Consider the following 72,089-nt stretch of genomic DNA (forward strand, 5'->3'; position numbering starts at 1 on the left):
CCCAAGCATAGAGGTGGAGCATGGGATCATAGAAGTGTTAGATACAGGGCGAAAAAAAACCCAGTACAATAGTATGCACATCAGATTGCAAGTGAGGCTATACTGTATGGTGCGTAGGGTATTTACAGTGTGTGGAGCTCAAGCTCATTCATGTGTGCTCAAATTTCTGTCGTTTACAGGAGGCAGGAGGCTTGCAGAGCTTTTTACAGTCTTGGTTATTTTTAGAATAACTGAGGTTTGAAAGCTATGTTGCTGTACAGAATTTCAAAAACGCTCAACTAAAAGACGCCCCGTCGATTCCTCACACGATCCACAGATATGCAGATCAGTCGTGAATCAGCTGGTGTTTACAGATAATTTTTACTGCTACAGGTAGTCATGACCAGCCAATGCAAGGAGAGGCTATTGGAAGACATTTGGTTTAGGAGGGGACTTGCAAATCTGACTGCATCTTGCTGCATATGCTACAAATACACTGCTGCCATTCGTGTTGGCAGGTAAGACACACATTGTTTAAGGGGTCGGATATCACTTTGCCTTTTTTCTGTTGCTAAGCAACATTAGCTCTTTTTCATTATGGACTTTCTTTGTCTAGGGCTTCCTGTCTGATTTACATCAATGCTGGAGGTAATTTGTTTTAAATTAATTAATTATGCTGTGTCACAGTTTGTGAAACCAAATTCAGTTTTTCAAAATAAAAGTTCCTTATTTGAATGTCTGCAAAAGCTACTGTAAATACATTTTAAAAAATCAGACTTTGAACACCTATTAAGAGCTTTCAACTTTAACTGAAACATGAACAATAAGCTCAGGCTTTGATTAGCACAGGGTTTCTTTTTCACAGCAGTAAAAACAAGCTCAACCACTGCACCCTTTTGTAAGTACAGGGAATAAGCAGTCAAGGGCATTATGTTGCACAGTTTAGCTCTCCTTTGCACAATGGGCATTTTGATAATGCAATGCAATGGATAGAGCTGAGGATTTAGACAGTATTAACGTTAGCAAAACTCTAATTGAGTTAAGAAATTGGGTCACAGTCAGGCAAGTTCAGCCAGTAAAACTTAAGAAGGTGTCTGCAAAAAAGCCTGTTGAAGAGGTTGCTTCATCTGTTTTTATCCAGTGATAATGTCTCATTGACTGGTTGCATAAAATGTTCTGTATCTGCAGTGGATGTTTGTATTCCTATCTTATGCTGTTTTTGGTTGCTGTTTTCATGTCAATGTTGCCTCCACGATAATGTTTTTTTTTTTTTTTCAGGTCATCAGGTAGTGATCAGAGATCGACCCTCACCAAGGAACTCACCTGCAACTCACAGCTTGCATGGCTTCAAATTGTCTGTTTGCTATTTTGTTTCTGAATGTTCATGGTGACTCGGCAAATCCCAATACATCTGGGCATTTTCTGTCATCTCATGTGCATCTCAGCTAATCATTGAGGGATTTTCCTACTGAAATGGTGCTAATTCCCTACCTCCCACAGAGCTGAAGCAAAATTATAGATCAATGGTGCTTAAATACCTGACATTACAACCACACACTCCCTATACTTCCCCAATAAGTGCTGTCAAAATCTCAAAAAAAGAAAAAAATCTAAGTCTTTCACTTTCACGTATTGAAATGTGCCCTTGTTCACTTTGCAGTTTTGAAAACCGAGGTAAGGAAGACACAAACACCTAAATCTGGATCTGGATCCATAGAGTGCTCCTATGGCTTTTCTGATGTCAGATCAAATACAGTTGCTGCATATCCCTGTAATGCATTTTACGGACTTGGAAATGTAGAATATCACATGCTTTTCAATCCGACCAAACTGGCTCATCTTCAAAGAGTTACATCTAGGGGAATCTGCTGAAGTATGAAAATATATCTGAAGCCCCTCTGACCCTTCAAAAGCAGCTACAAGTCAAGCTAAAAGGCTTCTCTAACTCCTCCTTCCTCTTTCATTACTAAGCCTCATTACTAAGGCTGTTCCCCTTGTTCACACTTATCTCCATCACAACCAATCTGAATCTCTGAGGACATCAAAGGAGAGCACCGGCACAACCTGTTATGCAATATGCTTTGTCATCAATAACGGCTACAAATGGAGGAAAAATAAATCCAGAGGTGTGGTGAGTTTGTTGCCCAATGATCAGATTTCAATGGAACTTTTGCTTACTCTTTTACACTTTTAGCCAAAACATGTTATTATGAAAAAGAAACTATGCGGGGTGCAGTCATCGTCCATGACAGGTTTAGTCAAAGCACATTTTCCTCCACGTCTGTGTAAAATTCTTACGTCACTCATTCTGCTTTTTTGATTCGCTCTCATTGAGGACTGAAATATTTTGTCAGTGTAGGTAAAAATAGCCTATGGCACTATGAGGCTTTCATTCCATTAATCCTAAATTTGACTTTACTTGAGACATTAATAGTTAACACCATATGATAATTATCACTATACATTTATGCAGCTGTGAGTCTTCTTCTATTCTTTTTTTTCTAAGTAAGCTGGGTTCCACAGCTCAGAAATGGTTAATATCATTTTTTCCACATTACATTTTTTGCCTTTTTGTGCAACTAAAATAATTAAATATTGAATGATGAGACTCGTAGGTACACAGCACCCCCTGGTTGGGAACAGGCTCCACAGGGTAGTTTTCTTGTTTGTTTGTTTGTTTTAAATGTCTCATTGACGTAAATCCTCGTGGGTGATTTGGAGCTGTGAGTCAGCCCTGGCTCGGTCCACTATGGCTTACTGGATTACTTTACTTTCCGAAACATGTGGCCTACATACCAGACTATAAATTATATTGCAAAGAAGAAAGGATTCTTGTCATTAGCGAGTACATTACTATAAAGATTAACCAAACAAGTTGGGAAGTGACATAAAATGTGGACGTAAATTATATTTCCTTAGCAAAACACATTACCTTATTACCTAGTTTTGTGTCTTGTGAGTTAGTTTTAAATGATTAACATTTCGATCTTCTGTTTGAGAGCACATAGGGACCAAAGGGAGAGCAGAGGAAATTAAATACAGTTGTGAGATATAGTATGATGGGATTAATGATATTTTTTCCCTTGTGGTTCCTTTGTGATTCACAAAGCGAGCCACATGTCTCTGTGGTTATCATTAAATCAATAGCATCTCACACAGCACAGAAATGGGACAAGGACACCGCAAGTCCCTTTTTGTTTGTTTTTTTCTATGGGTTTCTGCCTTCCTGAGTTTTGTGGCCTGGAAATGTGTAGGTGTGCCGGAATGATTTTGGGTAACAAGAGTCCAGGAGAAAATATGTGACTAAGGACAAACATTGTTTAACATGAACAAAACCTTGTTTTGTATGTTTTTCCTTGAGCAAGAATAAAGCTTTTAGAGCAACAGGGTTCTTTGTTAAACTTCCTATCTGTTCTGAGTGTGGAATGCGTTTCTACTGTATTTCAGTGCACTGTGGTATACTGTGTGTGTGTGTGTGTGTGTGTGTGTGTGTGTGTGTGTGTGTGTGTGTGTGTGTGTGTGTGTGTGTGTGTGTGTGTGTGTGTGTGTGTGTGTGTGTGTGTGTGTGTGTGTGTGTGTGAAGCTTGTGTGGGTGTATGTCTGTATACACAATGTGCTACAACTGGCCCTTTTTCCATCTCCCTCCACAAATCCATGGCTGAGCCTCAGTGGACACAGCTTTTTCCCTGGCTTTCATCTCATTGTCTTCAAGGAGAAGGGGCTTGTTGCACATCCTCAACCAGCTGGGTGGCTCCACAGTGTGCTGATTGCATGGGAGCAACAAGAAGGGTGAAGTGAGGGGGGGCTCGTGACAGTGTATTACTCACTGGTGGAGTGAACCTGTGAATCAGCGTGGTTGGCCCATAGTGCAGGATGGGCAGCCTGGGTGAGGGCAGGGCACCAGATCCAGACTAAAACAAACACTACAACAAAAAAAAATACAGTCCCAATCATTCTCTTTTTTCATTTTCTTCTTCTACTCCTCAGTCACTTCATCTTTTGCTCATCTCACCTCTCTCCCCCTTGTCAGATGAACTGGGCATGCATCATCCCTGTCCTCAAAACCCAGTTTTTGTTAGGCACATATTACCCAAAACATCTTCTACAGTGTTGTGTCGAAGTGATGTGCTGGCTACCATATTAAGAGTTTAGTTAGGAAAGAAACAAAAATTTTAGACAACGTTCAGATGCCTGGTTTAAGAAGAGGTCATAATATCACTCTTGTTCCTCTTCTTTTTCCCCTGAAGTCTCTGATTGCGGAAGGATTTCCTCTTCCTCTATAGCCGGCACCTCTTCCCTTTCATCGAGGCCGTCAGTCGACTCCTCCTCTTTGCTTGCTTGCTCCTCCTCTTCCTCATGAATGGCTGTGATAGGATCGGTGGGGCTGCTGATGTAGTTCGGGTCCTCTTTCTGGTCCTCCTCCTGGGCTTCTGCAGCAATGACTCTCTTCCACATTTCATGGTTTTCTAGAAGATGCTGTGTGATCTGGCAAAACACTTTCCTCCTGCTCACCTTTTTGTTTTTTTGCCGCTCTGTCAGACAAAAAGCCAAAAGTTAGACAAGCTCTCGAGGAAGCTGGAAATGACTTCGCTTTCTTGCCGAGAGTTAGATTACAGGATTGATACCACTTTCATGCTTCCAACCTCATAATATCATGGACACATATGGGAGTCGTATCAATCCTCGTAATGTAAATCTAAGAATGCAAAGTGTCAAACTATTTATTTAAATGGGTCATTCAGTAACTGTGTACATTAGCTTTGTATGTTTGTCACATAAATGTTGGCATTCTTTCCATTGTAGGTTCCAATGGTGGGATGCTTTCCAATAAATGCAAATAAAACAACTCCTATTAAAAACTAGACAAACTGTAAAAATTAAATAGCACAGTTGCACAGTAGCAATTCCGAAATCCACAGCTCACCTTAAAACTATTTTGAATGGGCTAAGTACCATAAGTTAAGAAAACTAGTTTGACTATGCACAATGTGCTGCACAAAAAATAATAATAAAGTGGATATCAGTGCTCTTGTACACATCAATACTTTGAGACCACCTTTTCATCATACATCTGCTTAAAGACTTGAGCCTGTTCCTCTCCAAATCAATCAAGCCCTCAAATTGGTCAATACCGCAACTAAGCCCAGTGATCAACCTACAAAACTCCACCAACAGTGCTGATTTACAATTTCTACCTTACCCCAAGAGATGAGCAAAACAAGATCTTCCAGTCAAATCTCCCACCAAGCAACAGGTTTAATAACATGATGTAGTCTGAATAAATACTCACTAAAGCATACATCATTAGAGGCCTCGCACAACTCAATACAATCAGCAAGATATTTTCTGCAACATGACTAATTAAGAAGTTGACATACGGGAGGTGTCAGAACCTGTTGATGCGTCCTCATCTGCCATATCCTCATCTTCCTCTTCGGTATCCTGTTCTTCCTTCGCCTCCTCTGGCTCCATCTCTCCCTCAGGTGGGTCAACCCAGTGTCCCGGCATAAGCGCAGCAGAGTCATAGGAGGAGCACAGAGGTCCCACTATGTGAGTGATAAATGACTCCTGTAGTTTAGCGAGCTGCGGAGCAGACCGGTCCATGAATGGGCTGATGGGAAGGCCCAGGCCTGCTTCTTCGTCACCCTAGAAGGGTACAAACGCGGCAACAGAGGTGATCAGTATAAATGTACTGGAAAATGGAACATTTAGATTATATAATGATGAGATTTTGGGAGAGACAGAACATTTTTCTCCATATTTTTATAGCTCCAGCACAGAAAAAGTTTCTGGCCTGAAATGAATCCAGGACTTTCTTATGTCTATCGAACATCAGTTCTTAAGAATTCACGAGATATTTGAATTCAAACTTTGCAAACTTTCTTAAAATTAGTAGAGTGAAGAAGAGGTTATTTGGCTTATGTTTCTGTCCAATTAAAGTCAATATCAACAAGCCAAAACTGATTTGACATGAATGCAAACATTTTGTTTTATTATTGTCATGATTTAAAAAGAAAAAATCTCCTCTGATGTAAAAAGCGTTTCACTCTATGAACTGCCGAGCAAGTGATAGATGATGATAGTTAGATGATAGAGGATTTCTGTTTGCTTTGTTACTCAACTGCATATTCAGAGTACTGTTTACAAAATAAAAAATATGGATAATTACCTGTCAAAAAGAATAAAATGTAGGCAAGTGACTTAATAAAAATAATATATTGACAACCTCTACGGATAACCCATTAATTGATGTGTTTACATGGATGATGCTTGGTATATGGCGTTATGTCACATGCTTGGTACCATTGGATCCAAAACAACTTCAATTTCAATAAACCTTTTATTGATCAATAATAGGTGCTTTGATCCAGTAAAAATCTGATATATAATATGTCAAATGAATGTTTAAATTATTTTTGTAATTTATTTCATATCAACTTCGTCTACCAATTAGTGCCTAATAAATATGTGAAATCAAAAATGTTGATTTTGTCATGTATAGCTACATATTTGACAGCTTCAACCTCTAACAGAAAGCAATTCTGTGAGGCTTTGCCTTAATATAAATGGAGCGCTTTACAATACATGTCACACTACATTATAAAGGATTAAGTTACATATTAAATATACTATATTGTATTTATATTATACATGTAGGTTAACTCTATATCAGACAAGTTGTTTAAACTCAGATATACATTTTATCCTTCCTGTACAGCTTCACGGCCAAGCACAGAAAGTCCCACATACACTACCTCTGGGTATAGTCTCCTGAAGTAGGTCAAGAGGACTACAAATAGAAAAACATCAATTTAAACTAGCTCATCTGTAGTGATCAGTCATATAAATGAGAATGTCAGCAGAGATTTGCCACAGTAATGATGACTTTAATAATGTGTATTTATTACCCACAAGGTCACCACTAATAAATACTGACATGAATCATTTCACTAACTATTTTTGCACTGTCTCTGCATAGACAGGGTGCAACAACCAAGCCTGACTCCCCACAACATATCAGATGTTTATGATTGTATTTGGTGATTTTTGGTTTGATTGTATAACAATTGTCTACTGTAAGTAGAGGTCGGATAAAGACAAGCCAAAGTGGAGCCATGCTGTTCCTTCCTCGTCCTTGGGATATTTGTCATTCCATTTTTCTATTTTGCATCCACAAAGAGAGCGCTACAATGAACACGTATCTCAGACAGCCAGTAAGGTTGGAATCTCTTCATTATTGTGCTGATTGCATTCCTAGTGGCCCTGTTGATATTCACACACACTAAGGACATATCCACACTAACCTTAAAAATACACCTGTTCAGTGCCTGTTCCAGAAAAATACTTTGTTCCCGATAGATAATTAATTTGAAATGGAATTGTATGAATTGATTTTTTTAATAGAATGTAAATAAACAAATCTATATAACTAACAGAGGAACTTTTTATTTTGGGATATTTTCCATTATTTTCACCATTTCTTGATGATTAAGATATGTTGCAAAAGTGTCTGATGTGAAATAATATTATGAAAATGTGAAATGATTATGTGTACTTTCATATATAGTGACAGTCTTGTATTTTGCCTTTGTTTTCTGATGTAAGGGCATTTACAGTTTTTTACGATTGTTTACACACTAAAATAAAAACTTCCACATAATTTGCGAAATTCTAGGAGCAAAACACCTCCACAGATTTGCACAACATTACACACAATGTCTGCTTCACCCTTTTTGCAAAACATTACACACAGTGATTTGTAAAACTCTACACACATTTTCACACCTTAGACACAGATAAGGATTGTGAGGTTACTTCCTTGTCATTACAAAGCCCTGGATTGCCAATGACCACACTAATGAACAAATTGGATAATCACATCCACCAGGTGTGGAAGCACACATGTGCTAATTTGAAAACGCAGCACTCAGCCAGACCTGCTTTTACAGTAGTTTTTCTTCAGAGTCAAAGTGTATGTACTTCATGCAGTAATTTTTATTTGTCTACAGATTTTATTTGTTTTATTGATTTCATTGTTGGTTGATTACTGTAACTGATTATGGTAAGCAAATAAGCAAAGAAATAAATACTTGAAATATTCAGTCTGCAGCATCAGTGTTGTGCAGTGCTTGGTAAGTTTATAGTAGGCCTATTTGTGTACATTCTCCCTATATCTCATACTAATCATGAAGAATGTTGTGGGTTTGTCACTGTTTTTTTTTTTGACATCTAAATTATCCCTTACATAACAAAGTCTGGCCAAAAATCTAGCACATGCTATTTCCTAAAATTAGTTTTTTTACAAATGTGTTTTTTATTTATCACAGTAGTGTGAAACTGGCTGCAATAGTGTCTGATCATTGAGGACTGTGTTGGTTAAATGAAAACTAATAGCATTTTCACAAATATGTGTATATGTTTTGACTGAAGTTTGTCATTTTGCAAACAATGTAGGAATTATGCAAATTGAGTGTGGTGTTTGGATAATTGTGATTATATTTTGAAAAAAAGAACCCGGTTTTCAAAATTGCGTGTAAACAATTGAAAAAAACTGTAAAGCTATCCAGTAGGAGAACAGAGGGGCAAGGGCTCCCATTGCTATGGCAACCTGAAACCTGGAAGAAGTGGTTTTGGTGAGAGGTGTTTGTGTATACTGTATATGTATAGTAAGAGTGTGAGTGGGGGGAGAGAGCGAGAGAATGGTTTATCCCCTGAAACCCCAAATTGCCAATGTTTTGAATATTAAAGTGCCTTGCAGAGTATAATGTAAATGCATGTATGTGTTTGTATGTGTGTGTACAATCTATATGTGTGTGTGTGTGTGTGTGTGTGTGTGTGTGTGTGTGTGTGTGTGTGTGTGTGTGTACATCTGTACTGACTCTGCCACTGACAGCCTCAGTTCCATCCCTGTGATCTTGCTCTGTGTGACTGTGAATGAGCTCTGTCAAAGATGACTCATTTGGGTCACCCGTCTCCCCTCTGAAGAGAAAAACATACACACACGCGCTCTCTCTCACTCCATCCAGCCCCTCCCTCAAAGGACATACATAATTCTCAAAGCTATTATGAGAATTGAACAGAAGGTTTGAGAGGGATAGCAGAATGCTACAATTCAGAAACAGATCAGAGGAGTGGTTTTTTATCAGTAATCAGCACAGCTACGATTTGAGGTTTCTAGCTGCTACACAGTGTTCTGATATCGTTGGTACATATGTTCCCTTCATTAAAAATTGACAAAATAAACAAAATAAATGCAGATAATGAGTTTGCTGATTGTCAAAGTAACCTTGTGATAACAAACAGCTGTTACAGTCTGTACAGTCTGTGTACAAATACAAAGATTTTAGATGAGTACTATAGTTACAAATAGCTTCAATTATAGTTTAAAAGTCTCAAATTAGTACTATTCTACTTACAACATGTCGTTGCTAGGCAAGTAACCATATCTCTCTGGTTAATCACATCTGATCTTTATCGACTTGCTCGGCACTGATCGAACTGACCAATAAGAGCCATTGTTAGTTAATAACAGGATTTGTTGCTAGGCATCCGTCTACAGTGGTCTTTAACAATTCATGAGCTAGTAAGTAAGTGTTTTGACTATTCTATTTCTGTTCAGAGGGAATATCCAGTTGCACATATCAAACCTAGCTGAAGGGTCCTTGAGCAGGAAAGTAAATCCCTATATGCAGAGCAGTTGACCCTGAACTCGCAATGGAGGATGGGGAGCAAAAAGAGCAATTGTCTGAAGTCAGTTTGTGGGTTGTCTGGTCCCCGTCAATCAAAGCTTATGGTGGCTAATATAATCAAACTTTAAGGTCCAGTGTGTATGATTTAGTTGCATCTGTAGTTGCAGATCCCAACTCCTTCGTTTCACCCTACCCCTTCCAAGCGAAAAGGAGAAAGTACTGTGGCAACAAAACGCACCTATCTGGAGCCAGTATTTGGTTTGTCCCTTCTGGGCTACTCTAGAAACATAGCAAATTCCATGGCATCTGTAACTATAAAAGGCAACAAGGTAACAAAAACATAATGATTCCTATGTTCAGGTGATTTTACGAAAATAAAAACATATTTCTGCGTGATATCTTCCATTTCTGCCAGTAGATCCTTCTAAATGTTACACACTGGACCTTTCAGAGAGGTGTTATTATTTAACTGACATTACTGAGCTTTGCAGCAAATGTTACATAGATTTGCTTTAAATTTACAGACTTTTAAAAGTCAACATTATGTAAATGAATAATATAATAATATAAAGTATTCAGTGTTATTTTATGTTAACTTCTGTCATTTCTAATTTTCTGATGCCTTTAGTTTTGCTCAGTTTTTACTTTAATATATTTTCCACCAGCAGTGTTTCCCTTTTTAATCAGTTATTTGATTCAGTACTTACTGTACTCTGTACAGTAAACTCCCATCTATCTGTGTGTGAGGTGCTACTGTCTAAAGGCTAATAACTTGTGATGAGGGAGGTGACCACGCAAAGACGATCTCTTCATGTCTGATTGCAGAGATTTGTGAGCATACTTGTTCGTAGAACTCGTTGACAATCCCCTCTGTCCACTGCAGGTGCAGCTCCTTACACTTCAGCGGTCCATTGACATCAGCCAGTTTTATGCACATCTGGCACACCAGCAATCGGTCGTTTTCGTTGGTCCAATCAATACCGGACACTCCTTCATCACCCACCTGGGGGGGATGTGCACAGGAAGGTTTGAGTAAAGAGAAAACCAGTGATTTGTAAAGAATTCCCTACTGAGTGGTTGTCAACTTCAGTTTAGGACAATCAGGGAGAAAAGAGCATTTTTATTCTAGGAAAAAAATAAAAAGATTTAACAAAAGCTAATATGAGATGACCAATGATGTCAATAAAATGCAGATGGACGTCACGTTTTTGTTCTACAGATTCAAATGTTTACCTTTGCATTGAACTCTGCTAAGAAGTCAAAGTGCTTTTTGAGGTCGGTGGCCAGGATGGCTTCAATGACTAGGAAGCGGAAGCGCTTGAACTCCACATGTTCAAGGTTAACCAGGAAGTTATACTCAGGTCGAGACATGAAGAGGTTCCACGCCGAAGCTGCGTGGTGATTTTCCAAGACTGAACGATCATTGTATAGAAGAGCCTACAGTGGAAGACCAAGAGGAGAAAGAAACATTCGGTATTGGTATTTATAATGTAAGCTCCTTTGTGTTTTACCATAGCTTACAGGGCCTTATTTATCCCTTCATTATTTTAGATTGTGTTCTGGGCTAAAGAAATTAAAAATACAATTAACAGTCACATTTCAGGCCATAAAGTGTCCTGCATATTCACTGTTATCCTCCAGATCTGGAGTTATTGTTTTTGACGTACATTTTTTTTTTCCACACATAGGATAGATTAGTCAAATATAGATATAGTATAATTCACATTCAGCATTACAAAAGCATATAAACAGAAGTTGTGAGCTAAACATTAAGTTGGTGAGTATTTGCTGCATAGCCAAAGCTTGCTTTCTTGGTCTGTTAATGAATATTTATGTAGGTGATTGGTTACGAAATTGCCATACATCAGCTGGTGCCCTGCAACACATAGCTAATTCCACATAATAGTTGGTGTTGGGCTCTGGATGTAGTTTTGGGTGGGATTTTGTCACTCCCCAGTTTGGGAGCTTGGTGTTTGCTTGTGGGGAGTAACATACTCTTCTTTTTTTTTTTTTTAAAGTATATTTTTGGGGCTTTTATTGCCTTTATTATAGCTAAATGACAGCTAAAGGCAGACAGGAAGGGGAGCAGAGAGAGAGGGGATGACACGCAGCAAAGGGCTGCAGGTTGGATTTGAACCCTGGGCCGCTGCAGCAAAGACTCAGCCTCCGTACATGGGTTGCCAGCTCTACCAACTGAGCTATCCAGACGCCCAACATACTCTTCTTATGAGTTGTCTTCATATAGCAGCAGTAGTAGTAATGGGTTACATACATTTCCTGACAAAAAATGAAGGCCTAATTACAATAAATCCCAACTGAAGCTGCCCTTGTTTTAATGAATTGGTAAATGATCTTCATTATGCATCAGTGCATCTGCTGATCCATCACCACAGCCCTCCCCGAAACACACCTACATTTATTTACCTGTGGTGCACTGGTAGCTACTAGAAAGGCGTTAGTTCTTCCAGGATGGTCATAGTCGTGCATGGCAGCAGCTACATACAGAGCCATGAGCTCTAGGCCAGGGATAAGGCCAGCCAGGGAGCCATAGCCGTCCTCCAGCACCGAGTTCATCTTGGATACCAGGAAGCCTGTGGCACCAGCCGTAATGCCATTCTCTGAGTCTATGGGAGAAAAAAGAAAACCTCAGTCACTGATGGTGCTTAAATGCTGCCAGCCTCAGTAGTTGTTGGTTCTCTTAGGTTATTTATTCAGGAAGAAACGTTCAGTATTGCACCTCCTCTTTATCATCAGCATGTTGTTGACTGTGAAATGAGTCATACGTGACAAAACTATCCAACTAACTATCACACTAAACATTGTAAATGAACATCAACAATGGCAAACAAGAAGCCTTCCATGAAGGCTCTGAGTCAGGGCTGATATATCAAGAAGATTAAATGCAACCCTTATTTATTGTACTGTACTAGTCTTGTTGTGCCAGTCATATATACAGCGCAGTAAGCATGGAGGGTTTTTACACAAATGTGGATGGGATCTATTAAAAGGAAACCAAGTTTTTTTGTGTCATGTTGTTGTTAATATAGTACTGGACACAATTAATCATAGCTTTAAGAAACCAACATTTGCTAACCGTGTGTATGCATACAGTATGTTTTGTAACTTTTGTTGGTTTTGAAAGCCTTCTGTGTCACTAAATATGACTGCTGTATTACATGTTTCATCCAGACACAATTACTATTACCCACCCACACTCACACTTACTTACAGTAAGTAAGTAAGAAAAAACTGACAAGTTTGACAAATCAAAACATAAGATTGGATTAGATTTCTGTTTTTTAATAATCATAATCTGCTGCATTTTATGCCTTTATTAGATAGCGATAATAGAGAGGGATGAAAGGAAATATGAGAGATGGGCAACAAAAGTTCTTGGCTGGAACTGAAACACAACATTGTAATTCATGGTTGATGTAAATTCACTGATATGTTTGACAATGATGGAAAACAGGGATTTCGTCATCCACAATTTACACCACTCAAGCCAATCAAAATGTTGAGCTCGACACTAAGACTGGAAACAAAAAAAGATATTTAAATTCTCCAGAATATGGGTAAGAGCGAGGGAACGTTTGTTCAAATGGTTGATCTTAAGGAACTACTGTATGTAGTAAAAGTCCTCACCAGTGTGTATCCCATTCTCAGTCAGCAAAGTGGGCAGGCCTGGCACAGGCTGAGTGGTGAGGTACCAAACAGCATGCAGCACATCAGTGGCATGGATCCGGTTGTGATCTGAGGAGGGTAAAATAAAATGGCAATTCTCACCAGCGGAAGGCGGTGTGATGAAGTCCCAGCTGGAACTGGAAAACAACATACACTAAAGCCTCTTTTAAACAAGGAATCTGTAACATTAACTAAGTAATGGTGTTCTGCCTTTTAACAAAAGTCTATTTTGTGGGCTATGCTGACAAATTATAGTTTTGAAAGGGGTTGATACTGATTAGCAATAGTCAGTTGTTATAATCTTAAACCTGAGGTACGCTCAGTGTTAAGTGGTAAGCAGGATGTGTTAAGGTTCACACTTTTGAGAGGCTGGTAAAATGTACACGGTGTATGATGCAAAAATTTCACACTGAGCAGGGACTATTTCTCCTGTTTTCAAAGGATGTCCATCCATGGAAACATACACTTAAAAATAATCATGTAATCAAAAACACTACTACTGTGTTAAATTAATAATAATAATAAAATTAAATTACATTTTAAATTTAAGTATAATAAACAGGAAACCTGACTCAGATTTCTTCTAGCTCTGAGCAACATGAACAGCCACAACCTCCTGAATCTGAAAGTCAAAGGCCTGTTAGTGGTGCTTTACTTCACTGACAAAGCAACACTTCCACCTGGTGGCGGATAAAGGAAATGCTGCGTATCAATAATTAACTTAGACAATTTGATAAACATGGAGATCTTCTACTCACAAGGGATGACCCTGTATCCATTCTCCAGAGCGTGAAAGTAGTTCATGAATTCTTGTACGGGAATTTTGAAGGTCTCAAATAGGCCTGTGTCCTCAAAAAGCCTATAGGAAACCTGGGACATTAAACAAAGAAAACATACTGTGAACCATATATAATTTCTGTAGAGGTTTAGATATACAGTTACGGCCTGATAAGAACAATCCTAACCTATTCCTAACTGATATTAACACTGGAGCCCAAACAATATATTGATTGACTGATATTATCGGCTGATATTGACCTATCGCAGACATATTGGTATCTGGTAGCGTATATATTATCTGATACAAAAACATTTTTGTATATAATCCAGAAAAAAATGCTTGTGGTAATATATTGGTGTCTAATTAATACTGAGCTATGGTGGTATTCTCAAGACCTGATCTTGTGGGTGTAGTCATCTTTATGTTCCTCTAAAAGGTTATAGAGGCTTATATAAGAGTTTCTAAATAACATATCCCAAGCCTTAGTCTATAATCCAATAACACAAAATAGTTTTTGAAACTGCTTTGGCCATAACCTGTATGCACTGCTTTCATTTTCTAGTGTTGTTGTTATTGCCAGCAAAATGCAAATTGCCTTTTCCCACTGCCTCCATCAACAGCAAATGTCACAACCACATTAAGCTGCTAATTACACACGTCAACATTTTCCATCAACATGGGTCTCTATTAATTGAATCAGTATCGATGTGTTTTCATTTTATAAATGTCATATAGGTTTCAACATTTCCTCGCTAATTAGTGTTTACCTGACTCAGGATGCAGCCTGTCTTGCTATGGGTCATCTCCACTAGACTGAAAATTGGAAAGTTCCAGTTGTTGAGTTGACTCATCAGAGGGTCCAGCCCTGCCATCACCAGAGGCTCTGGGGCCAAGATTGGCTTGTCCTAACAGTTAGAGGTGGGGGTACAGAAAGAAAGGTCAGAAAGATACAGACAAACTCTTTCAGACACTATCAGACTGCACCACTGCTTGGTTTCCAGCATTTAGGGAAGGAATTTTAGATTTTTTCATGTTGTTATTATTATCAAGTATAGTTATTATTATTAAGTATATCTACCTAATTGCTGTAAGTAGGTTAAATGATTGTAAAAACGTGACCTAATCGGCAAAATTCTTTATTTCTTGTTGTCTTTGGAGGGATTTAAAGCACATTAAAACAGATAACAGAGACTTTTTTTCTCATTACCATATTAAACCTGTCTGATTGCCTACCTCTGGTGATGGCAGGAGCGGGTGAAGAACGATGCCCTCTGGAAGATACTCTCTGCAACGTTCCCTCGCTTCAGGCGGCTTTTTGCCTCCTTCTCCCTCCTCTTCATTCTGTGCAAAGTCGCTGCTGTCACTGTGGTTGGTCTCGTAGGTACTGTCGTAGGTGCTGTCATAGTCTGAAGAAGCTACAGCACGCTCATCTAGGGAGACGTTACACATGTTATATGTATGAAATTTCATGTAAGCATATTGATGGTTATTATCCAAAAAGTTACAATGAGGGCAGTTCTGGTATGATAAACCTAGAAAATAAGCTGGAAGCATTATCTGTATTTATCAGGTTATATTCTTAAAGCTTTTATATAATTTACTTTATTAAGATTCAGAGATTCTTCTTACTACTACTGTACATGACCAAATCTCTCCTAAGACTATTTATTGTACTGAACTCTGTGGTCATCATCACTTCTATCTCAGTTGGATAGATACAGTATGTCTAATAGTAACTACTGTAGGCTGTACTCTGCTGTTTACCTGGATGGGGTATTCTGTCTCCTTTGTCGACAGATTCTGCCCCGTGGTTTAGTCGATTGTTAAACGGCCTGCCACAGCTGATAGAAAGAGAGCAGAGAAACACAGACACATTCAGAGGATGCATGCTAGCCCATCCTGATCATTCTCTCTCATCTGATAATTGAAGCAGCTCCTGTCCTCTCAGAAAAGACTAATGAAGTGACTCATTCCCCTAATTTTCACATAAATGGACACTCATACACACAAACACAAACAGATGCTATTGAAGCTGTATTCCAGTATTTGAATGAATAAATTAATGCATCTAGTGTGTGATGTTACCTGCCACAGAGAGACGGTGGCCGCCAGTGAGGGGTGGTGGAGCTCGGGGCGCTCTGGCTGTGAGTTAAGGCTCTGTGGTGGCTCTTGGGGGCCACAGAGCCAGGGGTCCGCTCTGTCAGGGGCCCAGCCGGCTCAGGAAGCTGCACTGAACATGTCTTTGTTGTGGGGCTGGAGACAGGAGTGCCCTGGACGGGAGGAGATGGGCACGGAGAGCCCAGAGGTGACACGTTGGAAGAGGGGAAACCTGAAAAAGAGAGCAATACTGACTAATGTTTCAGTCTTTACATAATTTGCTCTTGTTACTATTTTTTAATTTGCTTTTGAATGAATTCTTTGCAATGTTTTAAGTCACGTCAATTACAGAGCTGATTGTCAAATGTGGAACTATGTGCCGTAAAGTCAAGCTGAGAAGATCTTCCAATTAAAAAAATGTTGTAGATGTAGATGGACTTTTACTCAGAGCGTTAAGTAGATTTGTACACTCACACACACCTGGTCTTCCCAGTGGTTTGCTGTAGAGGTGGTTGGAGGCAGCACAGGAGGCAGACATGGAACGACTCTTTGAGATGGTCATCATCACCGAGTTGTTCCATGTTTCACTGAGGAAAATCCCATTAGATAAATGAATTACTGCAACAATAAAATTGCTGATATGAATCTGATACTGTTCATAGTTAATGTGTTGCCCTTGATTGCAGTGAGGGAGTGAGAGTTACCTGTCTGGGGTGTGTTTGATGCTGGCTGAGCGGTCTCGGCGTACAGGGCCAGGCTCGATGGTAGGCAACCCTGTAGCTGAGGTGGTCGTGGTCCAAGTTGACGAGATTCTCCTTAGCAATCCTGGGGGCAGACTCCGTCTTAGCCGCTGTAATTTGGATAAAAAAACGCATGTTAAGGTTAGTGTTAGAAGCTTCACAGGGATAGGAAATATACAGCTTTATGATGTATTATTATTATGATACATCATTGTCAGCGTAATCGGGAATTGGGATAATCTGGAATATGCTCACATGAGAAAAAGCAGTCCTATATTGATTTCCTGATTTATTTTCAATTGCCACATGGGGGAGCCCACATCTTTAAAGTCATTTTAAAATCCTAAGTCTGTCACCATAGCTGAAGTCTCAGCTTCCCCATGGTATACCCCACTAAAAGAGTTATGTGTCCTACAGAGTAGGCTGATACAATAAAAATAAAAATGTTTTACCAAAATGTGTTATTTTCATATATTTAGTGCCATTTTAAGAGTTATTTTATCATGATAATATAGTAACTTGAAATTATTTTGGCCAAGCTAATTGTGACATGGAATTTTCATATTGTACCATGCCTAAATAGATGAGTTGAGTAAGACATGTATTAGTGTGCTCAGGCATTAGACAAAATAAGAATGTAGGGGATTTTCAATGAAAACCTCTTGTAATCACTTGTATCTTGGACATTTACTCAGAAACAACAAAGATATGGTTGTGTGTGTGTGTGTGTGTGTGTGTGTGTGTGTGTGTGTGTGTGTGTGTGTGTGTGCGTCTTTGTGTTTGAATGAATAGTATATGTTATGCTTTGTGAAAAAACTACTACTTTTGTCATTTTTTTTCTAAGCCTCCAACTAATAATTTTTTATAGTCGTTGCATGTCTACATGTCTAAACACTCCATCCCCTGAAGGACTGTGAATAATACATTTTGCAAGAACAGTTTCCATCTTTTCACATCTGCTCCAATTCCTTCATATACACACAAAAAAATAGCTTTTGATAATCCACATTTTTTTGAATTCGCAAATATCAAAATATGTCCAATTGTTTTTTATTTCTGAAGTGTCACAGTACCCCTATTCATGAAATAAATATTGTTAATATAACTGCAATCTTATTTATATCACCTTTGTATTTGATTTACTTGCTGCTGTTTCACTAGAACTCTTAACCCTCTTTTGGACATTTGTAATCCAAAATGACAGACAACGTTGACAAAAAGCTTGGGTCACATTTACTCTATGACCATAAGAAACATAAGAAGAGCCAAAAAGTCACACACAATTCACACAACCACAGACAAAATACTGCCAACAAAGCAGAACATCAGGAAAAGAAAGGCAGGCACCGTACTCCACTTCCTCTGTGGAGATATACAGCTCTGTTTAGTAGTTAAGACATGACGTTTCAGCCTCTGGCATTTTTAGCTAATAAACAGAGCTATAGTTTCCTACAGAGCATCTGTTGTGCCTCCTTTAAAGTAAAGAAAAGATATCAAACTAGAAGGATGCCATATTTGTTCTTCCATTACCATTCCTGTTTTTTTAAAGCATATGGGAGACAGAATGGTAAGTAGAAGGGAGTCATGCTTGTTTCCCCTGTGGTGTCAATCTATCCAGTGTTGTAAATGTTGTTGTAAAGCCATGAGCTAAACTCAGTTATTTGTCAGTTTGTATTTAGTACAGTTGGTGTATTCTCTCTCTCTCTCTCTCTCTCTCTCTCTCTCTCTCTCTCTCTCTCTCTCTCTCTCTCTCTCTCTCAATTCAATTCAGTTCAATTCAATTCAAAAGGCTTTATAGGCATGAACAAAAACATGTTGTTGCCAAATCAAACAAAATATTTCCATATCACATATTAAATACATTACAATTCTTTCAATACAATTCATTAATATACAATATATATTATTTAATACAACTACTCAATATCATATTATCAGTAGTTACAAGGCCCTCATGCTGTGGCAGGCAGATGCACATTTAGCTGTCGTCCCTTCACCGAGGAGAACCGCAAGTTTTGCTTCTGGGGTTAAATTAGGAAAATCTGATACTTTTTTGGTTATTTCCTTGTGGTGGAAATCCCTCCCAGTGGAGGAGGAAGCTTATCTCTGTTTCTATCTCTCCTGCTGAATATTGAACACACACACACACGCTCCTCTCTGTGCAGCCTCGTCTGTCTGTGTTTTCCAGTTTCTATGGCTAGTTGGTGGCCACTGAGCCTGTATTTGCTCAGGATCATTCTTTGTTTCCTTTCTCTGACACAGTGGAGATATTCAGCCAATTTATATTCTCTGTTTAGGGTCAACTAACAATTTAGTCTACTTTGGGTTTTGTTTAATTTATCCAATGTTTGATTGATTCATAATAAATTTAACTGTGTTATGTTAGATTAATCACCAGCTGACTGAGGGTACTTTCTCACTGTCTCTCTCATACGCACACACAGGATGGAATATAGAGAGAAACAGAGGATCAAATTTCACCTAGTACAAGTGCCACACACGCACTCGCACACACAATTTCACAGTGATATATCACACACTGCATAGGTATCTAGTAGTGTGTGAAAAAAAGGCAGAGGAGGAGAGAGAGCGGTTATTTGGTGGTAATCAGTCACTGTGAACATCGTGTCTGTTTTTGCTGTTGTGAATTTTATTGTCGTATGGTAATGCTGTTTTAAAGTGCAGATCTGAAACATCTGCAAGGAATTATTATGCAACAATAGTGAAGCTGACAAAAATATAAGTAGACATGGTGTTGGCTGTGATGGATTGCTGGTGGATGTTATCTTGGACAAGTTTTAAGTCTCTCTTACTTCATTTGAATATGAACCAATGACCTCAAAAATCTTACAACACTATTGTTTGCTTTGGAAAAAGTGTGGCTGTAATATGAAATATCATTGAGACAATATGTGCACAAGAAGGTGGTTCAGTGTGTGGAAGCTGCTATAAACTCGACAAACAGCCAGAACTGGAGTTGCTGGAGGTAAACTGTGGAAAAAAAGACGAGCGAAAGAAAAAATTGTTCCAGAGTTTCTCACAAGAAATGAAACAAAGTGTTTTGCTGTCCCTTAAACTAAAGCTCAAAACCTGAGTAACAAATGCACCTCAGTCACCAACACTTATTTTTACCTTTATGTGACTGCTATTTCTGTCCAACAACAGGGCAGCACAAGTGAGCTGAATCACCAACTTAAACCCACTGCCACATGCAGACTCACAAATCCCCAATGAGCTAAAATGAGGCAGCATCTCATTGAGTTTCACTACATGGGCCGAGCATTTGAGTGCACTCAGGCAGTGCTAAAGCTGCTTGTCACTTTCTTGGTAGGCTATCCTGCATTGCATCACACGCTTTATTTAGTTTCCTTGCCGCCTTAAGTGCCCGCATACATTTTGAAGCACTGGCCTTGTAAAACATTAAAAAGCCCTCTGGAAGCCTGTGTGTGCGTCATTGTTAGCTACATTAGAGCCCCACACTACGCCAGCAGTGAGGGAGGAAATGGGGGTGATGTCTGCAGGAAGAAGTACACCTGGCTGGGTGTCTGTGTTTATATTGACATACTGCAGCATAGAATGAAAAAACAAAAAACAAATATAGATTGACATATTTTCCTTTACTGATTATAATATTTGCTTCCAAATGGGAAACATCACTTGAGTTTAAAGGGGAATTTTACAGGTCTTAGGGAGTACTAAAAAAAGTTGTATAAAGGGTTTTGTGACTCCAGAGGGAGCTGCGTGAAGTCTGATAAACTCAGTTGGAGGTGAAGAGAATAAAAAACATCTCTGACAAATCTGGAGTGGCGTTAGGAAGAATAGCATTGAAGAGCCAGCTCTTCAATGCTGCTTGAGGCTAGCAGTTCGATGCAACATTAGCGCCATCATAACACACCTACATTTCTGACAGCACTATCGGCAGTAACGTTACAACATGGTTAATGTAGATGGGCGTTTTTGATGATGAAAGAATGCATGGAATAAAAGAGTGTGTGTGTGAATGTTTTAGGTTTGTGATGCTAAATCAGTGGAGTATTCTTTTAAAATCAAGATATTTCTAATTGTGAGCCACACCACAGGTTATGGTATTCAACCAAAAAGTGATTTTGACTTCTCAGATTGTTTGATGTGAATAATGTGAAGGTATGACATATGTGGTATTTCATAAGAAGAAAACAAATTTAAATTTGAGGAACGTAACACAGCTTCTTTCTTGTTTCTTTCTAATCTTTTTAATCATCCTGTGACCCCTAAGATTTATTTGGAGATCCTTTTCCGGAATCCCAACCAAGTCACTGCTATACTTGACCCAGGTGTTGGTTTTGTCCTCTGAATTGATCAGCTTGGTATACCAGAGTATAGCTGTAAATGAGCATGATGAGTGCAATTCTTACAATGAGTCTCGGGGCTTCAAACTGATTCTGGGTGGCCAGTCAAAGTTGAGTGAACTTCAAGTTTACATCCTTTGGAATTTTAAATTGTGGTTCAGCCACTGGACAGTGTCTCACACGCCAAACCAAAGACACAGGGATGAACACAATCACATTTTTAAGAAAGACCAGTGTTTACCTTCGGAATGGCCAGTCTCTCTGTTTTTTCAGGCCCCTCTTCAGAGTCAGAGCAGGTGTGTGTGTCTGCAGGGACGCGAGGCCGGTGGAGCGGCTGGATGCTGATCTGGGTGCTGAGGAGGTTGCTGACGGCCTTCAGAGAACTGCAGGTGTTCGGGGGCAGCGAAGGGTCAGCCAGCAGGTCTGAGATCAGACCGTGGGCCTCACCCATCACCGCGATGTCCACTACCACGCTGGTGCCCGAAGACTGGAGTGGAGAAAAGAGGAAAGGAGAGGAAGAGATAGAGAATGAGATAATCATTCTTTGTCCATGTTTTTTGGTCTAATGCAATGATGACGAAAAAATATCACTCTACACAGCGTTGTGTATATATATGTATATATATATATATAATAAAGCTAGTAGCATGATGGCTACTTGGGTCGAACATGTAAAAGTTAGTAAGGCGTAATGAGAGAATATTGAACACATCATAGCCATAAAAACATCAAAATAATAAACATTCTATAAAACACCCACTACCGCGAACATATTGACTGATAAGCCCAAAGGCTCATCTATGTCAAAGGTCAACCATGTGTGGTTTCAGTAATGGATTCCACCGTTAATGTCAACATGTGCTAATCAGCTCCTCTTAAGCTTATAATCAATTTCCTCACACTCCGAAACTTCCATACAATCCACACAAACACACACACACATGCACAGTATATATAAGTGCATGCATACAAAATTCTGCATTTGTAAATAGCAAAGTCAATCCATCTTGTGGAGAAAACTAAAGTTACAATTTGTAAATGATAAATAAGGAGTTGATACTGTAGACTTAATTCACAAATTGCGCAACAAAGCAATCATGGACATCAGTAAATGTGCTTTATATAGTGTAAAGATTATATATCTACTTTTTTTTATTATTAAAAAGGTGCAAGGCAAATGAAAAAAATCTGAAAATCTGGAAAAATGAACAGACAGTATTTCCAAAATAATAATATTTTTAAGATGTATTATGTATCATTTCATTATCAGTAATGTAGAGATGTAACTTTTGAACACATAAAGCTAGGAACAGAGCTACAAACCAGACAGACAAAACATCCTACACATAACTACACAACTTTTTTCATCAACTAACACTAGCCACTTAAACTTGTAAAATATAATTGTGACCCATGTAACTGTACCCCAATAGAAATGTATTTACAGAGAGACAGAGGCAACAAGGACTGTTGACTGCAGAGAGAGTTGGAGGTGGAGTTTACTTTGTATGAATGAGCTGAGCTGTGGTTCTCCACTGAACCCTGCATGAACTGTGTTATAAAATAGTCTCCCACCCATACCTGTGATTTCAACACTTCTAGTTTCAGTCGTAAAAGCAAAACCTGTTAAAAATAATCTTAATGAGAATGACTGGCAGTGACTGGACCAGAAAGTAAAAGGCTGACACAGGACTCCTGCTCTCCTCCTCTATCCTCCTCTCCCCCACTGTGCCAACACATGAAGCAAATCCTGTGATAAGCTTCCACTCTCTCCGTCTCTTTCATTCAGTGGTTTTTCATATCATGAGCCTGAGAGCTATCTACTATTCTACTATTTTCAGATTTTCAGTTAACTCAAGCTATCACAGTTTCTCAAGCGCACATACAGAGATATATTTTTCTGCGGTAGAAAAAGCTTAAGATGTGTGGGTGGAATAAAGGGTTGAAACATAAACAGCAGAACCAGCCCTCTAATCCTAAATAAAGTGACAGATGACTCTCATAATTTGCCTCCCTAAACAGATTGTATTAGCTCTTCAAACATGTCAGAGCTCTGGGCTGTGATGTGATGAGTAAATGCATCAAGCACATCGGAAGATAGTTTCCTGGAAGAGCGCGTGTCTGTATGTGTGTATGTACGGGTGTGCATGTGTCACCTCAACCTGAACAAAACCCATTAGACCACTCCAGAGCTTTATGACATCCTGCTATTGTGACATTCACCCATTACCTGGCAGTAATGGACTCTGTTCAGCTAATGTCAGGGAGAGAGTGAGATAAAGGGAGCTTGAATGTGTGTGTGTGTGTGTGTGTGTGTGTGTGTGTGTGTGTGTGTGTGTGTGTGTGTGTGTGTGTGTGTGTGTGTGTGTGTGTGTGTGTGTGGTGGGTTGTGTTGCAGCTGTTTATATGGTACTTTTCTGTATTAGAATTCTGGTATTTTAGCTTTTTTAAGAACAAAAACAAAACAACTTTACAGCAGTTGTGTGGATTTGCAGAGTCCATTCAGTGCAACATGTGTAAGCATCTGAGCTGATGGAAGTGCTACAGAGCGCTGTTCTGCTGGAGACACTGTGGAGAGGCAAGGCGAGGGAGAAGGTTATCGATTCCTCCCAGCATAAAGGCCCACAGGGGACAGCAGGGGGAGCGATGGTCAATGAGTAAATCAACAGTGGACACACACACACACACACACACACACACACACACACACGAGGCATGCATGTACCAGAGTTGCCCCTTGGGATCAGTCTGTCAGGCTTTCAGGGTTATACAGTACATGCTGCGCACAGAAAGATGGGTCATAATCCCTCAACGAACACAGCGCACTGTAACAGAAGACAATATTAAACACTGGTCTATGATGATGTACGCTGATAATATCTGTGTACATCATTCTAAGAATAGAACCACTGATTTGGATCACTAGTGAAGCCACGTCATATCATCATTGTTAAATTATAAACCAATATCCATTCAGAGCAGGGTTGGGCATTCAGACAAATACATACAGTATCTATGTGTATATACATTACAATTATCACAATAATGAGTCAATAGCTGTGTGATACAGCACCAACAAATATGGCTTTGTAAGAGCTATGCTGGACTATTCTATTTAATTAGATTGAATTATAATGCAGCCAATAACTAAGAAAGAAGAAGAGAACAAAATCCTTCACCACGGGAAATCCCCTTTTAAATTACCTAAATCACTGATCATTTAAAAGGAAACCTATCGTGCAAGAAATTTGAATATGGAAGTTCAGACACGCACATAAACATGATCTCATGCTTGACTCACACACACTATGTGCCTATTCCCTTTCGTGCACAAATGTATGTCTACAAATGGAGATGACACAGATACCAAACCAAATTTGATACACTGGCATTGAAAATTAATGACACTGATAATGCCCCTTCTCTCTCTCTCCCTCTCTTATTTTTATTCCATTTCCTTATTTTTCCTCTTCTTCTTGTCTGTTTTTTCCCACAATTTCAGTATTTCCCTACCCCCATCCCCCCAACCCCTCTCCTGAGAGACAGTTAGAGGATATGTAGGCAGATCAGGCATAAAGGCAGATGGTGAGAGCACAGAGAAAGAGAGAGATAAAGAGAAAAAGAGCGACAGAGAGATAGCGCAAGAGAAAGAGAGTGATGGACACAGAGAAACCGAGGAGCCCACAGGCAGGCTATGGCCAGTCAAGTGAAAAGAGAATGGCTAACTCTAGCAGGCCAGCTGAGCTCCTCCACAACCAAATCCACAACAACTGTAAATACAGCACTACAGTGAGGAGCTGCCCATTGTTTCCAACAGTATGGAAAAATTGTAAAATATGTAGAAAAGCCTATACACCTATCCCAGCTTTTAGATTTAACGCTGAAGCAGTAGTAGCCAACAAAGCAATGCCAGAGGCCAAGTTCATGTTCTGGATACAGGAGGATGATTACAGAATTGCAAACAGGCAGGAAACAGTTACAGGATTGAGGATCAGGAGCGCCTCACGGTTGCAAGGCTATTAATCCTTAACAAATGTATCTATTGATTTGGTAATAATGACTAGCAAAGTATGTGTTTTGGAAGGAGCGTGGGTTAGCTGAGGCGTGTTTCCAGAGCTGGCCAAGATGTATGAACACCTTTCTCTCATATTCACAATGTGCAAAGGCTGACGCTAACACGAAATCAATGGATATCGATGCAATTGTTCTCTAAGTTTGAGCTGATAATGAAACTATGCAAACCATTTTGCTGGTGAGACACAACACACATGTAACACATAGATAACTCATCCATAGGACATGCTGTTTAACAAATAGGCCCCATCTCAGAACAATAGTGACAGCGAATCCCTCAACAGTGACTTCACTCTCCTGCTTACGAACACCAGTCTCTCACATGCGTAATTGACCTAAAAACTAGGCTGTATCAAGAAGCTTAATTTAGACATTGCTTCAAGTTGTCCTATTTAAACCATCTCATCATTACTGATTAAATGGCACTCCTTTCTCACACAGACAAAGCGCATGTACACGCACATACAACACATCCGCACTGAAGATAGAGACCCCAGTTAAACCAATACTGAACCTGTTTAGGAGGATGTGTATTGTCCTGATGCCGTCCCATGATACTTGCTGAGTGCCTTCTCTGCATCATTTGTGTTCAGTTTGAACACAACCACTCAATCCCAATCTTCCTATCTAGATTCCTATAGATACAGCTTTATGCTCTTTCCTTCCTTTAATCCTATAGTTCAAATATCACGTGCATAAGAGCCTCAATCCAAAGCAACTGACATTTCAATAATGTATCACACAAACACTCCCTTGCCCTCTCCTCTCCTCTGCTCTCTTCCTCTCTGCTGCTTCCAGAACCTCCCTCTGTCCTCTCACCCGCCCCTGCCTCTGCATCTGCCAATTGCAAATGTTCTCCGGTGGCTCCAGGATGAGAAGACCTGCAGTATCAGTTGTATTGAAAATACCTGGTTGCTAGGATACATCAGGACAAAGATCAAAGTGACTCGTCTATGAACCATAAAATAGTTGTTCGGGGCTCAGTTGGCCACAGTTATACTACGCCCACTACTTGTCAAGTGTTTCCTGTGATAGCAGGTGATGCATGACAACCGAGCAGAGAGTAATGTGTATTATCAGAACAGGGCTTTCTACATCAGGAAACTGAGGTACGTATTGATTCATTAAAAGTCTGATGATGGCAGGTTTGTTGTTGGCCAAAGCTGAAGCTGCATGTCCAGTGTGGAGGAAATTATGGATGATTTAAATGAAAAAAGCTCATGTTTTACAATCTGGGAGCCATGGAAAATCAAAAACTGTGATATCTAAGGTTAAAATATTCACTGATTAACTTTTTCTCAAAGTTTATCTGAATTAACTTGGATATTTATGATCTATATTTACTTTGAATTGCATGCTTATGACAATTAAAATAATTTGCTCTGCCTGTGACCTATTCAACAAGCAACATTTTGTGTTTCACCATTTCAATAACAATACTGGTTACTAGAATTTATGAAAATGTGGTAAACATAATTTACAATCTCATCGAAAATAAAACACATGCAAACCATCTGGCAATAAAAGGAGGTAATAAGAAGAGACGTGACAGGCCCACCCACTGGAAGTTAATAGAAATCTGAACCAGTTGTTCACAAACTTCTGATGCACTCCCCCCTTTGGATTTAGAAACTTTTTTACCAACAATCTGGGGAAATTTTGTGACAAATTGCCAAGCTGAGCATTCTCTTATTAAAATAACATTATCATTTAGATGAACTGCATGTCTCCTTTTACATTGAATTATGTTTGTGAAAGTGAAAATTGCAAGTCAAACTCAAGGCAGCAACAGTTCTTAGAGACAAAAGACGCAAGGCGCTCACGATATGAATGACACCCTAGTCCAAGATCATCATCATCATCATCATCATCATCATCATCATCATCATCATCATCATTTTTCTTCATTATGGGTTTTGACTGACATGAATCCTCAATGAGCATTGCCTGTTCTTCTATTTTGTACTTTACATCTCTGATTAAATCTTCCTAACCTGAATCTTGATTGGTTTGTAATGGTGAAAGCCCTCTTTGGTTTTTCCCACCCGAAGTACTTCTGCCCCGTTTGAGAACCACTTAGATAAGCTAAGGTAATGCATTAGTAATATGTTTACATTAACATTGAATCAACTGACTCCCAGTTATGTGATGTCATATATATATACATATAACCTTTCAACAGTCTCCATTTGTGACCTGAAAATGTATAATGCTATCTGTGGTAATATATTTACAATAAAAAAAATTGGGATAAAAATAGGTCCAAAATCTTAGCGAATTCTGGCAGAATTAAAACTCCAGCTGAAAAATGGCAATCAAAATACCTAATAAAAAAGTTATTCAGCTAACATTCAAGATTGACATAATCTTAAATATATTTTATATATAGATATTAAATAGTCAAAATATATTATTGTTAAAAAAAAAAGCTTAATGTTACGACGACAAAAATTTACACAAATCTACAGCTATTCCGGCATTCAGCCGAACAATCGTCAAATTGTGAACTAATTAAAATCAGTTGTTTAAAAATGCCCCACAGCAATGACTCAGTGCTATTCTACTACATTTAGCTGAGAAAAAAATTATGCCAAACACGCACACATCCTTATCCTCTGGGCTGCACTGACCTGGGATCTGCTCAGGGCTCTCTTGTAGTCCCATTCTGGCTGGCACATAATCTAGAGATAGAAGGAAACAGAAGCTACTGTCAGAGACCTGTCCACTCCAAAACACTACACAACACTATCTAAGCACAGAACTTATTTTTTTCTTCTTCAGCTGTCTCTCATTTATTTCCTCCTCCCTCCATCCCACTTTCCGTCAAACCGTCTAAAAATAAAAGAAGAGCAGGCGGTGCTGATGAAGAAAAAAAGAAAAGAACACATCAACCTTAATGCTGGAGGGCTGATCTACATACGGCTCCCTTCCTCTACCACCCTATATCTGTCCCCCTCGCTGCAGTTATTTTCCATTTATTGTTCAATAAGACAAAACTGTGATTCAACTTCACAGTCAGACAATGAGTTTCTGAGTGGCTTTCTTTAAATACAACCAAACTTTGACGTTTTTGGAAGGCACCTTTAACAGAACTAGCAGTTTCCTCCAGCTTCCAGTATTTGTGCTGAGCAAGACTAAAAACAAGACGTACCAGAGTAATCTCTGTACTGGACGAGAAAATATGAAACTGATAGTTTCAACTGATAAGATTACCAGCAAGGGTATTTCCCAAAAAATAAGAGGGGTCATTTAAAGGTGCAGGAGACAATAGTGGCACCAAATGTCAGCAAGTGGTAGTTGAATTCGGACACTTGCAGAAATAATGGAATGAGCTCCTCTGACCTATATTTTATGTTACTAACAGTTGGTGTAATGGGGATGAAGAAGATGAAGAAGAGCGAAAAATGGAAAGAGCATGATGAGGAACAACTGTAACAATTGCTGTGTTGAAGCAGGGTGAGCATTTTCCACTTTACTTTTGATTAATGTAGCCTACACAGAAAGGGCTTCACACTCGTTATAATGAAAGCAGAGGTTAATTTGGAAGCTATGGCATTGTGGTTGGATGCTCTTCTGGATTTGCATTAAATCATTTTGGTTCCTTGCCTTACAGGGTCTGTCAACACAACTATGAACAAAGGCTGACACAATAATCACCGGCATGTGACCTTGTAGATTTAAAACTAGATTTAAAACTGTAACTGAATAGTCAAGCCAGAGTAAGTATTACAGTTTTTTTGAGTTAGAAGACTGAACAACTACTGAACCAGCGAGGGAGGCTGAATGGAGGACAACTGCGAGATAAATAACCGCATGTGTGTGCATTTGAGCTACAATAATATGTATTTATATAGAGAGTCAGTTTTAAAAATAAATGAATATATGGACAAAGTTATCAATCATATTTTATATCTCTTTTTTCAGATTTAAATTCATGCATAATGATGATAGCTCACATTCATTTAGCGAGACAGTACATTAGTGCACACTTGAATACTATTATTCTTGAAAATAATCACTGCAACCTTTAAAAGTGTTGGTGGATGACACATTTCTATTGCATGTTGCAGGTAAACTGCCCGACAAGATTAAACCTACAGTCTCAACAATGGCTACTACACAAAAGTGAAGAGATTTTTTGCTTGTCCTACGCAGAGAATTAGCTTCAGCTGGTCATTTAGCTCATTTGTCATTTCTGCTGGACATAAAATAAAGTCTACCCTCCTTAATGAATGAATGTGGTTGTAACAAGCACTGTGAACTTTATTCGACCAAAAGTCTTAAACACATTCATGTGAAGGTACGCTTAACGTTACATTTATTTTAATGCTATGCGTAGCTTTGGCTTCCTTTTAATTGACTCCATATATTCACATACACATATTGATGTGCATAGTATTTCTTGCGCAAAAGGAAATGGGTACTTTTAATAACAAATATCACTTAATTTTTGATAATAATAATTATTATTGAATAACAGTGTGCATGTCCATGTCCTGTGAGTGTGTGTTGCGTCTGTGGACTGCCCTAGCTGTCACAGTTGGTAGGCTGATGCATAAAATGGCATAAAGTGAGTTGACCTGACAGTGCAACTGTCATGCAGTGGAGATGACTTTGCATCTTGAATGGCAGATGAGATAATCTGCCTAATACTGCGGATTCATGTTTTATGTGAGCCCCTCAGGATGGGAGGGAGGTTGTTTGGAAAGAATAAAAGCACTGTGATGCTGAATCACACTCAACTCCTTGATCGTGTAAAATACTCCATCTTGGAGTACTGTGTGCACAGTTCTTTTTTTGTTTGTTGATAATGTTTGTTTAAGAGTCTGGTAAACAAGGTGCTATATAAAAGCAATAATGCAGTTGCAAGTGCTGCAGCATTGCAAAAGTCAGACTTGAGAAAATCAAATGAGTCTCCTTTCTCTCTATTACAATCTACACACACATTTGAGCTACTATCATTTACCAAGGCTCTTAAATCCTCCTTTGTGCTCTGCTGTCCCTTGATGGCCTCCATTACGGCTCAAATACACTTCTCATGTCAAGTCTGTAAGACGCTTGGAAATCACAGAGGCCTAATGCACTTCTGAGCCACATAATCTTTGACAGCTCCATCGTTCACTCTTAAGTAGACTGCTACTAATTTCACTCACGCAAATATAAGCACAGCTTCATATAAGCATACATGAAATGTTAATGTTGTGTGCAAATAGGGATGGTCCATTTTCACGCACACACACACACACACACACACACACACACACACACACGCCTGCAGGGGGAGCTCTTTTTGTTTACTTGAACACTGCTAGTCTCAGGGGTGTTTTTGTGGTATGCTGAACTTAAAACTGTTCACAGGGAGAAGACTCCTTAATGTGTTAAATCCATACATTTTAACATAAAGCTGAGCAAAAACGCATCTGACTTAAAAACATTGATGATTTTATATAATCATGGTGATATGTTACTTTTTTAAATAAATAACTGGAATGGACACACATTATCTCTGAATTCACAAAAGTTAACAAAATTAATGGCAGAAGAGAAAATCTTGTTATATTCACTTTACACAAAAATCTTTCAGGTTCAAAGGATGCTGGATCCCATCCCAGCATGCACTGGACGGACTGCACCCTCAGCAGGTCACAACACAGACACCAAAACATGCAACATGCAGGAATTTTAAAACATCCAAAAACACTAAAACTCTATCAAGAGAGTACCAGTGATCCAAGTGTGGTCATACTACACACCACAAAACAATTAATTTGTAACAATCAGTTACAAATTATCAGCATAGTCCTAGAGAGGCATTACTGAGCAGACGTTACACTATAACGTAAGAAACATGAAACACTGCAGTCTATTATTCATGTTATAAATGAGTTACAGTAATTCGGTCTACTGCTAAATGAAGTCTTGTGCTACATGCCCTTCATCAGTCTCATTATTGTAACAATACAGACACCATTCAAAACCATAATCACATAGCTTTTCAGATGTAACCCACTTTTATAAAAAATAAAATAAAATAACTGCCTAAAAGCTAAAAATAAATAAAGAAATTTATTTGGCAGCCCTCTAGGCTTAAAGAAAACATCCTTGTTTTGCATTGTACAAAAATTACTACTTTAATCCACCACAGGTACAACATGGAAATAAAATGTGTGTACTTTGACATCCTCTTTTTTCCTCAAACTGCTCTTTTAAAGTACTTTACATGAAGTCCACTCTGTCAATGTGAAACTATTTGGGATTGTTAACAGGATTTGTAGACCTTGTTGTGGCTTCTTATTTAAACTAGACTACCAAACGACTGCATATTATGTTGCGCTATAATACCAAATAGGACAAAAGGTCTGTGAGTCTATCTTTACACACACACACACACACACACACACCCACACACTTGAACACACACAGAGGCACACGAGTGCCTACACGTGCACCGACACACACATTAACACACAAGCTCTCTGTTTGTCACGACTCAGACACTCCAGTACTGAAGAACCCAGCAAGCCAGACCAAAACCCCTACTGGCCAGCAACTGTTCTTACTAGAGCCCAGCTGAGGCAGAAAAAGAGACAGGAGGGAGGGACATGACACATATATGGAAAAAGAGACAGAGAGAGAAAGAGAGAGAGAGGAATAGTTCCTCTATTATTACATTACCATAATGAATTACTATATAATGTGAATGATTGAAGTAAAAACAAAAAAATCATCTCACCTTACCTCTCACTAGTAATATTTTTACTGATGTAAACCAAAAAAGTTTTTCATTGCAATTTGCTTGGAAAAACCAACATTTGTAAAACGATAACATTAAATGATCAAATTGTCACAACCCAATTCCCCAAATGTAATTATACAATAAAATACTTAAGTATTTCCCATCTCTGCTGTGATAAGACAAGGTTAGACGATCTGTGGGAACTCCTTTCATCTCATCTTATCTTAAACGCCATCATGCTCAATCAATGCTCCCTGTTGTAGCATGTCATTTTTCAGGCTTCTGACAAAGGCTCATTATTGAAGTCAATTTGCTTCTACTGTGTTTTTGCTCAGTAGCCTAATTTTGTTGAGATCTTCGTAGTGCAGTAAACGCAGATCGCTTCACTGATGGTCCAGCACTTCATGTTTTCTATACAAATTGGTTCATAGTGACCCCACTCAACACAGCTTGCTTGCCAAATGTATCTGGCAAAGCTGCCTGTGTATGCATAGTTTGCCTGTGTGTGTTTATGAGAGAGGGAGAGTGTGTATGGGGGTGGGGGGGGACAGAGAGAGGGAAAGAGAGAGCTAGAGAGAGAGAGAGAGAGAGAGAGAGAGGAGGGGAGGGGGGTGGGGGACTCCTGGGACTTCTGGGCTGGATGATGATGACTCACCCACCCACACAATCACACATGTGAATTAAGACATGCACTCATCACCCTCATCACTCAAAACCATGTTAGCGCTGCTCACTGATGCTAATTGTTCCCAATCAGCGTATCAGGGGGTCCTGTCAATGCACTGTGAAACCAGACCACACCAGTGATTGCTTATTGATCTCATTACACAGTAACGTCACTCCTTCAAAGCAAGTGTGTGTGTGTGCACATGTGTGAGGGGCCGACTGGCACATCCATCAGAGCTCTATACCCCGACACTACAGCTAATATTAAAACTAAGGACGATCTGAGCATGTAATCAATACAAAACATGAACGTGAGTCAGCAGCCATGTGAGGTGGTATTCAGACACAGCTGTACTTTGAGCTAAATGCTAACATGCTCCCAATCAACAACATGCCAATGTGCTAATTAGCAGCAAACAAACAGTTTAACAGAGGCTGATGATGAAAATGTCTTTTTGCTGGTATTTGATAAAAGTATTGCGTGAAATTTCGACCTGATGATGGTGCTAGAGTACGGAGCCCCTAAAGGGACATGAAAAAAAAAAAATGAAACGTTTCTAGTGAGCACTAGATAGTATCTTGTGCTCACTAGATCCGTATCTAGTGCGCACTAGATCCGTATCTAGTGCGCACTAGATATGGATCGAGGTTGGCTCATTTAAATATTAAAATTAGCCATGTGTTAATAGGTCACAACACGAAAATGTAACCAATGAAATTACTTATTTTGACACACATTTTAAGCCAATACGTATTAAACTAACAAGGTAATGTGTCAAAAGGTGGACTGTTTTGTTATTTTCTCAAAAGGAGGACAGGCATTTAAATGCGGACTGTAACAAAAAGGTTACAGATTAATTTACATTTATTTTTTACTTACAGACAAATTAGTTTAATACTCATTTGAATATTAAAATTAGCCATGTGTTGATTCACCACAATATGGATAGTATCTAGTGCGCACTAGATAGTAGTAAGTATTGGCTTAAAATGTGTGTCAAAATAAGTAATTTCATTGGTTACATTTTCGTGTTTTGACCTATTAACACATGCCTAATTTTAATATTTAAATGAGCCATGTGCTGATTCGCCACAACACTCCATCCATAGGATCTAGTGCGCACTAGATCCGTATCTAGTGCGCACTGGATCCGTATCTAGTGAGCACTAGATACTATCTAGTGCGCACTAGATCCGTATCTAGTGCGCACTAGATACTATCTAGTGCGCACTAGATCCGTATCTAGTGAGCACTAGATACTATCTAGTGCGCACTAGATCCGCATCTAGTGAGCACTAGATAGTATCTAGTGCGCACTAGAAACGTTTGATTTTTTTTTTTTTTTCATGTCCCTTTAGGGGCTCCGTAGTAGAGAGAGAAGATAGAGAATGTCATTGGCAATACCAAAAACAGCAATCTGTCAGTAGGCTTTAACATGTGGGCACCATGAATGTTTGTATATAATTTCATGGCAATCCATCCAATAGTTTTTGACATGTTTCACTCTGGATCAAAGTGCAATCGACCAACATTGCCATCCTCTTAGCCATGCTGCTTAAAAAGGTACATGGCCAAAGAAAAAAGAAGCAATTTAAACGTAGTTTAAGAGATTGTTAAAAATCTTCTACGAACTATATTTCACCATAAAAGGACAATTTCAGTTTTTTTATTTTAGAAATCATTTATGGGTAGTTTCCCCCAAAACGGCAAATTTAAATAGTCTTTTATTGCTCAACACATTTCATGTTCTTTGGTATATTTGAGAATATATCCATATGTATTGATGCCAGCAGTGTTAATAGTGCACAGAATTACTAAGACTCACAACGACCCTAACTATACCTTTACACTACCTCTATACCGCTCTCCAATTGTCTTTCATGTTTTATCTCAGGGCATTCCCAGAAGTCACAAAATGACTTGTTTACAGTAGCTATGAATAAGTACAAGTAGACTAGATAGCAGGGGGAAAGAGCTTTCAAAAGCCTTTCTCTCAATGTGTACATGTGTACAAATGAAACATTTCACACTGACAGTATATATATATATATTGTATATATGTATATATATATGTATATAAAATATTAGGGTTTGAATAGTATAAAGCAAAACTATTTTAATCATTAATTTGTATCACTACCATTTTCTGTCCCCTGTAAATGGATTGCATTTATAGCCTCAGGCGTGCACACACACACATAAGTGTGCGTGGTTCACAGCGGAGTTGCATGACTAAGCCTTTGCATGTAGCCTACTGTCAAGTAAATGCATGCATGCCTCTGTCAGCAAATTCAGATTTGTACATCTTATCTTTGTGATGGCCTTCTCATGTGTGACACATGAACAATTCACAGTGGGTTTGCAGTCGCGTGTGATCATGTAGCATGATGGCTTGTATCATTTGATGTGTTAAATGTTAATTATGTTAATAATGTTAAAATAAATGCACCCAGAGTAATTAGACAACATGCTCCCAAGTTCAACACGATGTTAATGAAATCACATGGGCATTGAAAAGGACCTGAAGAAACACCTCTTTAAATGTTGAGTATGTCTGTTCTTCAAAAGGCAAAACCAGTAATCAATAAGTGATCAATAGCAGTAAAAATAATATGGTGTTCCTGTTTGACAAAATGTTCAAGACCATTATTTCACATTTGGCATTTTATGATAATGTTGCACAAAAACCATCCTCAGGATTTCTCTTAAGATGTTAATTTTTCCATGTGCACTAATGATGTATTCAATCAAATGACACTTGACAAATGACAGGGTTGCTATTTCCAACTCAGCTGAGGATCAACACGCATCTTGGCAGCTCTGTACAGCTTACCGTCAATTTCAGCTCAATGGATTGGTTATCTGAACCGACAAAATAAACACAATACTGCAGCATATAAAACCATGTCTTCCTAGCACAGGAGTTGACAGAACAAACAGGGAATAAACACTAGTAAATATAAGACCATTAAATAGCTTATCAGGGGAAAAACTTGTGTTGGTAAACATAAATACAGTCTGTAACAGCAGATATGGCAAAAAACATGATTGGACCGCAGTGAGTGGAATTGTTTTATATATATTGCTGTGCAGTTGGACTCCACAAACAAAGAAACTATAGATAAGTGCCAACCAGCAAATTTTCTACATAATTTTCCCCAATATCTATGTAATTTACCTACCTTAATTATGGGTAATGTTTCAAATCAATAAACAGGACTGCTTTATGGCAATAATGGATTTAAAGCATTATCCTTGGGATATAAATACCTTGTTTTTTCAGGCTTTTAACTCACTGGATGAAAAAAAACAGACATTCCTATCTTGTTATTTTATCTGCAAATTGTTTTATTTCTGAATTGAATTTTTAGATTTAATACATAATGATTACTTTGACAATATCAAATTACATATGATGTATGTATCTATGATATCTTTATATCTTTTTGTTGGCCATTTGTGCAATTAAATATGATCTTTTGACTTGCAGACTTTGGCATTACTAGCTAAATTTGTAGGAAACAACTAAAACCTGTGCAAATGATATGACTCTATTACAGTGAATAAATGAGAGAATGATAATGCATAAACACAACACTGAAGAGTAACAATATAATAATAAGAGTACAAATAATAACAAAACATTCAAATGTAAAAGTATACCATTCAAAATAGTAATGGTAACAGTGTGCAATCATATTCTTCTTGCACTACTTGTCATCTTTACTTCACTGATTTAGCTGCCTAACACGCAAACAGGGCCGTCATGCATGCACAAAACTCATCTGAAAAACAGACACACACCATTTCATCCCAGTCTTCCTCCTCCCTCCCTTCCTCCCTCCAAGGGTCCACGGCTAAGTGGAGTGTTTTTCCCTTGCCTTGTTGTACCCATGTTAGGCTACTGACGCCAGCTTGTCATTCTCTCCTCTTATTACTGTGAGACGGGAGTGCGTCACAGCTCCCACAACCCACTTCTCTCTGTCAGCTTTCTGCTCTTGCTGATTGACAGTGACATTGCCGGGCGTTAGCATTTCAGGCTGAATCCCATGGGAACAACGTGAGCATCCAGACACTGGTCTTCCATTTGGAGCTGCATGCATAATGACTTACATCCCATTTTGTGTCTGTACTTCAAGGTTTTCAATTTCATGTTTCCCCTGCAAATTCTTCCAGATGATACTTTTTAAGGAAGATAACTGATAACAGACATTACTTCTGGAGCAACACTTTCTGTCATACTTTAGATTTAGACTTGTGCAACATTTCAGCTTTGAGCTAAATAAATTTATTTTAATGAGTGTTCCATTGACCCCGAGTAGGAATGTAAAGATATATTGAGAGACAGTTAAACTGTCTACTTTTGATTTTGCTTGTTCAACGTCCGATGTCACTCGCGCCAGAAGTTGTATCAAGAAAAGAGAATACGCATTGTTTTGCACAGTTTATACCCTACTTCAGAAATTAAAAAAAGGATTCTATAATTTAATGAGGAAAATATAAGAGAAAATATATTTTGTAGATTTGATATAAAGGAATCTTTTCAGTCATAGTTTGTCGTCAATTTCATTTTGTTCAAATAAAATGTGAGAAAATCACATTGTGAACCCGCTATTGTGAATTGTATTGAATTGTGAGTTAAGTGTATCATTATATCAGCAAAGTGTAAAAAAAACACATATAATTCCAATATAATCGTTCTCATCATGCTGTACTTAAAAACATAAAGAGGGGCGCCCTGGTGGCTCAGTTGGTATACAGCTGGCGCCCCATGTACTAAAGGCTGTATCCTTGCAGCAGCTGCCATGCGTTTGAGTCCAAACTGTGTGGCACTTTGCTGTGCATCATCCCCTCTCTCTCCTCCCTTTCTTGTTTATCTTGTTATATCCTGTCAATAAAGGCAAAAAAGACCTCAAAATACATTTTAAAAAATAATAAATGAAAATATGTAAAAGATATTGAGTTAATAACTTGTGCAGCAGCTACTGTAAAAGCACCATAATATATACCTAAAATAGCCCTATATAAACCATTTTAAAAAGTATGGTCCGTCTAGTTTGTGTCTTTTAGACTTAATTCCTCAATTGACAGTAGCTTCCCAACTGTATGTAATTATTTTGCTGATTTATGATGCAAAATAAAACATAAAGTTTAGAATCATAAGATATACAAAAGGACCTGCCATCGGCCCCGAACAGAGTGTTTGTTGTTACAATCTATCCATGGTGCATTATTCAGACAACATACAGCAGTGTTGATATTTTTGTGGAGGTGGTTGCAGTTTTCAGAGCCAGTTCTATCAAACGCAGGAGCTCATTGCATGATGTGAAAGGACTGGCTTCACATGAATAAGCTGTCTTTATCAACAGCAATCAGTCTTACAGACATTCTTCAACATTTTTTGTGTCAATGTATAGATTCTGATTCAAATTAAAAAACAACAAGATCACATAATTAAATGGTGGGAAAACAATGCAGAAAATACAATAGAAATTTGGCATTTACGAGGAACATTACAGTCTCCCCATCACTCCACACAGATCTGATGTTTTTGTCAGCCTCCATTCCTCATCTCTTCATTGAAGCTCAGTCACTGAGTTCATGTGCGTGATGATTTATTTGCTAAGTCTGTATCCACTGCACTTTGTCGCAATTTGCTTTTATTGATACGCCAACTTTCCACCTCAGCCATTTGTAAAAAAAAAAATGTTTCCCCTTATTTTGAGCGTTTCCACTTAGGTTTTTTTATGTGCAAATTGAAAATGTGCTTAAAAACTGTGTATGTTCGGTCTATGTTGCCTACTGTGTCTCATTATTTTATATATATATATATATAAAATGTATGAAAACTTGCTATATACAAAAAGTAGGCTACTTCTTATTTCTCGAGTGCTGCAAACGTGATTTTTTAGTGCCATGTTGGGAAAATGTTTGTGCCAAAAAAGGAATGTGTTTTAAATATCGTGAACCTAAACTGTAGTAATATTGTTTCATAGTGACGCACAATCTGAGAACACAAAAAGATCAAATATTTTGTTCAGTACATGGCAACAGCAGCTGATTCAAATCTGACCAAAATTAGTTTTGGCTCTCCTGTCAAATCTGATATAGTGTACTTCCGCCCCATTGGCCCAAAACCCATTTGTGCTTAAAACTTAAATCCTTGGGTATAAATGAGTACATGCAAATAAGGATTGCTGTGTGGTGAATTGTTTGGATTACCTAAAGGCCCTGCACAGCCACATGGGTGTTTTCAATTCCTCTGGCTAATTAGACCTCTAGTCAAGCTGAAGTTGAGTGAAGCTATGCTGGGAAATACTGTACATGTAACCAAACTCTATGAACTAATAATAAGAATATAGGTGCAAACTGTCCCAAACTAACATTTGCAACAAAACTAACAGGAGAGTGATGGAGCTGGAATTCGGGAGCAGTCTATACACGAGCACACAGCCCTGAGAAGAGCTCCAATCAGGCAACATAAGGGGTGGGCAATGGCTATATAGGGGCTTTAATATCATTAATATCTTAGACAAAAAAAAAGTTCTTATTTTTAGATTCTAGGCCTATTGCCATTTTCAAAACCCACAGGAAACAACCATTTTATGGCTTTATCTGAGCCATTTCTCCTGGGAAACATTAATCCAGACTCCCTAGTAGAGGCCTGTAAATACAAAGTACTGTATCCCTCAAATAACACGAAAATGATATGATTATTTTTCTATATTGATTCATTACACTGTCCCTTTCTCATCCAGTGAAGCACACACAGGCTTGTGCAGTTCATACAAAAGCCATGACTCTTGTTGGTGTGTGTGTATCTGTGTACACAAAAGAGTATACTGGTCCAACAACAACAACAAAAAGACACAGCGTAGGAAACTTGAAGGAGAACAAATCCATAGAAATAAAGCAGCTCCTTTGGGTAGCCTGGTCTTCAGGCTAAGACACTCAGCATGTTTCACACCAGAGCAGCTTCGTCCAAAAAGGACTTGTTCATTGAATTCCTTGTTGAATGAGATTGGACAGAGAGAGGTAGAGAAGGAAAAAAGTGGGAGGAGGTTAAAGGGAAAGAAAGCAAGAGAAAGATGTTGGAGAAAATAAGCTGAATGAAAGACGGGACCGCGTTGACGTAAGCACCAAGCTGCATCAGGCCTAAAGGAACCAAACGGGCCACACATGTATACTGTATGTACGTTTGTGAGTGAGCGATTGAGACAGAGAAACACACACTCTCTCTCTCCCTGTGTGTGTACCATCCTGTATAGACATCATAGCCCAAGGCCAACTCATTTGTCTGCTCTTTAGATGAAAACGAAGCGCTTATTTCGTGATGCTTTACCACAGCTCAGAGAAATACAGGTTGCCATTTATAGAATGGATCCAATTATTTCTAAATTCTGAAACTTGACCTGAAATAAACTCTTTGCTCCATACCTGGTTAAACATACCCTTGAAAGACTAGTCATGATAAAGCACAATGTGCTGGAGAAATGACAGATATGGTCTATGATCTGCTGGTTTTTGAGTTTTAACTGGTGCAAAGTGTTGGATTTTTAAAGGAGCAGTGTTTAGTGGCATCTAACGGTGTAGTTGCAGATTACAACTCCCTCGCCTCAGCCTCCCATCCAAGCATGTAGGTGAAATTATGGAAACTCTTGAAGAACTCAATGGGCCCTTGAGCCAGTGTTTGGTTCGTTCCTTCTGGGCTACTGTGGAAACATGGCGGTTCAACATGGCGGCCTGTAAATGTAAAAGGCTTATTCTAAAGCAACAAAAACATAACGATCCCTATATTCAAGTGATTACACATGAATGAAAACATATCTATGGATATTATACATATTATATGCAGTTGAATGCAATATCTATATAGTCTTATTTTTTACCTGTTATTCCCAATTAACAAGCAAAGTTATTTCAGCAGCCACACCGCAATGTAAATATTTATGAATATGAAATTGTCAGATTGGAAAAAAATGCACTTCACAGCTTAATAGAATACAATAACTAGTTAAGTTTTGGACAGTCTACTCCATATGCTAAATAACTTGATTTAGCTTAAGTTAATAGTTACTTTCCATGCAGATTCTGCCTGCATGGTGAATCACAAGACCGATTTATTTAGTGCAGAGGTTTCCAAACATTAAGAGACATGATGCAAAGATACAGCATGAGGTGGAGACAGGTGCATGCAAATATTCTAAAATCAGCAGGAAGTTATTGTAGTTTGTCCTGCTTATCGTCACACATAGCAACATGTTTTGTTTACATCCCCCGAAGCATTATGGGAACTGTATTTCCAAAAGTTTAAACACAATTATCTACCAAATCGAGGTAAGACTAAGAACAAGTGAGTGACAAAATCCATTCATATAAAGTTTTATTTCATGTTTGTTGCACAATAAAGATTTTTGTTGACATTACTGACTAAGGCTCAGAATGTCTCATCCACACACACACACACACACACACATCAGCAGTGTCTTACATAACACAGTGAGTGATGGCAGCTGAGGACACAAAAATACTGCCTTTGGCATTTGTCCTGTGAAAGTTGGACAGAGAAGAAATCGGGTGAGTGGGAGAGAAAACAGAGAGGGACAGGCAGACAAAAAAGCGACAGAAAGGGGGAGAGAGAAGAGTGGCAGACAGAGAAAGGCTAAGAGAATGAAAGAGATACAAAGAGAGAAAGAGAGATTTTTTTGACTACAGATGCCCATGGCCTTAGGCAAAATGCCCCAAGGGAAAATATTACCCAAATTAATGCTGCAGTCCAGTCATTTTCATATCATCTCAGTTTTCTATTTCATCAAGAGTCACCAAAGCGTTTCCCCAGCCTACAGTGTGTACTGCGACTTGTGACTATAAAATAATGCACCAAAGTTTTTACATGCCTGTATTTCACGCATCATTTGAATACCCTTCAAAGCTTAAAGCAAGTTCATATTCAAATATAAACTAAGTAACATTTGAGGTTACTAATGTATTCAGCTGTGTACATTCCTACTGACACAAGATATCCTCAGGAAATGCTATTCATTTACAGGTTTGGACCATGTAAATTATTATTTAGTTTGCGTGTCCCCTTAAAAAGACACTTCCTTTTCATTTCAAGACATGAGATCAGATGGATCCTAATTTGGACCATATAGGGACTTATGATGTAGGCTTATTGAATTGCTACATAGCTTTGCTCTGAATTTCAGATGTCATGCTTTCAAAAACAGTTGCATCCCAGAATAAGTTACATTTTGGGGTTTGTAGCAACCTAGCGTGCAAGAAAAGGTCTGCCCCTCAATGTAAACGTTTAGGATTTGATAAGAAGAAACCAGATTCGGGTGGAAAATCGTGTCAATCTGGAACAGTGAAGCAAGATATCTGCCCTTTGAAGTGAAGTACTGCAGTGGTGTGTAAAATGCATGGGAACAAAAAAACCCCAAAGTGTTTTATGCGTATCTGTGCAACGACATCAAACATTTAATTATTTATTTTATTTACTACCTATGCCTGTGTTAGTATTAAAAGACCTGCCATCAAGATTTGGCCCTTCTTTCCCTATATGAAATGAGAAGTTATTAAAAAAAATTTTTGACCAAACTACACTACTAAGCTAATTACATTACATCACAAAATGGCATTACATTATTGTATAATAATTATAGTAATTAATATTAGCATGGGTCCAACTACAGTAGTAAATATCTTAGAGTAAAGGAACAAATGTTGAAAATGTCCATTGGATCACCTTAGAAAATAGGGCCCATTTCATACCAAAATATCCCTAGCGAGTTATTTTAAACATCAGAGGCAAAGTAACATTGTATTCTCCTATCCATCATTTCACGGTCCATTTCCCCATCATTATAAGAACTTTAGGCACAGTTTCAAAGGAGCAGGTATGCCAGATTTTCTCTCAGTGACGCCCTGTCAAAACAGAGTGCAGCATGTAAAGACGCAGCTTTCAAGTTTTTATATCCAGATGAGAGTGAACTGTCTCTCAGCACAGACAACCTCTGGTAATTAGCGGCTGTATGTACGTCATCAATGTGTGTCTGCAGCATGTGTGTGTGTGTGTGTGTGACGTGTATGTGTGCATTATGAGGGATAATGGAAGGGAAAAACACTCCCAGATGCATGTGATGCAATTATACCCTTGATTATCTGATTGGGTAATCTACAGGCGGGCTGGAGGCGTCCAAGACAAACACACTGTGGACGGACTGTTGACCGAGCATAAACTACTAGGAAGCACACACACACACACACACCTGTATTTGAGCATGTGCTCAATGATGCATAGATCTAGTGAATGCTGCGATGAAAGCAGTGATTTGTATTCATCACAAAAAAAATATTTTTTTGCCCTCTGTACAATATATGATGTAGAGAGAGAGAGAGTTGGAGGAAAAGATAGTTTTTTTCCCTGGAAGCGGTGTATTAAGAAGCAACTGAGGAAACTGAGCTGTTTGTATTGCAACATTTGTGACAAACATACATACGTATGAGGCTGACAGCTGACAACATGTGTTGTATGTGAGTCTGGATATATGTGTATATGTGTGTGTGTGGGGGGAATCAGTGATCTAACTCACAATGACACTTGAACTCAATCTGAACAGAGGTCCTGCTTTATGAGGACACGGCACATCTGGGTGCTTCACCAAGGCCTAGCTAAGTGTGTATGTGCATGTGTTTGTGTACAGTTTGTGTCTGCACGTGTCTTTATGCAATGTTTGTTATACACACATCATTAGCCGTGCAGGATACAAGCTAAATAGGGTCTAGTAAAGGAAAGAGGTTTGGCTTGAATTTGCCAATAGAGGGCGTTTCAAGTGCAGTACGTACAGAATAAACTACACAAATTCACTATTTATTACTAACACAAGACACAGTGAGGGAAATTATCTTTTTAAGAGATTACTGCAAAGACCTCAAATCATCTTAAAGTTTGGCATAATCTCTTGAATGGACCATTTTAAATACACAATCATGTCTATGATGACATGAGATGCTCGGAGAAGATGTGTTCTGAAAGAGTATTTTCATTAAACCTTTAGTGATATATTTTTTTGCCACTTGCGGACATCACAGCAAGCTGTAAAAACAACACTAGCATAGCATCACCATATGAAGTTGATTTGGCAAACGTGAGCAAACAGTTGCCTATTTACACATCCAGCAGACACGTGTGTCATATCAGCTCTGTATTGTTTTCAGGAGTCTTCACAATCTCATGAATTGTAGCTCCATTCACCCCTAGTCACATTTCCCAGCTTTACACTTATTGGTGCCAGAGATGTAGCACACAAGTCCAGTCTCGGGCACGTCATCCTAGTTTCAGTCGTATGGGTTTTTCAACTAACAGAGTCACAGGTTAAACTCACTAGTGTCCTAAAGTTTACAGAAATTTAAATAATGCTGCTTACATTTTTCAAATAAGGTGGGGGCGCTAACGTGTTGTGAATAAATGATCTAATTTATCTATGCAGAGAAACATTTGGATGGTTTGGAGAAACTGTCGTCATAGACCGCAGCGTGATAAAGGCCAAAGGCAGAATTTTTAATTGGTTCTACATTTAAATGAAGACTCTTAAAAATGTCCCCCCAAAATGGTTTCACTGTGTGAGATTACTGAATAAGACATGTCCTCCCCTCTGCTTTATCTTTAACAAATCTCCCAAAAATACCAAAAACAAATAATGAATGTATCGTGCTAACAAGTCTCTATAGCCACAGTCTGATATAGCTTCTTCCATAACATAGACCTCCACTGGCATGTGGGTGGTACATTCCTAGTAAATTGTACTTTCTGTGTTGATAATAAAGAGGAAAATGTCACCCAGTACAACACCATGGCTCTTTATGTGTTCTTAATAGTTTTTCCATGATAATGGCACTGAGGCCTGAATATGGTTGATATTGCTTGTTAACAAGATGAATTATTTGTTGTTTTTTGTCTTTTCATGGGATTTGCTGATAATTATAAAAAGACTGGTAGCCCCCAGTAGGTGTTAAATAAGTCCTCAAATCAGGGGCATAGCTGTGAAACACCCATAAGAGTAAACCATTCCCGCATAAATACAGTTTGAAAATCTTCCCTCTCATCTCCTGACTGATTCTAGGGTTTCCAAACTATCTGTGCTCTGTGTCCATAGAGTAAAATAAAAGGTAAAACATAGGAATGCTTCGTTTTGCTGTGCGAATTTTGGTGAGCAGAACTGTTTATAAATCTCACCTGCTGACTGTCTGCTACATGGGTGAGAGTGTTTACTGTAGTGCGAGAGAAAAGTAGACAGACGACGTATGGACAGATCTAGATTCTGCTTGTCGATGCTTCCCCCTGCCCAGACCAACCAGCACCCCCCCACCCCCCTTTCCCTCACCTCTCACCAAGCATATTTTGGAGCTAAAACACACCATTGAATCCAGTAACAAGGCAATCCTTGTCCAGGGCCACCAAACCTCATTTGGATAGCCAGCAGGGAAGCCACTGTATATGTATATGTATGTGTGTGTGTGTGTGTGTGTGTGTGTGTGTGTGTGTGTGTGTGTGTGTGTGTGTGTGTGTGTGCGCTGTGTGTAAGCACGTGTATACAGTACAGTGGCCAGGCCAGGTTAAAATTATTTGCTGCTGCTTTTCAGAAGCAAGCTGTGGAGGCTACACACATTTTATTTTTTTTGCTCTTGCTCTCTTTCCCCGCCCCTCTCCTCTCTCAGTGGGAGCATATGGCATAGAGCCATATTCACATTACGTGGAAACAAACACACAAAAACACACACATGCAATATCTGTCGCACAAACCATATGCGATCGACGCGAACCTGCCTCAGCAGTGTGTCTGCGAGTCCATGTGAGAGCGATGGTGTGTTTAGAGTTTGAACACAGGGACCAGATAGTTGTCCTTTTACCATCAACACTTCTGCTGTGCTTGGCAGCAAACCTCCTCTCACTCCCCCTCTTTTCCTCACCCTCCCCAGCAAATCTTTCAACACTCTCTCTTTTCCCTCCTCTCACTCCCTCCCTGCTCCTCTCTCACGCAGTGGCTCCTGCATTAGGTCCCCTGAAGCTACTTTGGCGCCCCCCCCCCTCCTTCTCCTCCTCTCTCTCTCTCTCTCTCTTTCTCTCTCTTGCTCTCACACACTCACTCACGCACATTTGGCTATTTGACGGCTGCTCGGGGCTGGATGCAGCCTGTGCTAATGCCAGTGTGTTCTTTTCTCTCAATCACTTCTTTTTTCAACCCATCCTTCCTCCTCTGTTTCACTACCTTCAGCGTCTGTCTACCTTTCTTGTTTTTCTCAGTGTTTCTTTTGAATTAAATGAGCCATTCAACAAAGCTACAGTTGCACCTCAACACAAGCCTGGCTACTAAATTCCCACTTTCTAACCATTTCTGCACATCTCATTTCACTCCTTTCCCTCTTTTTCTCGGCTCAACACTAATCTTTGAAGTCTGACTTTATCTATCTCACGTTTTATTCACTCCCATTCTTCTAGCAATGAACAATCAAGAGTCCTTAGGGAGTAGAGCAGTTGATATTTGATACGCACTGGAGCCTTTCCCCTGATTGAATTTGCATTCATCTGTCTTTTTTACTGAGAAATTAATATCGAGAGCTTTATCTAGAATTAATTGACATGTATTTCGGATGAAAGTATCATCCTTATTATTATTATTATTATTATTATTATTATTATTATATACTGAGTAAGAGAATGTTATAAGTTCCAAGCCATCAATAGAGGGCTGTATACATAATATATCCATCTCAGCTATACCTGATTATCCTTTAGTCAATCTCAAGGCTACATGAAATATATACAGGATAAGTTTAGTTGCCAGCTGAACTGCATATACGCATACATACATATATATATAAATATGTGACTACAATACAAAGATATATATGTAAAATATCTCCATCCCTACCTCTCAGAAGCATGTGTCCCTTCCGCACCTTTGATGCATGATGAATACAACATGCAGATGAGGATGAGGATGTATTGTGCTGTTCGTATGACATGTGCATGCATTCATGCTCTATTTCAATTCCATGAGAATAAAACTCCTCTAAAACTCACTCTTACTGTGTTTCCGCTCACTGTTGGTGAGCAACTTACAGTCCAGCAGATGAAATGGTGCTTGCTACATTTCAAGTACATTGTTTAGATATACAGTGGGGAAATGTGACAGCATGTATAACCTTAAAAAATAAGGCACAGGTGTGGTCATTTTCTTTTTAAGTATATTTCTTGGGGCTTTTATTTCCTTTATTATAGTGACAGCTGAAGACAGACAGGAAGGGGGGTCAGAGAGAGGGGATGACACGCAGGAAAGGGCCGCAGGTCGGATTTGAACTCTGGGCCGCTGCAGCAAGGACTGAGCCCCAGTACATGGGTCGCCAGCTCTACCCACTGAGCTAACCGGGCACCCAGGTCTGGCCATTTTCTATCTATTTATATGGTCTCACAATGGGAGATTATGGCAACAATGCAGCTGCAGTTGATGTATCGGGGTAAGTGAAAAATGGCAAGATATTAGACCATAGATCACGCATTCTATGGAGACACAATAAAACCTTTAAGGTCTTTTAATGATTGGTTTCTTAGTTAGCACAAGTTTGACTAGTTATGCAAGTGCCAACATTACTTCCATGAGTGGTGAGGCACTGATATATATCAGTTCTTAGTATCTGGGACATTGTTGCTCTTTTAGGCGTCTTCCTTGTGAAAAGGTTTTGTCTGCAAGAAATACATTTAGTTGCCTTACATCAACCATGCTTTAACCATTGTTTATTTGCCTAATCACAGTGTATATCTATAACCCTGTTATAGTTACTAAGCACAGATGTGTAGAACGTAATGCCAGGTCCAATGTCCACATTCTCTGTGGTTAAAGGGGTTGTTTAAACCTCCATTATCTAATATAATATAAGTATAATAAGACCTCGATGCCACACAAAGTCAGATAGCTCTGGCAACCGGAACAGGTTGCACATCTCCCTGGAACTGTATTTGCGTCAATGAGAGAATGTGGGCCTTCCCTCAAATAGATCTGCTTTAAATCTCTGCTTTAAAATGTGTCTCCCCCCGTCTATTTCATGCAGATACTGTATATGATGATGAAATGATGCACATGTTATGCAACACAGTGTAGCCTTATTCAAAGTCTGACCTCTATTTTTTTAGATCACCATTTTTACCAAAGAGGTATAGGTGTTGTACTTTGACTTGTTTACAGTGTAGTGCTGCTTATCATAACCTTGATAGCCTTGGATGAAACAAGTGACTGAATGCTAACATTTCTGTAATGAATTATTATGACTGTGTAATAGAGAGGGAAAGAAAACCGTCTGATGAAACATTAAAAAACAAAACACTTGGAAATATTGCTGCTTTCTTTAGACATTCTATTTATGGCAGCCGTTATCTTGTACACAGCAAACGCTTTTCAATCGCATGTGACCCAAAAACCACTAGCAGAGGCCTTTCCCCCCAAAATCCCCATCCCACTGAGACCCTGGCTAAAACACAAACAACTTCTGTCAAAACACAAGGCCTCTGTGTGGAGCTAGCAGGAAGATCATAATGGAGTAAAATTCATGTCAAAATCCTCCAATATTTAGACTCAACATTGCATCACGTAACATAAGGTCATCCATTCGACCTAGCAGTACAACAGCAAAATAATAAATCCCATTCACCATAAAAAGAAAAAGAAAACACAGAAATAAAGCCACGGAGCCGATGCTACTTCCCAGCTTCCAGTTCAGCAGAGTGCCTGTCTTGCCTCTGGCTTGGCAGGCTGCACCAGCCTGCTTCATAAATACTGCACAACCAACGCTTGATGAAAACCCCCGCTTTTCTCATGTACAACTGCACTCTGGAGAGCTTCATTATCTACAGTATGGATAAACTGTACCTACAAACTGTGTGTGTTTGTATATTTGTGTCAGAGAAAGAGAAACTTTAGGAGAGAAGGAAGGAGAGGGTAAAATAAAGAATACCTGAGTATTAGAACAGATTTGACTAATTTGTTAAATGTCTATAAATGTCTGTTCTATAACAAGCCAACTGACACATGGGCCCTAGTCATAAATAAAGTGTGTTCATCCAAAGGTACAATCATTTCAGTCTGACAACATGCAGAAGCAGTAAGATTCATCAGGAGATGTGAAATGTGTTCTTAAAATATTGTATAATTATGGCAGCATGTCTTACTTTCTCATCCTTGTGGGTCATGATCTCATATAGGGCTAATATTTCCTATATTTCTCATTCACCGTTCCCTTCATAATTACCACTCAGTAGCGTACTTTAAAGCAAGTTGTAAAGTTTTTTACATGAATGAATCATCATCATTTTGCATTGTCACTGACTGCATAACTTTATTTTACACACTTAGTTAAGGCGAAGAATTGCATTACGCTTTATGGAATATAACTTGCAAAAAGTAATGTACATGGTACAAATTTTTCATCTAATTATGTAAACTTCTGAGGACCATTAATATATATATATACCGGTTTATACTTGACTGGGACATTTGTCCCCAATAATTAACGTTACGTTGCGACCATTGAAGCCCTTTTCACAGATATTTTACATCTAACCGCTGATTTAAGAGGTTGGTAATTGTTGGAAAGACTGTGGAAAGAAAAAAAAGATGGTTTCGGTGGGTTTTATTTTATTTCAGTCCCATTGTTTTGGTCTGAGATGCTGGTTCTCTAGTGCGACATCCAGTGGCAAGTGCATTTTGTATAACCTCTGTCAAGATCATACTGAAGACATTTAAGGCCTAAAATTCAGATTACTGGATTTTAGACCCGTGGACTAATTAAATGCTCAGCACCATCAGAGAGACAAAACCTAATAAAGTCAAATCTTCGAAAGACCATAAAGGAGCTTAAAGGACAGGATTTGCATTGAACTTTCATTTGTCAAGTGGCCACAAAAAATACATACAACGAATCAGTAATTTAGTAAATGATCCCATTTTGGTATTTTCTTCAACTACTTTGAAAGCCAAAGTGCAATCCATCTGTTTCACTTTCTCTCTTTCTGTGCCCTATATCAATCCCCATGTTCCTATCCCTGGTCCTACAGACAGCAGGGACAGGCCACAGGAGGACACGCTGTCCTCAGCATCTGGTCAATTGTGAGGTTTTTTTAAGTTTCAAAGTTCAATTTGTCATCAGTCCTGTCCCAGACATGACGGGGTAGAACGGGTAATGGACCTGTTCTAATAGTACAGATAGTCCACTAACTCAGCGTTCCCTGGATACCAATTAGCAATGAACAACCAAGCATCAAGAGTCAGACAGCTGATGTGGGACCAGCTCCAGCTTCCAAATGAGAGAATGAAATGAGGGAGATGGGACAATATGTGTGATTCAATATCAGGGAACTCTGAAAGGTGTACTTGATGCGTTGTGAAATGTTCCAGTGGTGACTCACCATCAGCCACACAGACTGCGTACAAACTAGTACAACCTCAGGATTGTACCTGAGGTTGTACTAGTTTGTACGAAAACACTAACTTTTAGGCTTCCTCATAAAAGTCTAAATCTATGGCTATTGCTATAATCCAGTTTATGGCCACTTAAGAATAGTGTTTTGTCATCAGCAACACCAGCACTAGAATTTTCTTTTAGAAAAACAGGAAATGTATCAGGTTTGGATTATTAAAAGCATGAGAACACCACATTTTATAAACAAATAATAAAAAAAATCTAAATGCAATAAATCTCGTCTGATTTTGAAAAATCCAGGAAAATGACAAGGTTTTAAAGCAACTTTAAAGCAACTATAAAGTGTGATGGCTAGTATGCTGGCACACTAAGTACCTGCACGTCCCACTTTGAGGTGTATATACCCCTCATCATTTGCCCTGTCAACTTCAACTACAGCACAAATCAAAAGCAGGGGATGAGCCATCTATTTACTGCTATTAAGCTTTTCTTTCTCAGTCACATTTTTTTGTCCCCTCTCTAGTCTCCAAAATCTATAAATGATATCAGGGCAAAGTTTCCAACAGAGGAAAAAGACCAGTGTAATCAGTCAGGATTACGCTGCTTCTTTAGGTAAGTCATACATGGGTGAGTACGACACAAGCTCACCCACTCAGGATGATCACTGTGAATCCCCACTGTACATGGATCACCATCTCTCTCTTGTTTATTCCCCCAAAACCTATTGGTGTGTATCTCAGTTTGTCACTAAAGGGCATAAGCACAACGAGGAGCAAAGACTGCAGGAGGCATTCATGGGTATGAAAGGATGGTCAGTGGAAGCATCACTTGTTTCAACGGGAGGACGAAAATAACAACATATCCAAATATGATCGGACATATTTTCATAATATGCAAAAGTGAGTGAGCGGGTGAGTGATATAGACGCTCTTTGTCAGCACACAAATTTAGTAGCACTTGCTGGGCTGGGCTTACAAGATGATTAATGTTTTCCATCCTTTTTCTAATTTTTACAATGCATTTACAGTCTTAGGTTTCCCTCCACACATTTGTGTTATCAAGTAGAGTATTATGACAGAATTTTATTTTTTCCATCTCTTCAAGCTTATTCCATGGCAATGTCTTACTGTTCTTCAGTGATTATAAATATGATACAAGCACAAAATACACAATTTGATATGGGTGTAAGTATAATCCTGCAGGCCACATCTGAAAGGTGCTCTCAGTCAAGTCATGGAGCTTCATTTGATAACTTATAATTGCAAAGTAGTCACTAGAGGCTCATTGTTGAGGTTAAGTTAAACACCATAGACTGTACAGACAAAATAAATATGTGTAGTATTTATAGATACAGGAAAATACTATTTGTAAATTGTGTAAATTAAGTTAACATTGCCTGTGTGCAAAAAGGTAATATATACGTATTTTACAAACAACTTCAAACTATGGCTGAACCAAAAATATAAAACCATTCAAGTAAAGGAAATTATTTGGGGTTTTTTTTTTCAGTGTGGCTGTTATCTGCGAGGCTGCAAAAGCAACCAGAATGCATGAATACAAAGATAGATATATGATGGTATGCCAGTCCACAACCTAGAGTAAATCAGATGCATGTAGTGTTACCTACACATCTTTACACTTGCCAGATGTTGTCCTGCTGATTCTAGAAAACAATCCTAAACAGTCTCACAATTAAATGCCCAAAATAATCGTTTTTCAATGAAAAACAACCCAACAAAATTTAAGAAAGTATGAAATCAGTGCTATTTTGGGATATGAGCAGTTCAAGTTGGATAACAAACAGGGATGTGCTTCAAGCTCATCGAAGCAGTATTCAGGGCAGAGCACACCCACCTCATTCATGGATTTTTGGCCACATCCAACTAATTATTATTGGCCAAACTGTAAACATCTACCCTTATTACTACACCTTCATCCACCTATTCCCTAGACTCAAAATTTCCACAGAAAAAGTCCATTAATCTCCATGTCCAGAGCTACTTATAGGTTTCATTTTAATTAACAGAGTGATGTTACTCGGAACTCACACTGCAATAATCATACAACACAAGAGGAGGTTCTTGTGAGGACACACTTGTATCAAATTTGGCTCCATCATCCGTAAAGTCTGGGAACACGTGCACCACACCACTGGCCAGCACCCACGATAAACAGAGGCTCTCAAAATATTTAGATGTGACCTCCTCACGCCTATGCATGCGCGCGCGCGCACACACACACACACACACACACACACACACACACACATGCTCACAGTAACTTGGCATGCTAAGTGTACCATCCATTTGCTTATCAGCAGCACAAACACAGTGCACAGCACAATGATGATGACCAAATTAACAGCAGTGTCAGAGCGAAGGTAAACAGCAGTGTTTGCGCGATGTGGAGGTTCAAAAACACAACACACAAAAAATACTACACTGGCAATGGCTCTCAGAAAATGAAAATGAAGGCATATGGAGCAAACAAATAATTTGTATCATCATAATAAAGCTTGTTATTACAGTCTGTGTTGTCCCGGCTGGTCCGCTGTGATGAAGGAGACGCGCGTAAAGCTGTAACACATGCCATCAGCAAAAGAGAGAGGATACCAAAAGGCGTTATGGGGTCTAGTTGAAAGGTCATAAGCAATAACAAAACATTCTATATGATCTGGTCCAGACGTCCAAAGTTGGCCATGTCTTACCTGGTCCCGCGGAATGCAGGGCAGCGAAGTCCTGCGGTGGGACTTGCTGTTGCTCTGACTGTGAGCCATCATTTCCGAGGCCGCTATGGAGCTGGACCTCCGTCTCCTTTTGAAGACAGGGATGTCCTCCTCCTTCGCCCCGGTCACAGAGCCACAGCACCCCGTCCCGCTGGTCCCTGGGGCCGGCAGGAGCCGGTCAGCATACCTCGCAAGCAAAACCCCCAGCAGCCCCAGCAGGTAGGCCAGGTAGGGTCTCCAGCTGGCCCGGACTCTGCTCAGAGAGACGAGGGAGACGGCCCTGATGACGCTAATGAAGACGAGGATGGACACTCCCTGACTCAACCGGACGACCAGCAGAGCCCCGCTGCCCAGGCAGCCGAGGACTATCAGGGTGGCGGGGAGGGACAGCAGCTGCTCCTCGGCGCCGCGCAGGACGGACTGCGCCGCGGCTTCGCCCAAGTGGCACACCGCTAACAAAAAAACCGCGGTGCGGACGAGCAACCCGCAGCGAATCAGATACAGCCCGACCCAGAAGAAGGCACATACGAGTGTAAAAACGGGGGAGACGCAGTAACACGCAGTACAAAACAGGTCCACAGCGCAGTCCGCCGCGAAATGAAGACGAGAGTCGGAGCCGCTGCTATTTCCGTTGCTGCTGCTGCCGCTGCTGCTGCTGCCTGCATCCCAGTCGACCAATCTGAGCAGCAGAGCGAGAATAACGGAGACGGAGGCAACGCAGACCGCAGACGACACTCCTCGGCAAGTCCATGTCACGGCGAGTCTCAGCCACGACTGGCTCCCTGCGTCCTGGTACAACGGGGTGACACATGTCTTCACGTAGCCGTTGCGCTCCAACGCTGCCCGGGGATATTTTTCATGAGCACTTCTTGATGAACCTCTGTCGATGTCTGCCTCCAAGGCCATCGCTGTCAGTCAAGCGGAATGCCGCGCTGACCGTCCGAGAAAATAATTGATTTAGTCTCTGTGTGAGTGTCTACATGTTCCACCTATAATCCCCATGATCACGCACGCTCTCTGCGCGCAGCTGACACCAAAAACATTGGTCAGAGGATGTTTGCCTCAAAAAACAAAAGTTCAATAAGTGTGCATATCAGTTAAAAGCTGCCAAATGATGGGGTTCACAGGTTCTCTTTAGGCGTGTGGTTCAGAACTTCCCCATTACATTTGGTCTATTGAGTTGCCCCCTGATAGTCAACCAGTGAACCAAAAACGCAAACTCTGGCGTTTCACACATCTAGGCCACTGTCTCCACTCCTACACAAAGTCTCTCTCTCACACCCTCTCTCTCCCTCTCTTTCTCTCCCCTCCCACTAGACACTATCCCTCTTTTTTTGTGCCGCTCCGGTGATTCCTCCGTCACGTTTCAGCTCTTCCCCTGTGTTTCTGTTCATTTTGCAGGCTCCACCGTGCCCTGGATGTGACTCAGTTCGCAGTGGATGGATGCCATGTTTACATGAAGATTTCCTGGCTTGTTCTGGAAGATGGAGCAGCACATTATGTGAATTAACTACAGTAATCCTGTTATACATTTTAGAGGTATACTCCACTGTATGACGGGAGACCAAAAAGGGATATCATACTGGCACTACACAACTTTAAACTATATCATTCATCTGTCTAAGGTCATTCAAAGCTCTTAGGTCATATATGGAAAGCTGTCTACAGCCAGAGAAAGCTACTTTCTTTTTTCATATTCACTCAGTGGTTATATTCACCGATGTACCCGAAAGCAATAAAAGCACAATCCTACAATGAACATGAGCAGAATTTAGCTCTAATCATCTTGCTAACCATGATTTTTTTTTTTTTTTTTTTCTGGATTAAAATCCTAAATCACATCATCCTCTGCCTCCTGTGTGGCAGGCTGGCCGAGGACAAGTTAGAAGCCTTCACCTGTTTGCCCTACATTTTATGAGAGGATTTAAAAAGATGCACTGCAACAAAGTCTATCATCTCTTTCTGTAGTATTATTAATTCAAACTGGTTCTTTGAAAAGAAAAGTATTACATGTATTTGCTGGGCCTGCCACGTGCTTCCAATGGTTCAGGATGCTGGAGCTATAATTTGAACTGAAACTAGAAAATGTGACCATATTACACCAATTTTAGCTTCCCTTCACTGGCTCCATATCAGATCACACTATAGCTTTCAGTTAGTTGCTTATTCTTTGATTACTTCAGGACTTGTACCTATTACTGTTGTCCATCAGTCTCACTGACTCTGAGCTCTCCATATTTGTCCTGCCGACAAGACTACTGTAAACCATCTGAAATCCAAGCACGTCTAATATACCACGGGCCTACATCTCAGCATTTCGTTTATTTTTGTTAAGAAAGCTACGTTATTTTAACTGTTTAGAATATAATTTCAAATATAAACTTAACAATGGGCAAGCATTAGGGAGAACAAAACTCAGAATTTGCCAAAAAAAGAGACCAATCATCATCCGAATGGCTTCTTTTCCACAAACGTCCTGCAGTTAATTGTACAGTTTATCAGTTGTTCCGTAATGTTATTGTTATGCATTAAATATAATATATGAAATATCCATAAAATATGTCATTTAGTCAGGGGTCGTCAGTTTACTCAATGATAGAAAAGGGGTCGCTGACTAAATGACATATTTTTTAAACTAAAAGGAAAGGCTGGGAACAACAATCCTAGAAGACATTTCCTTCCTATAGGATTCTTCCAGTTTTTCCATGTTTTTTGGGGGCAAAATTTCCCTTATGTGAACCAGGAGTATATAGATAGAGGGTGTGATTTGTGATATTTGGCTTTATAAATTAAATTGACTTATTGGAGAATGCTGTATTAGGTCTGAATGAGGCTGAAAAATGTATTAAAAACATCTGTCCAATAGATCAGGTACAGTGTGTTTTGAATATGCATCAGAAATGAGGTCTCTCTTTCCCACCCATTAGTAGTTTGATGTTTGTGTAGTTTCTGATGTAACATAGGAACCGTGTTTTATTACAGTGGTGTTACACAACATGGGTCAGTATAATCAGCGGAGTGAAGTCAGGGCATAAATCTCATGTTTTAGTCATCCCACCAAAATGGATGGAGGACATTTGCCAGTACAAATTGTTCGTTCTTCGTCTTTGTTCTAAGCTCGGTAGGAACCTGTTTTGTAAGTCAGGAGGTTCAGAGGCCAAATAGTTAAGTTTTAGATTTCATTTATTTTACATTTTTTATACTGGCTGACATCTTTCAAAGTAAGACACAACTTTAAAGTCACAGTATTGTCCTATAAATGGTGACGCACAGGTGCAATAAAGGAGCGCACTCAGTCTGTGCCGGCTCCAGCAGGGTTCAGCCTCGTCTTCGCTCTTCATCAGCACTAACACAATGTAAATCCATATTTTGGCAAAGTTAGCCATGATAATAACAATCTTTGACCCTTGACCTCAGAGATGTTGTCCAGACACTTTCCTCCAGTTGTACTGAGGAAGTGTTGTAACAGTGTCATCTATCATTGTGAAGTACTTGAAGAGAACTGGATGTGAGTGTGTATGTTTCATTTTGGCTTTCAGGTTATCTGTTTGTGGTTGCTTACACAGCCACAGGTATACATCCTGATAGTATATATTTATACTTTTGTCATATGTTCGTTCCGCTTTATGTTCTGACCTGTCAGAGTCGGTACAGGATCAACAGGACTGGTGTAATGTATGTGGTATATAACAGGACATATCTTGTATGCTGTAGCTGTCCAATCTTGACGATAATTCTCATTAAAAGCACACAGAAAAAAACAGAATTAAAATTCTTGTTTATGTCCATGAGGTTTGATTTTGACTAAAGTGTTAAATATATATAAATGTCACTTTCGAGTTCCAGAGAACTTTTAACAGACAACAAGAAAATACTTTGCTAGCTCTAATCCCTGTGTTAATGTATCATATATCACATGCTAAATATATGTAGTATTTTTATATTAAAATCTCTCTCCCTTCCAGTATAACCATCACAAATAATCTGCTGTGAGTAGCTTATCTCGCTCTATATAAAACCACACATTAACTAGTGGGTAGCTAGCAAGAAAACCAATATCATAGGAGGTGTTTGTGATTTTCACAAATAAAAACTTTCTTTAGACTTCCAGAGAATGTGGTTGAGGTCTATTTAACCCTTCTCCTCCTGCCGCTCTGATGTTGGTGAAGGAGGTGAATGTGGAAACAAACAGTCCTCTACAGCTATGATTCGTCCAGTAATCGCAAAAGCCACGGGCACTTTTGAGAAAACACATCTGGAGCATTTGTTTTAAATCACTCTCCTATAAATACCACCAACACGGGAGTCCAAGAAAAGAGTGCAATTACAAATCCGTCTGCTACTTCAACACCATGAACAGTGCCATGGATTTGTCAATACACAGCACAGTTGGGCTTCTGAAGCCATGGCTGGGACTTGGGGTCATCTGACTTGCACAAACCTCAGTCAGATAAAGGATCAATGAGAGTTCATAATGCAAGGTAGACACTGTTGAATCTTCCTGATCTTTTCTTTTAGAACATTCCACGTGAAATTATTACAGAATACACAGATCTGATTGGTTAAGTAGCATCATGTGAGATGATTTACAAAGCATGCAATTGGTCTGTGAGTTTCCTGGGTCATTAAACCAGTGTAGTAAAAGGCTTGAAAAGCTGTGCTTGTTAAAATAGACACACTCCTTCAAAACTGACAAAACTGATAATTTATCAGTTATAGGTCCTTGTCCAAATAGGACGGGGTCTGGCTCCAGACCCAGGCGGTGGCCTGCCAATTAGTGACCTTGGTACTAGGCAATGGCAGGTTAACAAGGGGGATGTATTTCAGTCATTTTGCTAACAAGGGGGATAACAGCCTCTCTCATCCTCCCTCAAATCACCAACTGGTCACAGGTACAACGGAGCACACTTTGGACCACACCGAACCAACAGCCCAACTAGAGAGGAAGGTGAAAGGACTGCTTTTTAGCCTAGTGTTAATTTCCTCTTTAACCTAAATAAAAACTCACACTAATGCATTATAAAACACCAAATTAATGTTTTCCTTTAGCGCATCCACACTGCATGACATGGTACGTGACTCTGAGTTGCAAGTGATGGAGTTCAGTTAGGATCCAAAAAGTAGCCATTTTCCCCCCATTAACCCAGATATAATATACTGTGTTCAAAAATACACAGTATATTATAAAATAGCACTACAAATATTTTCTGGACACATGGCTCCCATTTATGGCATCAGCTTACTATGAAAAAGCTAAACACTGTAAATTTCCAAATTATGGCTGACTCATAATAATAACAGTTTTTTTTAATTTTGTTAGGGCTGACTAATTAGCTTTGTCATGGTTAACTTAGAGCTCTGGGCTCTGAAGATTTGGCCATGCATGCAGTGTTACACATTTTAAGAAGCTAGAAATACCCTCTGCACCACACAGAAAGGACACTAAGAGGAATGTGACAGGGTCGTGGGCCAATTCTAATCAAGAGTGGGTTTTGATTTCCCTTCTCTTCTCTTAAGTCAGGCTTTATAGTTAAATGGCGGGATTTCTGAGGATTACAATGAATTGCTCAAAACGAGTCTGTTCAAGCAATCACCTGACTGCTTCTAATTAGACAATAATTTCCAACTGTCTATCTCTCTCTCACACACACACACACAGATTCAAACAGGTTCATGGACAATGCATTGTAATTTATTTTGTGCTCGTGAAAGTGTAAAACTAAACTGAGTGCGTCACTACATTTATACCCTCACAAGTATACACATGGGTCCCATTTACAAGCCTTGTCCTACTGCACGTGTTCATGAATAAACTGCTTTTAGATATTATTAAAGCATTTGTTCCTGTTGTCATAATATTTTTGAATAATGGCATGTAAAACTATTCATCATGTTCTGACACACTGGGCCAGAGAGACGTCATTGGCCGGTTGTTTGGCTGCCAGAGACAACAGACTGCCTGTGCTCATGCTTGTCAAAGGAGAATGCAGACTAAGCTGCTGCCCCTCATATGTGTGTGCATATACCACATACATTTGAGTGTATTCGCATGTCCGAATGCGACGAGAGACAAGGGCCCGTGTCTCTGGGGGCTGTGCAGCAGTGAGATGACTGTTCTCTCTCACTTCTTCCTTCTGCCTCTCCATGTTTTGCTAAACACCAGAAATGTTATTTGAAGGAGCTACTCGGACCCTTTCCTGCTCCGAGGGGGAAACTCTTTATGTGAGCCTGTGGCACTCCACAGTTTTGGACGCAGCGGCACACTCCAACAGTGACTGACGAGAGCCTGTATTTCAAGGACACACGACTCACTGCTCTAAACAAAGCGCACCAAATTAGTTATCCCCCGCGGATGTCACAGAAAAGGCTGAGTTTGATCATACGAGAGATTCAGAAAGAAGCAGCTCTTACACAGCTTGTAATGCCTGGGAGGGGGAAAAACACAGTGCGGTTATAATGATTTTCTGTTTGTTTTTGTGTGTGGGGTGTGGGCAAAGATGTATGGAAGTGGAAGAAAAACAAACATGTATGAGGACTATATACTGTATGTCTGTATGTAAGTGCAATTAATCATTTTAAAGGAGACGTGCTTCTTCTTGTGAAACTTCAAACATGAAGTTCAAATATGCAAACATGCACAAAGGGAAATTGAAAAGTCCTGTAACGAGTTACATTTATTAAACAAAGATAGCCAATCAGATGAGCTATGTGGTGTGTTTGTGAACACAGATCAGCTGAAAATAGCAGTAAAAATTCATGTAAAGGTAACTTTTTTTCTGCACTTCTTTGCTGCTGAAGTCATCATAATGTGTTTGCTTAAGGGTGATACAAATCTGAGGTCCTTGTTTAGTAGCCATTAACAGAAAAGGAAAATAAAAGTCATGGTTTCAGCACAGAGTGACTAACTGATCCAAGAAGTGCAGTGATATATCATGTCATCTTCCTTTTGGCTTGACATCAAAATGTGTTGTGATCTGGTCACTAGCTTGTAGCACCATCTGCCATCTCTGAGCAGCTGAAAATGCACGGGATGCAAAACTGACAGCATGAACAAAGTCCAGAGAGCCAGAAATCTGTTGATCATGCAAACAGTTTTTTTTTCCTATAGAGAGTAAACAACATGTCAGATGACAAAAAAAAACAAACAATGGAGGAGTTGTACCTCACAGTTTTACAATCGCAGATACAATGATGAGATAATACTATTATGGTTTGGATGGCCAGACACATTAAAACTCTGTCTTTACTTTCCCTCAGAAATGTTTTTAGTGGATGTAATTATAGTGTAAAACTGCCTCAAAATTCCTTTGAAGCAGGGGCACTGAATTCTCACTAAATCTTTTACAACAACAAAAAACAAACCAGTGTCAACTGAAAAGTCTACTAGGAGACTTGTCCAAAGCCTTACATGCACTGAGAACTTTGAATGGTATCTTCATAACAGAGCTGATTAATGTTACATGAAATAAGTACCAATTTATGCATTAGTAAAAAATATTGACTGAATTGCAAATTATGTCAGAAGCTATATGGACTGCCAGGGTTAGATATTACCTGAGATCTGTAAAAGCAAAAGACATAAACACACTACAAAAAGAGTAGATGATGTCACTGATTCTCCACACAGAGGGAGCAAGATGAGCAGGATGCATGGTAGTAATTTAAATTTCATTATTCAGCTATTAGGAAATTGTATGCACTGGTACCTGAAGTAATGAGGAATGCATAGACAGCTTTTTGTGTTTGTGTTTATCTGCTTCAGAAGTCATGCACTGTAATCTAGGATTCAGACATCAGCTAAATTTAGCTGAGACATCTACAATTATGCGGTTGTTTCTTAAATGGAAAATAATGCAAAATTGCTCAGTGGGATCACAACGAAACTTTATTTTATTTAATTTCAGCTGATGGAGTGGCTTTGCTTAACAGGAAAATATCGAAATGACACAGATATGCACACTAGTCCGCCCATACACACACCTTGTTCAGCCTAGCTCTGTCTCTCCTTAATTGTTACCATATGATGGATTAGGAGTTGTTTATGAGTTAGCGCAGCAGAAATTGTACCATATCCTGTTTGTTTCTCTCAAACAGGGATAAATCTCCAACAGTGGCCTGTTCACACCAGTAATGACTTGGAACATGTAGCTCAAATACCCATGTCTTTATAGGCTTGTACGTGTGTGTGTGTGTGTGTGTGTGTGTGTGTGTGGTAGCAGAGGAGAAAAATGTTTTGTGGTTATGAAATATGCATTTTAATGTTCTTGTGTCGTAGTTACAAGTCTACATTTTAAAAGGAGGACAAAGACTTGCTATAAATCTCTGGCAGAAAAGTCACAGTATTTTTTTGCTCAACCTTTTCTCTTTTTTTTCAAACTGAAACAGGCGCCCAGCCTAATACAGGCTCCCGCTGCTGCTTGATGTCATCAGACCAGAGCAGGAAACACAGCCAAACCAGTCCCTGTTGGTCAAACTAGAAAGAGTCTCTTTACTGGGCAGCAGGATGGCATTGCGTCAGCAGCTTGATAAGCTGTGTCTGCTAACCCTTCAGGAATCCATGGATAAAAACTTGCTTATCAGGGCTGTGATAGCGGCCTTAGTGTGTGTGTGTGTGTGTGTGTGTGTGTGTCACTTTAACTCAGGTGGTCAAAGGGACAGTGAAAAAGAGATGTGGTAAGAGTGTTCACCCGCTCCTTTGTATTTGTATGCATGGTACTGTGTGACCTCCCCATATAAAGAGACAGAGAAAAGGACAGATGTGTTATCAGGAGCTACCCTTGCTTCACCACTGGTCTCAGTCCAATTTATTTGCAAACAGTCCCTCCATTCTTGTGTGTTTCCCTCTCACTTCTGCCACCTCTGACTGACCCTCTCTCACCGCGTGTTTGTACAGCTATCTACAAACCACTGTGATCCACTGGGATAACACACACTTGCACACACACACACACACACACACACACACACACACACGTGTACACAAAGAAGGCTACTCATCCCAATGTGCTTCACAAATCCCACTTAAACAGAACAAATATCAGGTCTAACCTGGTGTGACTAGAGATGAGGAGACGTGAGGTGTACAGTACGTACAGAAAATACCAATGAATTATATAGAAAGGCATGTCACCTTATATGTTAGCTACAAGATTAGACCACTGATGCACAAGATGAGGCTGTCTGACAGTTTTATGTAGTATGAGGCCCTCATAATGTATTAATATTTTAGACAGTATGTTTCCATTAAGTAGTCCTGTTGGGGTAATGCAAAGTCTTTCTTGAGTCTGTAGGATTAGCGGATTTTATGAGCAAACCAAGATACAAGACAAGATACCTAAACCTGCACTGATTTTTTTGGCAACTTGGAAGTTGGCTGTTTTGGAGAGAAGACCTGTTATTTAGCTCCTGGTAAAAACCTCCGGAACGTCTGGATCTTAAGTGATCAGAGAAACAACCTTAGCTAATTTAGTAGCAGCTTTGCTGCAGGCCCTCTGGGATGTCCTTGTCTGCCAAACAGCATCCGAGAAACTCAGATTTTTAAGGTGCAACTGCTTTATACAGTGTTTTAATCACTGGGCCCGTTTGTCTTCCGACAGGAGGAGACCTCTATAATTCTGAGGGACAATGACAACAATGGTGGTGAAGACAACAACTTCCATTTTGTTATTGTTTTGATGTAAGAGACCCCCTAGCGGCAGACATTACATATTGTATGTTTAAACTGTGCCGCTGCAGAGTGGAAAACCAAAACAATTCAGTTGAAGTACGATATAAAGATCTTTCAAGCTGAGGGGAACTGCAGAGTCTGGTGTTAATTCTCTGTGGGTTCATCACTGCACTTTTCATATATCTATTGTTGTGACATAAAAAAAATTTGATTTCAGCTGCTTAAAGTCTGATAAAAGGACACAGTTGATGTTTATTGATGTTCATATATCAAGTATGGTCCCAAAAGTATTATGCAATTTCAGCTTAAATGTAATTGTTCAATTGCATTTAAAATGCATTTGTATTTGCAAGAAACCATTTTTTTGGGTTGCCCAAAAATGTAATTATGTTGTTGTTAAACTGAGGCATCACATCATGAAAGAACACAGCTTCTGGTGTAAAAATCAGTAATTGTTCAGTATGTGCATGCAGCTGTTTATGAGTTCACATCACAGTGAACAGAATGATAGAAGATAAACTGACTGTTTCCTATTCTTCCATCTGACTAGACAGCATCAGAGAGCAAGCTTGTTAATCCAAACTCTGTACTTCTCAAGCCACAAAACACACGTCATACAAACATACGACCACACATGAATGTAAGCAAACACCTAAGCCACATTGTGCTTACATCCTGCACACTCACAAACTTTCCATCTTAGTTTTTTCTACACAAGGTGAATCCAGTTTGAGTGACTGACATTCTTCTTATTATGTTGCTCTTTATGTCGACAAATGGACGTAATAATAAAGCAAAGTTATAAAGCAACTGCACATGCAGTACCATACATGGATTCATTAATAAAACTAAACATGAAGAATATTCTCCCATCACAATATGCAAATTAGCATTTTTCATTGTGGATCATGTGTCTATGTGGCCCAACAACAAATCTCAAATTTGGTTAATTTGGGCTCACAAAGAGATGAGGTAAGAAAGAGAGAGACGGGTGAATCAAAACAGTGTTATTCACAGGCCACGTCTCTGTGTCTTGGTGTGTATTTATGTGTGCAACTCCAAGGGCCTATTGTTGTCCTCCATCTAGTGTGAGTGGTTCTTTTCTTTTGAAGCTTATGGTAATAGTCTATTTATACCTGTTTGCAATTCACAATAATGTTTTGATTCTCCCACTAAAGGACATGTCGCTGTATGTGGGCAGCTGATTGAATAATTGTCATTACTTACCTTAATGATGTGGTTTCACAATACTCAGAGCATCATCTTATTTTTGCAAAGCTTCTCTTTTCTTACTAACCTTTGTAACAGTTCCCAATCTCATTGAAACATGTAACAAAAGAACTAAAAACACACACAATAAAACAGGTCAGTTAGAAATGTGGCTTCTGAGTCCTGCTTGTATTATCATTATCAAACCTGTCAAACATTTAAAAGTGAGACTTTTGGATATTGATAATATGTTATACTGCTTGTCTCTTTGGCAACACTAGAAGTCTTTACATTGGGCCCCACACAAGAACATTTTGATATTCTTACCTTAACTTTCTCTTACTTTTTTTGTATGGTGGGCTCATGCAAGTGTGCCATGTTCAGCAAACGCTCCTAACTTCAGATTCCCGTGTAAAAATGATGAATGAATGCCACCTGTGCGTAATGTCTAGGGGAAGTTTCCATCATGGAGATAGATAAAAGAATATGTGCGTGATGGTGATGTTGCATTTTCATACATTGCAACAGAAGATATTCCCCTGGACAGCAAAGAACCCTAACCCCATTAAAAGCCCCATCTATTTAAATTATTGATGATATTGTAAGGCTATATGTTAAATTTAGAACTATATTATAATTCAAATTGTACAGCCAATTGCCAATTGCCTAGTGTCTGTACTTGCCTAGTACCTGTACTTGTGCAATGACAATAAAGTTGAATCTAATCTAATCAAATCAAATCAAACAGGATGATGTCAACATAAGTATGATCTGTAATTTATAGGAAACTCAAAATTGCTTTATGGTAATGCATATAGTAATATAATCCTGTCTTGAAAAAGTGGATTAATTTTAATTGTGTGAGAAAATTCAAACTGAGAGAACATTGGTGAATGCCCAAGTCCTCCTTATTAAGTCGTGCAAGCGACTTAAGAACAAATATGTTTGTACAAGTGCTTATTGCATGACCTGTGGTTCACGCCCAAATTCCCCCTGACACGGCCACAACGCGGTATGGCTCCGCCCATGGTCATCAGAGCTGATTGAGAGTCGAGGGCTTGCCTATTTTTTTCAAGATCTGTTGGTAGTTATATCCACATATTTCAGTACAGTTTAGCACTCCATTAATCTTTTATTTAAAACAACTTCAATTGTGAAAGAATTTCCGGAAGTGAACCGGTTGCAGGGCAGTATTTTTCCACTGCGCACTCTCTCTCTGGTAAACAAAACACAAGTGACTGCTTTCTGGTTATATTGTTGGTTTGGTGCCCACACGCTGCTCGGCGGCCTATGTGAACAAGCCGCGAGACCCATTGCTGTCCTTATTTATAACAGTGGAGTAGAGGAATTGCTCTATGAAACTAAAGGGGCGCGAAATCACAGTACAGATTGTTGCATAATGTTGCTCCAAGTTGCCGGACTGAAATGATTATTGTATATGTTTTTGTTTTGATAATTACATTTGACACAGTGAAAGACAGGACAGACTTTAATGTTATACTTCCTGAAAGCCTAATGAACCATGTAAACCTTTAACCCGTCATTATAGAACTGAATGACAGAGTGGGTGGAGGGAAAAAGGTGCAAGACAGTCAAAGGAGGAGAGAGAGCCTGTGTGGCCAGTGAAGTTAATGTAACTGTGCCAAACTTGATTAACGTCAAACCAGCTCAGTTTACCTGACTGCCTCCTTTACACACAGCCCATATATATACACATACATATACACACAAACACACACTGGATAAACAAGGATTACGACCACTTTTGGTTGATTGATCAGCTTTTGTAATATCCAGTACTCAGAAGCTCTCATTAGCATTACATTACTCTCTTCCTACCTCTGCTCATTCCCCACAGCAGAACTGGGGCAAGCGGATGGTAATATATTCTAATTATGAATGGGTGATTTGTCCTGTTATAAGAAGCAACATATGAGCCATATAACTTGTTTACCCTCATATTTCTGTTTAAAACTCTTATGTCCATAGAGGGATGCGTTTAGCAATGTCCCAACAAGGGGCGAATATCTTTCTTTAAAGGTGTGAAAGTCACAGTATTTTTTTCATCACAATCAACTCAACTTGCCCTTATGTGAACCTACAGTTTACATAAAACATGAAAGACCCTCTCTAGAGCCAGAGTTTGGTTTAACCGTTCTGGACTACTGCAGAAAACCTCATTGAGGCAACATTGCGGATTCCATGGAAGAGGACCCACTCGCAAAGGGTTTATTCTAAGCTAACGAAAACTCACAGATTCTTAATTTCAGGGGTCTATATGCTAATGAAAACATACTTATGAATATTATATTCCATTTCTGTCAGTGGGTCCTGCTAACCCTACACCCTGGTTTTTTAAAACATCAAATGAAAATAATTCCCATAACATTATGAAATCATAGCTTGCGATCATAGTTTGGAAGCATTTCCTGACAAAGACCAAATACTAAAATGAAGATGCATTCAGGCAGACAGGGAAAGACACTTGTACATGTTCATGCATGATCGCACATGCTTGAACAGTATAACTCGTACACACAAATACACAAGCAAAGTCACACAGATGTGGACATAGAAGAAAACACACTTTTAAAAAAAACAAAACAAGCAGATGCAGCATCAGTACAAACAGCTCCTGCTCTAAGGTCACAACGCTAAACGTCTGCCCTTCCGTAACAATTATTCTTACAAAGAGAGGCAGCATGTTTCTTTCAGACAGTCTTTGTTTATATGTGCTTTTGTGTGTGTGTATGTGTGAGAGCGGGGGGATATAGTCATGCAACATTCATCCTTACTGAGAAGGCCCTCACATCCCTGCTGATCTTACTGTAAGTGACAGAACCAGTCCATTTAGCGCAATCCTCCCTTCATCTTAACATCGTACCCTCCCTTCTTGTTGTCCCTGGTTGAACTCTGGTCAGCACAGATCAACAGTCCATGCCTTCATGTTGTTCTTTATGATTCTGGCCCTTCCTCATCCTCATCGTCTTACCTCACTGACTTCAGCTCCTCTGTTATCTTCTGGTTCTCACCCACGTCCCATCCTCCCTGTGCGGCACCATGGCACTTACAGCATGTTACTGCACATTGCTCTTAATTCAGTGACACTGCTATCACTAACACACTCGTCCATATGCTTGTCACTTTACAGGCATACGGTTGAAAATTGTATATGATAGCTCCAGGGGAGGCTATTATTACTAATTCCCATAACCCATCCCAATGCAAGCTTTATTATAACTGCTAAAATGAAATGAGGGGCCCAGAACTTAAATCCTGAATGGCAGGCACAATACAAAAATGCAATCGTGGCTGTTCACCAGGCTGCCTCAATCCCTCTGTAAATACAGAGGTAGAGGGATGTTACAAGCCTCCTAGGGAAATCTATTTGCTGCTACATCAACTAGTGTTTTCTATGGATTGCATTGATTCTGGTTCATTAGGGGTCAGAGTGCAACTTACACAGACAAAAACAAGGGAATTCTACTGTTTTGCCGCATTAGGCCTGATCTCTGGAAATATCACTCAAAGTAGGAGTTATATTTCTTTACAGTTGTCACTATTGCTTTGAAAAGTACCCCAACCACAATTTACAGTAGCCTATATAAGATTTCCTTTAGTATATTGTGCATATTTTTAGTGATACTTTTCATACTCCAGTATACAAATATTTATAGTTATCTTTTATTTATCTCAATCCATTTTTATTTTAATCTTTAATCTTTCTTAATCTCATTTGAACCTTATATGACTAGTGCTATTACTGCTGAACTGACCTGTCTCTTCTCGTTGTATCATTGACCCTGTGTTAACCTGCATTTGACCAATACAACTGAAATGAACTGAACTTAACTGACACTGTCACATACATGTTTTAGTAGACAGGTGAAAATCAGTGACCAATATAGCCACCCTTCTTTTCAATAACTGTCACAAGCCTTCCATTCATGGAGTCTGTCAGTTTCTTGATCTGTTGACGATCAACTTTTTGTGCAGCAGCAACCACAGCCTCCCAGACATTGTTCAGAGAGGTGTACTGTTTTCCTTCACTGTAAACCTCCCGTTTAAGCAGGGCCCACAGGTTCTCAATAGGGTTTAGGTCAGGTGAGGAAGGGGGCCATGTCATTATTTTTTCATCCTTAAGGCCTTTACTGGCTAGCCATGCAGTGGAGTACTTCAATGCATGCGTCCGTTACTGATCCAGCCACGGGCCCATCCATCTGATCCATCAAGAGTCACTCTCATCTCATCAGTCCGTAAAACCTTTGAAAAATCTGTCTTCAGATATTTCTTGGCCCAGTCTTGACGTTTCAACTTGTGTGTTTTGTTCAGTGGTGGTCGGGTTTCAGCCTTCCTTACCTTGGCCATGTCTCTAAGCACTGAACACCTTGTACTTCTGGGCACTCCGGGTAGGTTGCAGTTCTGGAATATGGCAGCACTGGAGGATAATGGGCTCCTGGTAGCTTCACGTTTGATTCTTCTCAAATCTTTGGCAGTTGATTTGCGTCTTTTTTTCTCAATACGTTTCTTGCGACCCTGTTGGCTATTTGCAACAAAACGTTTGATGGTTCTGTGGTCATGCCCCAATATCTTAGCAATTTCAAGAGTGCTGCATCCCTCTGAAAGACTTTTTACAATTTTTGACTTTTCAGAGTCCGTTAAATCTCTTTTTTGGCCCATTTTGCCTGAGGAAGAGAAGCTGTCTAATAATTATGCACACCTTGATATAGAGTGTTGATCTCCATAGGCCACACCCTCACTCATTACGCAAATACACATCACCTGGTATGCTTAAATCCAATAAGCACTCAAGTTTATACAGCTTGAAGTTGGAAAATATGCATAAAAATTATGATTTGGCCAAAATACTCACTTGCCTAATAATTGTGCACACAGTGTATACTCCAAAAGCATAGGGGGCACCATATCACCAGATCATCAGGTCATACCTGCTGCTAACTGCTGTTACAGCTTGTTAACACCACCTGTGTCTGCATGGTGTGTGTGACAGCAGCTCTTTAGCAGCCATGCTCTCGGTGTGAATGCCACGCGTGTGGGAGACGCAGCCATCAAGCCTGAGCAGCGCATGACGTCTCCGGCAGCCTATGTGAACGGGGTGTTAGCGGGGAATGCTGGTGGGAGCCAGAATGGGCACCAGAACCCGACTCAGCAGCCTCCCAGTGAACACAGACGAAAAGTTTGACCACGGGGATTAGGCTACAGTACCAGGGTAATTTACAGCCTCTCCGGCCAGGACTCTGACTGTGGGGACGGTGAAGACACAGAGGGTTAAAGCGGGGACAGAAGAGGCAGCACCAAACCAAAGTTGGTCATTGTTGGAACAGTGGAAATACTAACCGAAATTATTTTGAATGAAGTCACTGAATGAAGGCAATTAAAAAAAGAAACAGAGAGAAACTTATACAATCGTGTACAATCAGTTTTCTGTTTAGTAAGAAAAACAGGTGAACAAATATTTCCTTTCTAGACATTTTGAGAATTTATGTTATTTATTTATTAGAATAAAAAAGCCCCTTTGCGCTATCTCCTTAGCAATGTAGGAGCCGCATTTCGTCAATCACATGCAGCGGATAAATACTCCTCAGACATTTTGCTCATCCTCTTCCTCTGCTGGTGAGCTTTCTCCTTCCAGTTCAAGGGTTCAGGTATGTGGTGTGTTCTGTCTACCACGCTGTTGCTCTTTACAACAGCGTGTTGTGTTGTGTTGTGTTGTGTGTATGTATGTCGATGTGCCACTGTGTCTGACTGGAAGATGCCGCTGTGAGAATCCTTTGGTGAATTCACTGATTAAACAAAGTAATAAGGTAGTAAAATAGTAATCCTACATGTGTTAGTAATAAATTACGGGTACTGTGTAAACCCCAGTACCAGCATCGCTGCGTGTTTATGACTGTGGTCTTTTTCCACTCTCTTCAAGCTAACATTAGCTCAACCAAGAAACACAGTTACAGGATGGACACAATACAATACTGCAACACAATACATAGTATTTGACATAAACTTAAAACTGTTATTTCTTCACATTCTGTTAATAATTTTAGTTCGTTTTTGAATGTTTTAAACTCTAAATTATCTTCCTAATATTGCACCTTTGAGTCGTATTACAGGATATATTTGGCTACAAAGGAGCAGGGTTGTTATGGGGTGTTGCCTCACACCATAAAATAAAGTAGTTTTATTGTTGGGCTTTCTATATTTAATATCTCCCTTACTGTACATAATAATATTCTGCTCAGCTATAAGCATTCCAATCAAGGATACACAAGACTATTAAAGGTTAGCAGCCAGAAGGACTTACCAATAAGGTTCGCTTTGGGATAAAATATTCCTGTCTCTCTCCTCTACAGTACAACCCCCCCCCCCACCTCATCCATATCTATTGGCAGACAGTGTAGTGGATAAGCTTCTACAGCACTTTCTACTCTGGAGAGCTACTAATAGCGCTGCTGTATGACTGGTCTATGGATGTTTAAAGTTAGTTAGATAGATTTTTTTAGCAGTCCTAGTATGGCATTGACTACGATACGAAGACTTTCTGGTATAATCAGGTAGAAATTTCTGCACGTTGCAGAAAACTCTTTTTCTTCTTTTGTGTGTATTCATCTCTTCTGCTCTATTGAATTTATTTGTCACATTGCCCCACATTTTCCCCCATGAGAGCTGTGAAATGCATATGTGTGGAGAACTGAATTCCATCATACAGCTAGTCATTTATTGTATTCATTTGTTATACCCTGACAAGGTCTACAAAAAAAAGGAAGATGCATAATTCTGCTATGTGTGTGTGTCATATATATATATATATATATATATATATATATATATATATACACCACATTAATCTTTTAATGGCTATAAAATGAAACTACTCTTTCTCTCTATAGAACACACGTGATGTCTTTGTTGCTAAATACAATTTTTTCTTACTCTGGTCAAATGCTGAACCACAGATTTAAAATTAATGATACCGACTCCTGGTAGTTGAATAGTGCAACCTGGACACAAGACTGAGTGCCGTGCATTGAGTGTGTTCAAGGGAGCTATTATAATGCTGTAAGGACCTTATCCCTATCCCCTTATCTGTCACTGATCATGTTTATTGTCAGAATATCCAGGCGCAGCTAAGGTCTGCAGACTATGCAGTTTGGTGACATAAGGATTGCTTCATCCTTCTTGCGTAATTGGACTTGGACTCACAACCAAGTCTCTAAATGCTTTGCCCAATAAAGACTGAGGACAATCTCCCAGCTTTTGTTGCTTTTGAGTGGAAACAAAGAGTTTTTTAAAACAATCCAAGTCTTTAGGACGGCTCTTAGGGCTGTGACATGCAGAAGCTGTGTGCTTGTAGGTTGTACAAGTTGTAAGTTTGTTGATGTTTGCAGTGAAACAGTCACTTATTAAAAACAAACACAATCTTTGATTAGGACATGATTCATCTGTCTGGCCAAACTACACATCTGCTTTGGAGGACATTATAGGATGAGTTACGTTGGATGTACCGATGTACCCAAAACGTGGGACTGTGGGAGTTGTGCACTTTTGCAACATTCTGAATATTGTGGGCGATAACACGGAATCAGATAATTTAACTTTGCTTGAGACATCCATTTTCTGTGTTTTAAAGAGCTCTTTCCATAATACCAAGTGATTCACCCAATCACCAGTTTGTTTCACCACAGAGAAGAGTGGGTATTACAGGTAAGATGTGCTCTTGAAGTAAGGGGCATACGTTTGTTGGCAGCTGTTCACGCCAGCGTTAAAGCTGCTACCTTGCATTTAGAAATCCTCAGACAATTGTTAGGTAAGTGGATCTCTGGTCCTTTGTCTGGTATGTTCAAGTATATATTGGACAATGATTTCTGAGATGCAGTCAAGATGAAAAGCAGATGTATCAAGTGAGAAAACAAGGGCTTTCAGATTCCAGTGAAGGGTTGACATCTATCCCAAGTGGAAGACTTCAGGGTCTTAGAAACTTATGCCTCAACTGGACAGCATTGGAAACATCCGCCATCCGACAAGGAATCACAACTAGTTCTTTCAGAGCATAACCTGACCTTTATTTATGTGACAGTGTTGTGACATAAATCACCAATTAAATGCAGTAGCTACAATATTGTCTGGTAGTGACCAAACAAATGAGTTATAGATACAAACTGCCCAACTGAGATTTCCCTGCAGGGCTGCTGGTGTCCTCACGTTTGTCAGGCAATTGACAAA

At 39.4% G+C, this 72,089-nt stretch overlaps 1 protein-coding gene and 1 long non-coding RNA gene across 6 annotated transcripts; one reads left to right on the forward strand and one right to left on the reverse strand.

The window, feature by feature from the left end:
* Positions 1-1,683: 1,683 nt before the first annotated feature.
* On the reverse strand, positions 1,684-54,058 carry LOC127362714 (cGMP-inhibited 3',5'-cyclic phosphodiesterase 3A-like). 5 transcript variants are annotated; one of them, XM_051398794.1, is made up of 17 exons: positions 52,958-53,672; positions 52,776-52,826; positions 28,003-28,053; positions 21,540-21,785; positions 16,935-17,080; positions 16,705-16,817; positions 16,219-16,462; positions 15,898-15,974; positions 15,367-15,563; positions 14,901-15,038; positions 14,111-14,222; positions 13,314-13,421; positions 12,093-12,292; positions 10,902-11,105; positions 10,510-10,671; positions 5,358-5,625; positions 1,684-4,511 (listed from the first exon to the last, which is right to left on the reverse strand). In XM_051398794.1, exons 1-17 carry the CDS (start codon positions 53,027-53,029, stop codon positions 4,195-4,197), a joined length of 2,706 nt encoding a protein of 901 aa, XP_051254754.1. In that variant the 5' UTR covers positions 53,030-53,672; the 3' UTR covers positions 1,684-4,194. The 5 variants fall into 5 exon arrangements, with proteins under 5 accessions (XP_051254754.1, XP_051254755.1, XP_051254753.1 ...); XM_051398795.1 differs by lacking the exon at positions 28,003-28,053; XM_051398793.1 differs by lacking the exons at positions 28,003-28,053; positions 52,776-52,826 and having other exon boundaries at positions 5,373-5,625; positions 16,711-16,817; positions 52,958-54,058.
* Positions 26,335-29,061, forward strand: LOC127362726 (uncharacterized). The gene is made up of 3 exons (XR_007884505.1): positions 26,335-26,481; positions 28,737-28,828; positions 28,986-29,061. It is a non-coding gene; the product is annotated as an uncharacterized LOC127362726 (long non-coding RNA).
* Positions 54,059-72,089: the final 18,031 nt, after the last annotated feature.

This window comes from Dicentrarchus labrax, unplaced genomic scaffold, assembly GCF_905237075.1.
Source record: "Dicentrarchus labrax unplaced genomic scaffold, dlabrax2021, whole genome shotgun sequence".
Taxonomy (NCBI): domain Eukaryota; kingdom Metazoa; phylum Chordata; class Actinopteri; family Moronidae; genus Dicentrarchus; species Dicentrarchus labrax.

Coding starts and splice junctions, on each gene's coding strand:
- LOC127362714 (XM_051398792.1), bottom strand. CDS start 53,881: ATGGCCTTGGAGGCAGACATCGACAGAGGTTCATCAAGAAGTGCTCAT. Junction 15,039..15,366: donor CGCTCCTGCCATCACCAGAG/GTAGGCAATCAG, acceptor TCTAACTGTTAG/GACAAGCCAATCTTGGCCCC. Junction 12,293..13,313: donor TGAGAATGGGATACACACTG/GTGAGGACTTTT, acceptor TTTCTCCCATAG/ACTCAGAGAATGGCATTACG.